A 72,089-nucleotide genomic window follows, 5' to 3' on the forward strand; every position below is an offset into this window, starting at 1 on the left:
GCACAACGTCACAATGGGGAAATGACGGATTAAGCCTTTGAGAGTATAAAGAGGCTTTCATCTACTTCTGATTCCAACAAAGATGAGGAGATTATTTTATGACATAATTTGACAAATTGATGCAAGAATTATGCTGATAAAAGAGAATAAGAATCACAAGTTAAAAATATCAGAGGGGTAGCCGTGTTAGTCTGGATCTGTAAAAGCAGCAAAGAGCTAAAAATACATTGTTCCAAATACATTTGAGAGGGACATGTAGAACAAATGCAGCTAAAGCTAGCAAAATTAATGCATTTTTATTATAATGCTGCTTGAATTTAGTTTTTCACACCTTTGTCCTTTTATTTTAATACACAAAGAAAACATTTTGTGTCATACAACAGCCTCAAAGTTAGAAATGAAAGTAACTGATGAAGGCTAGACAATTTCAGTAAAAAATGCTTCATTGGAGAAGTTAAAATAAAAGGCACTTTGCAAAAATTATTTTGCTATTTCCCAGATCCTTTTACACATCTATCTAGTCTGAATTCTAAGGGTCATGCAGGTCCTGGCTGACAGAATATCCCCAGTAAATGACATGAAGTGTTGAATAAGATTTGCAAAGTTTACTCTTCACATTGATGTGCATTCATATTTAAATATTGCAAGAAATAAACTATTCCCAAATTATCCATATAAGACTGTAGAGCTGCATTTTTACATCAGGGTTCTAGTGACATGTTTAAACTAATATAGCCCTGCTTTTCCTGTCACAGGGAGAACAGAATTGCAAGTAGTGGGGGAGACCTAGACCAAGATATGACCTTTTCCTCTATCCTGGGTTTTGCTACACTCTAGTAAAAACACTACCTGCCTTTAAACCTATGAGGGATACTGTATCTCACACTGTTCAAAAACCCCTTCCTTCCACATGTTTATTCCTATGGCACAGCATACCCTAGGAGCTGTAGAAGAGTGAGGTAGTGTCTAGTCGATCTTGTACAATAAAATTAAATTACCAGCAAATTTGTGGTAAGGTAGAAAGCTCTCAATGTAGTTTTCAGTTCTCAAAAGGAGTTTGCAGGACCACTAGTTAGAAAACTCAGTTTATGCCTTTTAAACTGAGCAAATTTGATCTGGCAATCATAGAGGGAAACAAAATTTGGAATCCCCGTTGTGTTATTTTTATCATCACTTTACTGACTATAACTATATTTAAGATAAGAAAAACCAGTAGAACCAAAATGTCCAAAAGCGAACATGTGGGATATAAAGGTAGTGGGGTGAGTTTGTGTTACTTTTTCACAAAAACCTGAGAAAAAGAATGCTTACATTTTAGATGCAAAATGTCACCAAGCTGTAGTCCAGACAAGAAATAAACAGAATATATTTCTAAAGGGCTCCCCCTTTAACACTTTGAAGTTTTAAGTAAGTAAAATAACTCAGTTTGCCTCCAGTTCCTTTTGCTCTGATGCTAGAGTAAACAGACCGATTCAAAGGAATTTTAAAGAAAACTGACAGTGTCTGTCTGGACTGAAGAGAGATTCATGGGGCTCGCAGAGAAAGGTGTGTGTGGGGGGGGGGGGGACGGGGACGGACTCTGTGTTCTTGAATGTAATAACAAATACTGTAATTGACAAGGATACGAGTCTTATTAGCCAGCATAATACAGAGCCTTTTCCATTTAGCTCTGCTTCTGTACCTGATTCTCCAAAGAGGGAGCTGTGTTCAATTTACCCTTCCTTATTCTCAAACAACAACAAAGAACTTCTGAAGTTTCAGGCGAAAGACAGAAGGCAGGCCAGGCTGTCTAGTAGAACAGAGCTCTTTTCACTGCTAGCCAGTGTCCAACCCAGGCGTAATGAAAGGTAATTGGCCAGGCTGTTATCTATCTGCAGCCCACATCTTGCTTCCAAATGCCTCTAATTGAATTGCTGTAATTTTTGCCCTTCCTAATGCAGTGACTTGGCGAGGGGAAATGACCCGGGGATGTGGGCGGCTCTCGATTCTCCCCTGGGAGAGAGCCGTGCCTGCAAAGTTGTGCTGCAACCCATAAATAGCGGAGGGGGAGCGGTCTTGGGCTTACAGGCACTGCAGCCCCCCCACTCCATTGCATCCCCTACTCAGTGAGCGCATGCGCAACAGGGCCATGCAGTGAGGAGTCCCAGCTGTGACCATCCATTCCGCAGAGCAGCCTGCGGACAGCTCCCTGCCCCACTGCCAGCCAGGACTGAACCCGCGCAGTGAAGAACAGAGTAGCGCACCCCAACTCAAGGTACTTTCCCCTTATTTTTAGCCTCTTTGCCTTCTGGGAGGTATTTAACTTTCAGGTACATGAAATCTTAAACCCTGGACGCCTTTCCTTCTGACACCCCATATTAGTGACTGCAATGACTTGTGTGTAGAAGTGGCAAAGGGGGCAGGTATTGTAAAGACTGATCTCCTGTCTCCGTGCCCCACTGCGGTCAGGTTCTACCCCCGTCTCCGACTTTGGGGGTGTTCCTGCTTTCTTAGGATTTGACATTCTCTGCCGTTCTTTCCTGAACTTTCAGATGCACAGGACTCACCCCCGGATACACACCCTTCCTTCGCATAAGTTCCTCCTGTCTCGATGTTTCTTAAGGGTATGTCTACACTACAGGATTAATTCGAATTTATATAATTCGAATTTAGGAAACCGATTTTATAAATTCGAATGTATTCGGCCACACTAGGCACCATTAATTCGGTGGTTTGCGTCCAAGCTACCATAGTAGCATCGATTTCCAGAGCGTTGCATTGTGGGTAGCTTTTACATAGCTATCCCATAGTTCCCGCAGTCTCCACCCCCCTTGGAATTCTGGGTTGAGACCCCAGTGCATGATGGGGCAAAAAACATTGTCGCAGGTAGTTCTGGGTACAGCCTCCCCCTCCCTCCCTGAAAGCAACGGCAGACAACCATTTCGCGCCTTTTTTCCTGAGTGAACTCTGCAGACTCCATTCTGCATCAAGCATGGATCCCGTTGTGCTCCAGAACGCAGTCTCGAACATTATAAACACCTCGCGCTTTCTCGTGGAGTTTATGCTTACACAGGACCAGAAAAAAGAGGCGAGGAGGAGGAGGAGGCGGCGATTGCAGCGCAGCGACCAGCGTGATGAGGACATGGACACGGACACAGAATTCTCTGAGACCGCGGGCCCCGGTGCTTTGGAGATTATGATGTTAATGGGCCAGGTTATAGGCTTTGAACGCCGATTCTGGGCCCGGGAAACAAGCACAGACTGGTGGGACCGCATAGTGTTGCAGGTGTGGGACGATTCCCAGTGGCTGAGAAACTTTCGCATGCGTAAGGGCACTTTCATGGAACTTTGTGACTTGCTTTCCCCTGCCCTGAAGCGCCAGAATACCAAGATGAGAGCAGCCCTCACAGTTGAGAAGCGAGTGGCGATAGCCCTGTGGAAGCTTGCAACGCCAGACAGCTACCGGTCAGTCGGGAATCAATTTGGAGTGGGCAAATCTACTGTGGGGGCTGCTGTGATGCAAGTAGCCAAAGCAATCACGGAGGTGCTGCTACGAAAGGTAGTGACTCTGGGAAATGTGCAGGTCATAGTGGATGGCTTTGCTGCAATGGGATTCCCTAACTGTGGTGGGGCAATAGATGGAACCCATATTCCTATCTTGGCACCGGAGCACCAGGGTACCCAGTACATAAACCGCAAGGGGTACTTCTCAATGGTGCTGCAAGCACTTGTGGATCACAAGGGACGTTTCACCAACATCCATGTGGGCTGGCCGGGAAGGGTTCATGACGCTCGCGTCTTCAGGAACACCAATCTGTTTAAACGGCTGCAGCAAGGGACTTACTTTCCGGACCAGAAAATAACCGTGGGGGATGTTGAAATGCCAATTGTTATTCTTGGGGACCCAGCCTACCCCTTAATGCCATGGCTCATGAAGCCATACACAGGCAGCCTGGACAGGAGTCAGGAGTTGTTCAACTACAGGCTGAGCAAGTGCAGAATGGTGGTAGAATGTGCATTTGGCCGTTTAAAAGGTCGCTGGCGATCCTTACTGACTCGCTCAGACCTCAGCCAAACCAATATCCCCATTGTTATTACTGCTTGCTGTGTGCTTCACAATCTCTGTGAGAGCAAGGGGGAGACCTTTATGGCAGGGTGGGAGGCTGAGGCAAATCGCCTGGCTGCTGATTACTCGCAGCCAGACACCAGGGCGATTAGAAGAGCACACGATGAAGCGCTGCGCATTAGGGAAGCTTTGAAAACCAGTTTCATGACTGGCCAGGCTACAGTGTGAAATTTATGTTTGTTTATCCTTCCTGAAAACCCGCTCCCTTTATTGACTCATTCTCTGTAAGGAACCCACCCTCCCCCTTCCCCCAGCTTGCTTTCAAAGGAAATAAAGTCACCATTGTTTAAAAATCATTTATTCTTTATTAATTGATTATAAAAAGAGGGAGAGAACCTGAGTGGGGTTTGGGAGGAGGATCAGCGGGAAGGAAAAGCCCAGTAAAAAAAGGTTAAGAAAATGGCAGCCTTTTGCTTGGGCTGTCCACTGGGGTGGAATGGGAGGGTGTACGGAGCCTTCCCCCCCGTGTTCTTACACGTCTGGGTGTGGAGGCTATGGAACATGGTGAGGAGGTAGGGGGGTTATACAGGGGCTGTAGCGGCACAGAACCTGAGTGGGGTTTGGGAGGAGGATCTGCGGGAAGGAAAAGCCCAGTAAAAAAAGGTTAAAAAAATGGCAGCCTTTTGCTTGGGCTGTCCACTGGGGTGGAATGGGAGGGTGTACGGAGCCTTCCCCCCCGTGTTCTTACACGTCTGGGTGTGGAGGCTATGGAACATGGTGAGGAGGTAGGGGGGTTATACAGGGGCTGTAGCGGCACTCGGTTCTCAAGCAGCCGTTCCTGAAGCTCCACCAGACGCCGGAGCATGTCTGTTTGCTCACGCAGCAGCCCCAGCGTTGCTTCCCGACTCCTCTGATCTTCCTGCCGCCACCTCTCATCTCGAGCGTCTCTCCTCTCCTCACGTTGGTCCCTCATGTCCTCACGTTGGTCCCTCATGTCCTCACGTTGGTCCCTCATGTCCTCACGTTGGTCCCTCCTGTCCTCACGGTCACTGGCTTCTTTCCTATACTTGCAAACCGTCTCCTTCCACTCATTCAGATGAGCTCTTTCATTCCTGGTGGATTGCATGATTTCGGAAAACATCTCTTCTCTCGTCTTTTTTTTACGACGCCTTATCTGGGATAGCCTTCGGGAAGGAGGAGGGAGGCTTGAAACATTTGCACCTGCTGGAGGGAGTGAAAAAAGGAGAGAATTTTTTTAAAAGATACATTTTTCAGAACAATGCTTATACTCTTTCACGGTGTATACTATTCACATTACATAGCACATGTGATTTCTGTGCAAGGTCGCATTTTGCCTCTTAATATTGAGTGCCTGTGGCTTTGCTGCTAGAGATCACAGACGCAGGTCGGGGCAACAGAATTCACCTTGCATGCTGCCATGGTAAGCCACTGTCTTTAGGCTTCTGCGCCCTGCTTTCCCACATACCAAGCAAAGCCCGTTGTGCTGCAGTTTTCCTGTTAGCTTGTTTTCTGCTGCTGAAGGTTAACACCCCCCCCCCCATCCAATTCTCTGGGATGATTGCTTTCTCCCTCCCCCCACCGCGTGGCTGGTATCAGGGAAGATCCCTGCAGGAACCAAACTAACACCCCCCCACACACACCCGCCATGAATTCTCTGGGATGATTGCTTTCTCCCTCCCCCCACCGCGTGGCTGCTATCAGGGAAGATCCCTGCAGGAACCAAACTAACACCACCCCCCCCCCCACCCGCCATGAATTCTCTGGGATGATTGCTTTCTCCCTCCCCCCACCGCGTGGCTGGTATCAGGGAAGATCCCTTTAGGAACCAAACTAACACCCCCCCACCCCCACCCGCCATGAATTCTCTGGGATGATTGCTTTCTCCCTCCCCCCACCGCGTGGCTGGTATCAGGGAAGATCCCTGCTAGCAAAACGCGAAAAGCTCTGGGCCAATCCTCCCCCCCCCCCTTGCACTTGGCTAAATGCAGGGAAGGATTTCTTTTCAGCCACAGGCAAACAGCCCAGTAGGAACGGCCACCTCAGTCCCCTTAATTAAATTCCCTTATTTCAACCAGGTTACCCTAAGCGATATCACTCTCCTGAGGATTACACAGCAAGATAAAGAACGGATGTTGCTTGAATGCCAGCAAACACCGGGACCATACGCTGCCAGGCTGTGTCAGGCAATGATACCAGATTACTTGCTACTAGCATGGCGTGGTCAAGTGTCCTACCATGGAGGACGGAATAAGGCTGCACTGCCCAGAAACCTTGTGGCAAGGCTTTTGGAGTACCTCCAGGAGAGCTTCATGGAGATGTCCCTGGAGGATTTCCGCTCCATCTCCAGACATGTTAACAGACTTTTCCAGTAGCTGTACTGGCTGCGAATGCATCCCAAGTGCTCAGGGCAAATTAATCATTAAAAATGCTTGCTTTTAAACCATGTTTTCTATTTTAAAAGGTAAACTCACCTGAGGTCCCTTCCATGGGGTCATGGTCTTGGGTGCTGGCTTGGGAGGCTTGGGAGGGTACTTCAGTCAGGGTGAGAAACAGTTCCTGGCTGTTGGGGAGAACGGAGAGCTGGGTGCTCTCTGCCAGCTCGTCCTCCTCCTCCTCCTCCTCTTCCCCTTCCACGGAATCATCAGGTGTACCTGATGAGATTATCCCCAGCTCGGAATCCACAGTCAGAGGTGGGGTAGTGGTGGCGGCCCCCCCTAGAAATGCATTTAGCTCAGCGTAGAAGCGGCATGTCCGCGGCTCTGACCCGGAGCGACCGTTTGCCTCCTTTGCTTTTTGATAGGCTTGTCTGAGCTCCTTGACTTTCACGTGGCACTGATCTGTGTCCCTATTGTGGCCTCTCTCCATCATGCCCTTGGAAATTTTTTCATAAGTTTTGGCATTTCGTCTTTTCGAACGCAGTTCAGCTAGCACTGAATCCTCTCCCCATATAGAGATCAAATCCAGTACCTCCTGTACGGTCCATGCTGGTGCTCTTTTTCGATTATCAGCCTGCATGGTTACCTGTGCTGATGAGCTCTCTGTGGTCACCTGTGCTCTCCACGCTGTGCAAACAGGAAATGAAATTCAAATGTTCCCGGGTCTTTTCCTGTCCACCTGGCCAGTGCATGCGAGTTCAGATTGCTGGCCAGAGCGGTCACAATGGTGCACTGTGGGATAGCTCCTGGAGGCCAATAACATCGAATTGCGGCCACACTAACGCTAATTCGAATTGACAAATTCGATTTTGGCGCTACTCCGCTCGTCGGGGTGGAGTACAGAAATCGAATTAAAGGGCTCTTTAATTCGAATTAAATGGCTTCGTTGTGTGGACGGGTCAAGCGTTAATTCGAATTAAGGCAGCTAAATCCGAATTAAAGTCGTAGTGTAGACCAGGCCTCTGGCATCAGGTTCCTGCGGGAACCTAAGTCGATTTAAACCCCCATACCTGGGATCCCAAACAGGAAGGCAAAGCAACTAACACCGAGCGTTTGTGGTGTCCTTTCAGATGCAGAGGTGGACTAGTCTCCTGTTTCTATCTTTGATCTTTTGCGCCACGCTCTCAGAGACATTTGGACTCGTTTTATCAGTAAGTATAAATTTCATTTACAGGGGCTCTATCCATTAGACATGCTCAGTGTCTCAGCTGACAAGTACCAGTAAACTGACAGGCACTTGGTTAGATATAGCGCTGAGCAAAACAAAGCAAGTGCCCGAGAATATTTTGGATGCTGGATGAACAATTGGGAATATTGGACATTTTAATACTCATCTATTTATGACAAATGTGCTACAAAGCAGTTTATAAAACTAATAACCCTTGTTTTGTTTTAGTAAAGTTCAATGAATGGCCATCTTACTTAGGAAAAAAAACAAGGAATTCTCTTGTTTTACATGAAGCTTACAAAATATAAACAGCTGAGACATGACAAATTGTGTAAATCCAAACCAGTATCTAGAGGGAAATATATATACTCAGAGGCGTAGCGAACGCCCTCCGTACCCTCCGACCGGAGGGGGCCCCGCAAGGAAGGGGGCCCCTAAAAGTGACAAAATAAATACCGCATTCCAGTTTCTGCATTGTAAGGGGACCCACCCGGACATATGTTCGGAGGGGGCCACCATTCCCCTGGCTGGGGAAGTCGCTGCACGCAGCAAGAAGCGTCGGATTTCCCCACGGCACTTGCAGCTGGCCATTCACAGCGACTCAGAGCTCAAGAAACTGCTGGGAGGTGTCACCATCTCTCAGGGCGGAGTCCTGCACTTAAATCAGCCTGTGGTTTTACCTTCCAAGAAGAGGAATGGCAGGAGAGCCATCAAGAGAAGGATTGCCCCTGCTCCTGTCCCTCTTAAGTGAGAGCAGAGCAAAGGGGAGACTGCCACCCCAGATTTGGGAGAAAAGACATTAACTTGATTGCAAGGCTCTTTTCAAATGCATCAGTATGGTCTAATAAAAGCAGTTAAAATGCCTGGTCTTCTTTTGTGAATTAATTTCCTCTTTTACTATCCTACAATTTTAAGGGATCATTCAGTTGGTCAGGTAGCTGCATTGATAATATGGTATAAAAGCCTAGAAAGATAGAACTCAATCATTTCATTCAGAAATTTACATCAGAAATTGTCTAAATGGTGTCAAGTATCAGAGGGGTAGCCGTGTTAGTCTGGATCTGTAAAAAGCGACAAAGAGTCCTGTGGCACCTTATAGACCAACAGACGTATTGGAGCATAAATGTCTAAATCGTGTAGATTCTGGGAGGTGATTTCTGTGTTTTTTTCAGGCATTTCCCCAATAGATTGAAGATTAGGAACATTTTTCCCATAGTGAAGTTGATGTGTATTGCATGTTTTGTGAAAACAGAAAAAAGAACAAACTCATGACAGAAAAATTTAATCCATTACACATGAAGGATAAAGCCTATGGGCCTGGTTTTTCTTTTTGTTTTGTTTTGTTATTTTTTAGTTACCCCATTATAAAACCATTGACTCGTTTAGAGTAATATCAGATTTATACAGTATAAGTGATACTAGAATCAGGCTTTCTGAAATGATTACATACCTGGAGGGGTTCACATAAACTTTGATCACCTTTTTCAAGGGAAAACATTACCCACTTGCCAGCACACAGGTATACAGGGAGACTTACAAGTAAAAGAGAGCCATCCGCAGACGATTGTCCTGGTTAATGGGAGTCATCAAGATTCCAAACCACCATTAATGGCCCACACTTTGCATAATTACAATAGGCCCTCAGAGTTATATTTCATATTTCTAGTTTCAGATACATGAGTGGTACATTTATACAACTAGGATGACCACACTCAGTAGATTATAAGCTTTGTAATGATACCTTACAAGAGACCTTTTGCATGAAGCATATTCCAGTTATGCTAATGAGTTAAATATAATGTATTTTCATAAAATCATATAGAGTGCAACATCACACAATGGATTTGGCCTGATGTGAGGGGTTCTCTCTAGATGCTGTTTTTAAACCGGTCTCAGAAAATAGCTCACGAACAAGAGAAGCGGCTAATCAAACCTGAGAATGACAAATGGTGAACACTTGGGTTTCTGGAATGGCAAAGAACCCTTACCATGGGCTTGGGTGCCATGAGGGTTCTCTAAGAGACGGGAAGCATCTCCAAGTTAAGGGCTCCAGAGAAACTGGCCAATATTTTCAAACTTTAGGATGCCTGAATTTCAGCCCCTAAACCCACTTTTAAGCAACTAACTAAAAGTGACCTGATTTCCATAGGTGCTGAGCACTCAAAACCCCTAGTGAAATCAACAGGAGCTGTGGGTGCTCAGCTCCTCTTCAAATCAGGCCACTTATAAGTTATTTAGGTGCCTAATTTAAGGCATCTAATTTTCAAAATGTAACCAAAGCCTATTTCATGCCGTTACAGGATGAGTTTTGCTAATAGCAGATATCACTGACTAAAAAGCCAACACAAACGGTGAATCAATGGGAATGATGTCATAAAAGGATGACATATCCCCTCTGGCTTGGGTAACAAATGAAGTAGCTGCCCATTGGTTCTCAGACAACCAATCAGAAAGTATGTTTTCTCTGTCTGCACTGAGGTTATAAAAGGCTGCAGGCTCAGACAGGGTCAGCATACTACTGTGGTGATTTCAAGAGGTGGCTTTGCCAAGCCACACTTTGTCAGGCCAGTCATAATCAGGCCAGACCAGGAAGAAATCAAAGAAGGCAAACTATGAGAGAGAAAACCAAGTGAACAGAGCCAGGAACAGAAGGAAAGAGAGTCAGGCAAGCCAAGCAAAGAAAGACACAGGCAAGTGGAGCCAAGCAAGGAAACATCCACTGAAGCCAAGCAAGTCAAGAAAAAAGCTAGGCAGGCCAATTCCTGAGTAAAGACTCAGGTAAACCAAGCAGAGAAAACAAAAGAAAGCCAAGAAAGTCAAGCCAAGTGTTGCTGGAACACTAGAAGTCTGCAACATGTCCGAGACTGAGTCTGAGTCTGAGCACTCTGGTGAGACCTCAACCGCAAAAGACCCTAAGGCCAAAATCACCCGTTCTTCCCGGGCTGGGCTGCAGTTCTCTGTCAGTCGCATAGACAGATTGCTCCGCAAAGGACAATTTGCAGACCGTATTGGAGCTGGAGCCCCAGTATATATGGCCGCGGTGCTTCAATAAGTGACTCATGAGATTGTGGATATTGCTGGGGAAGTCGCTGCACGCAGCAAGAAGCGTCGGATTTCCCCACGGCACTTGCAGCTGGCCATTCACAGCGACTCAGAGCTCAAGAAACTGCTGGGAGGTGTCACCATCTCTCAGGGCGGAGTCCTGCACTTAAATCAGCCTGTGGTTTTACCTTCCAAGAAGAGGAATGGCAGGAGAGCCATCAAGAGAAGGATTGCCCCTGCTCCTGTCCCTCTTAAGTGAGAGCAGAGCAAAGGGGAGACTGCCACCCCAGATTTGGGAGAAAAGACATTAACTTGATTGCAAGGCTCTTTTCAAATGCATCAGTATGGTCTAATAAAAGCAGTTAAAATGCCTGGTCTTCTTTTGTGAATTAATTTCCTCTTTTACTATCCTACAATTTTAAGGGATCATTCAGTTGGTCAGGTAGCTGCATTGATAATATGGTATAAAAGCCTAGAAAGATAGAACTCAATCATTTCATTCAGAAATTTACATCAGAAATTGTCTAAATGGTGTCAAGTATCAGAGGGGTAGCCGTGTTAGTCTGGATCTGTAAAAAGCGACAAAGAGTCCTGTGGCACCTTATAGACCAACAGACGTATTGGAGCATAAATGTCTAAATCGTGTAGATTCTGGGAGGTGATTTCTGTGTTTTTTTCAGGCATTTCCCCAATAGATTGAAGATTAGGAACATTTTTCCCATAGTGAAGTTGATGTGTATTGCATGTTTTGTGAAAACAGAAAAAAGAACAAACTCATGACAGAAAAATTTAATCCATTACACATGAAGGATAAAGCCTATGGGCCTGGTTTTTCTTTTTGTTTTGTTTTGTTATTTTTTAGTTACCCCATTATAAAACCATTGACTCGTTTAGAGTAATATCAGATTTATACAGTATAAGTGATACTAGAATCAGGCTTTCTGAAATGATTACATACCTGGAGGGGTTCACATAAACTTTGATCACCTTTTTCAAGGGAAAACATTACCCACTTGCCAGCACACAGGTATACAGGGAGACTTACAAGTAAAAGAGAGCCATCCGCAGACGATTGTCCTGGTTAATGGGAGTCATCAAGATTCCAAACCACCATTAATGGCCCACACTTTGCATAATTACAATAGGCCCTCAGAGTTATATTTCATATTTCTAGTTTCAGATACATGAGTGGTACATTTATACAACTAGGATGACCACACTCAGTAGATTATAAGCTTTGTAATGATACCTTACAAGAGACCTTTTGCATGAAGCATATTCCAGTTATGCTAATGAGTTAAATATAATGTATTTTCATAAAATCATATAGAGTGCAACATCACACAATGGATTTGGCCTGATGTGAGGGGTTCTCTCTAGATGCTGTTTTTAAACCGGTCTCAGAAAATAGCTCACGAACAAGAGAAGCGGCTAATCAAACCTGAGAATGACAAATGGTGAACACTTGGGTTTCTGGAATGGCAAAGAACCCTTACCATGGGCTTGGGTGCCATGAGGGTTCTCTAAGAGACGGGAAGCATCTCCAAGTTAAGGGCTCCAGAGAAACTGGCCAATATTTTCAAACTTTAGGATGCCTGAATTTCAGCCCCTAAACCCACTTTTAAGCAACTAACTAAAAGTGACCTGATTTCCATAGGTGCTGAGCACTCAAAACCCCTAGTGAAATCAACAGGAGCTGTGGGTGCTCAGCTCCTCTTCAAATCAGGCCACTTATAAGTTATTTAGGTGCCTAATTTAAGGCATCTAATTTTCAAAATGTAACCAAAGCCTATTTCATGCCGTTACAGGATGAGTTTTGCTAATAGCAGATATCACTGACTAAAAAGCCAACACAAACGGTGAATCAATGGGAATGATGTCATAAAAGGATGACATATCCCCTCTGGCTTGGGTAACAAATGAAGTAGCTGCCCATTGGTTCTCAGACAACCAATCAGAAAGTATGTTTTCTCTGTCTGCACTGAGGTTATAAAAGGCTGCAGGCTCAGACAGGGTCAGCATACTACTGTGGTGATTTCAAGAGGTGGCTTTGCCAAGCCACACTTTGTCAGGCCAGTCATAATCAGGCCAGACCAGGAAGAAATCAAAGAAGGCAAACTATGAGAGAGAAAACCAAGTGAACAGAGCCAGGAACAGAAGGAAAGAGAGTCAGGCAAGCCAAGCAAAGAAAGACACAGGCAAGTGGAGCCAAGCAAGGAAACATCCACTGAAGCCAAGCAAGTCAAGAAAAAAGCTAGGCAGGCCAATTCCTGAGTAAAGACTCAGGTAAACCAAGCAGAGAAAACAAAAGAAAGCCAAGAAAGTCAAGCCAAGTGTTGCTGGAACACTAGAAGTCTGCAACATGTCCGAGACTGAGTCTGAGTCTGAGCACTCTGGTGAGACCTCAACCGCAAAAGACCCTAAGGCCAAAATCACCCGTTCTTCCCGGGCTGGGCTGCAGTTCTCTGTCAGTCGCATAGACAGATTGCTCCGCAAAGGACAATTTGCAGACCGTATTGGAGCTGGAGCCCCAGTATATATGGCCGCGGTGCTTCAATAAGTGACTCATGAGATTGTGGATATTGCTGGGGAAGTCGCTGCACGCAGCAAGAAGCGTCGGATTTCCCCACGGCACTTGCAGCTGGCCATTCACAGCGACTCAGAGCTCAAGAAACTGCTGGGAGGTGTCACCATCTCTCAGGGCGGAGTCCTGCACTTAAATCAGCCTGTGGTTTTACCTTCCAAGAAGAGGAATGGCAGGAGAGCCATCAAGAGAAGGATTGCCCCTGCTCCTGTCCCTCTTAAGTGAGAGCAGAGCAAAGGGGAGACTGCCACCCCAGATTTGGGAGAAAAGACATTAACTTGATTGCAAGGCTCTTTTCAAATGCATCAGTATGGTCTAATAAAAGCAGTTAAAATGCCTGGTCTTCTTTTGTGAATTAATTTCCTCTTTTACTATCCTACAATTTTAAGGGATCATTCAGTTGGTCAGGTAGCTGCATTGATAATATGGTATAAAAGCCTAGAAAGATAGAACTCAATCATTTCATTCAGAAATTTACATCAGAAATTGTCTAAATGGTGTCAAGTATCAGAGGGGTAGCCGTGTTAGTCTGGATCTGTAAAAAGCGACAAAGAGTCCTGTGGCACCTTATAGACCAACAGACGTATTGGAGCATAAATGTCTAAATCGTGTAGATTCTGGGAGGTGATTTCTGTGTTTTTTTCAGGCATTTCCCCAATAGATTGAAGATTAGGAACATTTTTCCCATAGTGAAGTTGATGTGTATTGCATGTTTTGTGAAAACAGAAAAAAGAACAAACTCATGACAGAAAAATTTAATCCATTACACATGAAGGATAAAGCCTATGGGCCTGGTTTTTCTTTTTGTTTTGTTTTGTTATTTTTTAGTTACCCCATTATAAAACCATTGACTCGTTTAGAGTAATATCAGATTTATACAGTATAAGTGATACTAGAATCAGGCTTTCTGAAATGATTACATACCTGGAGGGGTTCACATAAACTTTGATCACCTTTTTCAAGGGAAAACATTACCCACTTGCCAGCACACAGGTATACAGGGAGACTTACAAGTAAAAGAGAGCCATCCGCAGACGATTGTCCTGGTTAATGGGAGTCATCAAGATTCCAAACCACCATTAATGGCCCACACTTTGCATAATTACAATAGGCCCTCAGAGTTATATTTCATATTTCTAGTTTCAGATACATGAGTGGTACATTTATACAACTAGGATGACCACACTCAGTAGATTATAAGCTTTGTAATGATACCTTACAAGAGACCTTTTGCATGAAGCATATTCCAGTTATGCTAATGAGTTAAATATAATGTATTTTCATAAAATCATATAGAGTGCAACATCACACAATGGATTTGGCCTGATGTGAGGGGTTCTCTCTAGATGCTGTTTTTAAACCGGTCTCAGAAAATAGCTCACGAACAAGAGAAGCGGCTAATCAAACCTGAGAATGACAAATGGTGAACACTTGGGTTTCTGGAATGGCAAAGAACCCTTACCATGGGCTTGGGTGCCATGAGGGTTCTCTAAGAGACGGGAAGCATCTCCAAGTTAAGGGCTCCAGAGAAACTGGCCAATATTTTCAAACTTTAGGATGCCTGAATTTCAGCCCCTAAACCCACTTTTAAGCAACTAACTAAAAGTGACCTGATTTCCATAGGTGCTGAGCACTCAAAACCCCTAGTGAAATCAACAGGAGCTGTGGGTGCTCAGCTCCTCTTCAAATCAGGCCACTTATAAGTTATTTAGGTGCCTAATTTAAGGCATCTAATTTTCAAAATGTAACCAAAGCCTATTTCATGCCGTTACAGGATGAGTTTTGCTAATAGCAGATATCACTGACTAAAAAGCCAACACAAACGGTGAATCAATGGGAATGATGTCATAAAAGGATGACATATCCCCTCTGGCTTGGGTAACAAATGAAGTAGCTGCCCATTGGTTCTCAGACAACCAATCAGAAAGTATGTTTTCTCTGTCTGCACTGAGGTTATAAAAGGCTGCAGGCTCAGACAGGGTCAGCATACTACTGTGGTGATTTCAAGAGGTGGCTTTGCCAAGCCACACTTTGTCAGGCCAGTCATAATCAGGCCAGACCAGGAAGAAATCAAAGAAGGCAAACTATGAGAGAGAAAACCAAGTGAACAGAGCCAGGAACAGAAGGAAAGAGAGTCAGGCAAGCCAAGCAAAGAAAGACACAGGCAAGTGGAGCCAAGCAAGGAAACATCCACTGAAGCCAAGCAAGTCAAGAAAAAAGCTAGGCAGGCCAATTCCTGAGTAAAGACTCAGGTAAACCAAGCAGAGAAAACAAAAGAAAGCCAAGAAAGTCAAGCCAAGTGTTGCTGGAACACTAGAAGTCTGCAACATGTCCGAGACTGAGTCTGAGTCTGAGCACTCTGGTGAGACCTCAACCGCAAAAGACCCTAAGGCCAAAATCACCCGTTCTTCCCGGGCTGGGCTGCAGTTCTCTGTCAGTCGCATAGACAGATTGCTCCGCAAAGGACAATTTGCAGACCGTATTGGAGCTGGAGCCCCAGTATATATGGCCGCGGTGCTTCAATAAGTGACTCATGAGATTGTGGATATTGCTGGGGAAGTCGCTGCACGCAGCAAGAAGCGTCGGATTTCCCCACGGCACTTGCAGCTGGCCATTCACAGCGACTCAGAGCTCAAGAAACTGCTGGGAGGTGTCACCATCTCTCAGGGCGGAGTCCTGCACTTAAATCAGCCTGTGGTTTTACCTTCCAAGAAGAGGAATGGCAGGAGAGCCATCAAGAGAAGGATTGCCCCTGCTCCTGTCCCTCTTAAGTGAGAGCAGAGCAAAGGGGAGACTGCCACCCCAGATTTGGGAGAAAAGACATTAACTTGATTGCAAGGCTCTTTTCAAATGCATCAGTATGGTCTAATAAAAGCAGTTAAAATGCCTGGTCTTCTTTTGTGAATTAATTTCCTCTTTTACTATCCTACAATTTTAAGGGATCATTCAGTTGGTCAGGTAGCTGCATTGATAATATGGTATAAAAGCCTAGAAAGATAGAACTCAATCATTTCATTCAGAAATTTACATCAGAAATTGTCTAAATGGTGTCAAGTATCAGAGGGGTAGCCGTGTTAGTCTGGATCTGTAAAAAGCGACAAAGAGTCCTGTGGCACCTTATAGACCAACAGACGTATTGGAGCATAAATGTCTAAATCGTGTAGATTCTGGGAGGTGATTTCTGTGTTTTTTTCAGGCATTTCCCCAATAGATTGAAGATTAGGAACATTTTTCCCATAGTGAAGTTGATGTGTATTGCATGTTTTGTGAAAACAGAAAAAAGAACAAACTCATGACAGAAAAATTTAATCCATTACACATGAAGGATAAAGCCTATGGGCCTGGTTTTTCTTTTTGTTTTGTTTTGTTATTTTTTAGTTACCCCATTATAAAACCATTGACTCGTTTAGAGTAATATCAGATTTATACAGTATAAGTGATACTAGAATCAGGCTTTCTGAAATGATTACATACCTGGAGGGGTTCACATAAACTTTGATCACCTTTTTCAAGGGAAAACATTACCCACTTGCCAGCACACAGGTATACAGGGAGACTTACAAGTAAAAGAGAGCCATCCGCAGACGATTGTCCTGGTTAATGGGAGTCATCAAGATTCCAAACCACCATTAATGGCCCACACTTTGCATAATTACAATAGGCCCTCAGAGTTATATTTCATATTTCTAGTTTCAGATACATGAGTGGTACATTTATACAACTAGGATGACCACACTCAGTAGATTATAAGCTTTGTAATGATACCTTACAAGAGACCTTTTGCATGAAGCATATTCCAGTTATGCTAATGAGTTAAATATAATGTATTTTCATAAAATCATATAGAGTGCAACATCACACAATGGATTTGGCCTGATGTGAGGGGTTCTCTCTAGATGCTGTTTTTAAACCGGTCTCAGAAAATAGCTCACGAACAAGAGAAGCGGCTAATCAAACCTGAGAATGACAAATGGTGAACACTTGGGTTTCTGGAATGGCAAAGAACCCTTACCATGGGCTTGGGTGCCATGAGGGTTCTCTAAGAGACGGGAAGCATCTCCAAGTTAAGGGCTCCAGAGAAACTGGCCAATATTTTCAAACTTTAGGATGCCTGAATTTCAGCCCCTAAACCCACTTTTAAGCAACTAACTAAAAGTGACCTGATTTCCATAGGTGCTGAGCACTCAAAACCCCTAGTGAAATCAACAGGAGCTGTGGGTGCTCAGCTCCTCTTCAAATCAGGCCACTTATAAGTTATTTAGGTGCCTAATTTAAGGCATCTAATTTTCAAAATGTAACCAAAGCCTATTTCATGCCGTTACAGGATGAGTTTTGCTAATAGCAGATATCACTGACTAAAAAGCCAACACAAACGGTGAATCAATGGGAATGATGTCATAAAAGGATGACATATCCCCTCTGGCTTGGGTAACAAATGAAGTAGCTGCCCATTGGTTCTCAGACAACCAATCAGAAAGTATGTTTTCTCTGTCTGCACTGAGGTTATAAAAGGCTGCAGGCTCAGACAGGGTCAGCATACTACTGTGGTGATTTCAAGAGGTGGCTTTGCCAAGCCACACTTTGTCAGGCCAGTCATAATCAGGCCAGACCAGGAAGAAATCAAAGAAGGCAAACTATGAGAGAGAAAACCAAGTGAACAGAGCCAGGAACAGAAGGAAAGAGAGTCAGGCAAGCCAAGCAAAGAAAGACACAGGCAAGTGGAGCCAAGCAAGGAAACATCCACTGAAGCCAAGCAAGTCAAGAAAAAAGCTAGGCAGGCCAATTCCTGAGTAAAGACTCAGGTAAACCAAGCAGAGAAAACAAAAGAAAGCCAAGAAAGTCAAGCCAAGTGTTGCTGGAACACTAGAAGTCTGCAACATGTCCGAGACTGAGTCTGAGTCTGAGCACTCTGGTGAGACCTCAACCGCAAAAGACCCTAAGGCCAAAATCACCCGTTCTTCCCGGGCTGGGCTGCAGTTCTCTGTCAGTCGCATAGACAGATTGCTCCGCAAAGGACAATTTGCAGACCGTATTGGAGCTGGAGCCCCAGTATATATGGCCGCGGTGCTTCAATAAGTGACTCATGAGATTGTGGATATTGCTGGGGAAGTCGCTGCACGCAGCAAGAAGCGTCGGATTTCCCCACGGCACTTGCAGCTGGCCATTCACAGCGACTCAGAGCTCAAGAAACTGCTGGGAGGTGTCACCATCTCTCAGGGCGGAGTCCTGCACTTAAATCAGCCTGTGGTTTTACCTTCCAAGAAGAGGAATGGCAGGAGAGCCATCAAGAGAAGGATTGCCCCTGCTCCTGTCCCTCTTAAGTGAGAGCAGAGCAAAGGGGAGACTGCCACCCCAGATTTGGGAGAAAAGACATTAACTTGATTGCAAGGCTCTTTTCAAATGCATCAGTATGGTCTAATAAAAGCAGTTAAAATGCCTGGTCTTCTTTTGTGAATTAATTTCCTCTTTTACTATCCTACAATTTTAAGGGATCATTCAGTTGGTCAGGTAGCTGCATTGATAATATGGTATAAAAGCCTAGAAAGATAGAACTCAATCATTTCATTCAGAAATTTACATCAGAAATTGTCTAAATGGTGTCAAGTATCAGAGGGGTAGCCGTGTTAGTCTGGATCTGTAAAAAGCGACAAAGAGTCCTGTGGCACCTTATAGACCAACAGACGTATTGGAGCATAAATGTCTAAATCGTGTAGATTCTGGGAGGTGATTTCTGTGTTTTTTTCAGGCATTTCCCCAATAGATTGAAGATTAGGAACATTTTTCCCATAGTGAAGTTGATGTGTATTGCATGTTTTGTGAAAACAGAAAAAAGAACAAACTCATGACAGAAAAATTTAATCCATTACACATGAAGGATAAAGCCTATGGGCCTGGTTTTTCTTTTTGTTTTGTTTTGTTATTTTTTAGTTACCCCATTATAAAACCATTGACTCGTTTAGAGTAATATCAGATTTATACAGTATAAGTGATACTAGAATCAGGCTTTCTGAAATGATTACATACCTGGAGGGGTTCACATAAACTTTGATCACCTTTTTCAAGGGAAAACATTACCCACTTGCCAGCACACAGGTATACAGGGAGACTTACAAGTAAAAGAGAGCCATCCGCAGACGATTGTCCTGGTTAATGGGAGTCATCAAGATTCCAAACCACCATTAATGGCCCACACTTTGCATAATTACAATAGGCCCTCAGAGTTATATTTCATATTTCTAGTTTCAGATACATGAGTGGTACATTTATACAACTAGGATGACCACACTCAGTAGATTATAAGCTTTGTAATGATACCTTACAAGAGACCTTTTGCATGAAGCATATTCCAGTTATGCTAATGAGTTAAATATAATGTATTTTCATAAAATCATATAGAGTGCAACATCACACAATGGATTTGGCCTGATGTGAGGGGTTCTCTCTAGATGCTGTTTTTAAACCGGTCTCAGAAAATAGCTCACGAACAAGAGAAGCGGCTAATCAAACCTGAGAATGACAAATGGTGAACACTTGGGTTTCTGGAATGGCAAAGAACCCTTACCATGGGCTTGGGTGCCATGAGGGTTCTCTAAGAGACGGGAAGCATCTCCAAGTTAAGGGCTCCAGAGAAACTGGCCAATATTTTCAAACTTTAGGATGCCTGAATTTCAGCCCCTAAACCCACTTTTAAGCAACTAACTAAAAGTGACCTGATTTCCATAGGTGCTGAGCACTCAAAACCCCTAGTGAAATCAACAGGAGCTGTGGGTGCTCAGCTCCTCTTCAAATCAGGCCACTTATAAGTTATTTAGGTGCCTAATTTAAGGCATCTAATTTTCAAAATGTAACCAAAGCCTATTTCATGCCGTTACAGGATGAGTTTTGCTAATAGCAGATATCACTGACTAAAAAGCCAACACAAACGGTGAATCAATGGGAATGATGTCATAAAAGGATGACATATCCCCTCTGGCTTGGGTAACAAATGAAGTAGCTGCCCATTGGTTCTCAGACAACCAATCAGAAAGTATGTTTTCTCTGTCTGCACTGAGGTTATAAAAGGCTGCAGGCTCAGACAGGGTCAGCATACTACTGTGGTGATTTCAAGAGGTGGCTTTGCCAAGCCACACTTTGTCAGGCCAGTCATAATCAGGCCAGACCAGGAAGAAATCAAAGAAGGCAAACTATGAGAGAGAAAACCAAGTGAACAGAGCCAGGAACAGAAGGAAAGAGAGTCAGGCAAGCCAAGCAAAGAAAGACACAGGCAAGTGGAGCCAAGCAAGGAAACATCCACTGAAGCCAAGCAAGTCAAGAAAAAAGCTAGGCAGGCCAATTCCTGAGTAAAGACTCAGGTAAACCAAGCAGAGAAAACAAAAGAAAGCCAAGAAAGTCAAGCCAAGTGTTGCTGGAACACTAGAAGTCTGCAACATGTCCGAGACTGAGTCTGAGTCTGAGTCTGAGCACTCTGGTGAGACCTCAACCGCAAAAGACCCTAAGGCCAAAATCACCCGTTCTTCCCGGGCTGGGCTGCAGTTCTCTGTCAGTCGCATAGACAGATTGCTCCGCAAAGGACAATTTGCAGACCGTATTGGAGCTGGAGCCCCAGTATATATGGCCGCGGTGCTTCAATAAGTGACTCATGAGATTGTGGATATTGCTGGGGAAGTCGCTGCACGCAGCAAGAAGCGTCGGATTTCCCCACGGCACTTGCAGCTGGCCATTCACAGCGACTCAGAGCTCAAGAAACTGCTGGGAGGTGTCACCATCTCTCAGGGCGGAGTCCTGCACTTAAATCAGCCTGTGGTTTTACCTTCCAAGAAGAGGAATGGCAGGAGAGCCATCAAGAGAAGGATTGCCCCTGCTCCTGTCCCTCTTAAGTGAGAGCAGAGCAAAGGGGAGACTGCCACCCCAGATTTGGGAGAAAAGACATTAACTTGATTGCAAGGCTCTTTTCAAATGCATCAGTATGGTCTAATAAAAGCAGTTAAAATGCCTGGTCTTCTTTTGTGAATTAATTTCCTCTTTTACTATCCTACAATTTTAAGGGATCATTCAGTTGGTCAGGTAGCTGCATTGATAATATGGTATAAAAGCCTAGAAAGATAGAACTCAATCATTTCATTCAGAAATTTACATCAGAAATTGTCTAAATGGTGTCAAGTATCAGAGGGGTAGCCGTGTTAGTCTGGATCTGTAAAAAGCGACAAAGAGTCCTGTGGCACCTTATAGACCAACAGACGTATTGGAGCATAAATGTCTAAATCGTGTAGATTCTGGGAGGTGATTTCTGTGTTTTTTTCAGGCATTTCCCCAATAGATTGAAGATTAGGAACATTTTTCCCATAGTGAAGTTGATGTGTATTGCATGTTTTGTGAAAACAGAAAAAAGAACAAACTCATGACAGAAAAATTTAATCCATTACACATGAAGGATAAAGCCTATGGGCCTGGTTTTTCTTTTTGTTTTGTTTTGTTATTTTTTAGTTACCCCATTATAAAACCATTGACTCGTTTAGAGTAATATCAGATTTATACAGTATAAGTGATACTAGAATCAGGCTTTCTGAAATGATTACATACCTGGAGGGGTTCACATAAACTTTGATCACCTTTTTCAAGGGAAAACATTACCCACTTGCCAGCACACAGGTATACAGGGAGACTTACAAGTAAAAGAGAGCCATCCGCAGACGATTGTCCTGGTTAATGGGAGTCATCAAGATTCCAAACCACCATTAATGGCCCACACTTTGCATAATTACAATAGGCCCTCAGAGTTATATTTCATATTTCTAGTTTCAGATACATGAGTGGTACATTTATACAACTAGGATGACCACACTCAGTAGATTATAAGCTTTGTAATGATACCTTACAAGAGACCTTTTGCATGAAGCATATTCCAGTTATGCTAATGAGTTAAATATAATGTATTTTCATAAAATCATATAGAGTGCAACATCACACAATGGATTTGGCCTGATGTGAGGGGTTCTCTCTAGATGCTGTTTTTAAACCGGTCTCAGAAAATAGCTCACGAACAAGAGAAGCGGCTAATCAAACCTGAGAATGACAAATGGTGAACACTTGGGTTTCTGGAATGGCAAAGAACCCTTACCATGGGCTTGGGTGCCATGAGGGTTCTCTAAGAGACGGGAAGCATCTCCAAGTTAAGGGCTCCAGAGAAACTGGCCAATATTTTCAAACTTTAGGATGCCTGAATTTCAGCCCCTAAACCCACTTTTAAGCAACTAACTAAAAGTGACCTGATTTCCATAGGTGCTGAGCACTCAAAACCCCTAGTGAAATCAACAGGAGCTGTGGGTGCTCAGCTCCTCTTCAAATCAGGCCACTTATAAGTTATTTAGGTGCCTAATTTAAGGCATCTAATTTTCAAAATGTAACCAAAGCCTATTTCATGCCGTTACAGGATGAGTTTTGCTAATAGCAGATATCACTGACTAAAAAGCCAACACAAACGGTGAATCAATGGGAATGATGTCATAAAAGGATGACATATCCCCTCTGGCTTGGGTAACAAATGAAGTAGCTGCCCATTGGTTCTCAGACAACCAATCAGAAAGTATGTTTTCTCTGTCTGCACTGAGGTTATAAAAGGCTGCAGGCTCAGACAGGGTCAGCATACTACTGTGGTGATTTCAAGAGGTGGCTTTGCCAAGCCACACTTTGTCAGGCCAGTCATAATCAGGCCAGACCAGGAAGAAATCAAAGAAGGCAAACTATGAGAGAGAAAACCAAGTGAACAGAGCCAGGAACAGAAGGAAAGAGAGTCAGGCAAGCCAAGCAAAGAAAGACACAGGCAAGTGGAGCCAAGCAAGGAAACATCCACTGAAGCCAAGCAAGTCAAGAAAAAAGCTAGGCAGGCCAATTCCTGAGTAAAGACTCAGGTAAACCAAGCAGAGAAAACAAAAGAAAGCCAAGAAAGTCAAGCCAAGTGTTGCTGGAACACTAGAAGTCTGCAACATGTCCGAGACTGAGTCTGAGTCTGAGTCTGAGCACTCTGGTGAGACCTCAACCGCAAAAGACCCTAAGGCCAAAATCACCCGTTCTTCCCGGGCTGGGCTGCAGTTCTCTGTCAGTCGCATAGACAGATTGCTCCGCAAAGGACAATTTGCAGACCGTATTGGAGCTGGAGCCCCAGTATATATGGCCGCGGTGCTTCAATAAGTGACTCATGAGATTGTGGATATTGCTGGGGAAGTCGCTGCACGCAGCAAGAAGCGTCGGATTTCCCCACGGCACTTGCAGCTGGCCATTCACAGCGACTCAGAGCTCAAGAAACTGCTGGGAGGTGTCACCATCTCTCAGGGCGGAGTCCTGCACTTAAATCAGCCTGTGGTTTTACCTTCCAAGAAGAGGAATGGCAGGAGAGCCATCAAGAGAAGGATTGCCCCTGCTCCTGTCCCTCTTAAGTGAGAGCAGAGCAAAGGGGAGACTGCCACCCCAGATTTGGGAGAAAAGACATTAACTTGATTGCAAGGCTCTTTTCAAATGCATCAGTATGGTCTAATAAAAGCAGTTAAAATGCCTGGTCTTCTTTTGTGAATTAATTTCCTCTTTTACTATCCTACAATTTTAAGGGATCATTCAGTTGGTCAGGTAGCTGCATTGATAATATGGTATAAAAGCCTAGAAAGATAGAACTCAATCATTTCATTCAGAAATTTACATCAGAAATTGTCTAAATGGTGTCAAGTATCAGAGGGGTAGCCGTGTTAGTCTGGATCTGTAAAAAGCGACAAAGAGTCCTGTGGCACCTTATAGACCAACAGACGTATTGGAGCATAAATGTCTAAATCGTGTAGATTCTGGGAGGTGATTTCTGTGTTTTTTTCAGGCATTTCCCCAATAGATTGAAGATTAGGAACATTTTTCCCATAGTGAAGTTGATGTGTATTGCATGTTTTGTGAAAACAGAAAAAAGAACAAACTCATGACAGAAAAATTTAATCCATTACACATGAAGGATAAAGCCTATGGGCCTGGTTTTTCTTTTTGTTTTGTTTTGTTATTTTTTAGTTACCCCATTATAAAACCATTGACTCGTTTAGAGTAATATCAGATTTATACAGTATAAGTGATACTAGAATCAGGCTTTCTGAAATGATTACATACCTGGAGGGGTTCACATAAACTTTGATCACCTTTTTCAAGGGAAAACATTACCCACTTGCCAGCACACAGGTATACAGGGAGACTTACAAGTAAAAGAGAGCCATCCGCAGACGATTGTCCTGGTTAATGGGAGTCATCAAGATTCCAAACCACCATTAATGGCCCACACTTTGCATAATTACAATAGGCCCTCAGAGTTATATTTCATATTTCTAGTTTCAGATACATGAGTGGTACATTTATACAACTAGGATGACCACACTCAGTAGATTATAAGCTTTGTAATGATACCTTACAAGAGACCTTTTGCATGAAGCATATTCCAGTTATGCTAATGAGTTAAATATAATGTATTTTCATAAAATCATATAGAGTGCAACATCACACAATGGATTTGGCCTGATGTGAGGGGTTCTCTCTAGATGCTGTTTTTAAACCGGTCTCAGAAAATAGCTCACGAACAAGAGAAGCGGCTAATCAAACCTGAGAATGACAAATGGTGAACACTTGGGTTTCTGGAATGGCAAAGAACCCTTACCATGGGCTTGGGTGCCATGAGGGTTCTCTAAGAGACGGGAAGCATCTCCAAGTTAAGGGCTCCAGAGAAACTGGCCAATATTTTCAAACTTTAGGATGCCTGAATTTCAGCCCCTAAACCCACTTTTAAGCAACTAACTAAAAGTGACCTGATTTCCATAGGTGCTGAGCACTCAAAACCCCTAGTGAAATCAACAGGAGCTGTGGGTGCTCAGCTCCTCTTCAAATCAGGCCACTTATAAGTTATTTAGGTGCCTAATTTAAGGCATCTAATTTTCAAAATGTAACCAAAGCCTATTTCATGCCGTTACAGGATGAGTTTTGCTAATAGCAGATATCACTGACTAAAAAGCCAACACAAACGGTGAATCAATGGGAATGATGTCATAAAAGGATGACATATCCCCTCTGGCTTGGGTAACAAATGAAGTAGCTGCCCATTGGTTCTCAGACAACCAATCAGAAAGTATGTTTTCTCTGTCTGCACTGAGGTTATAAAAGGCTGCAGGCTCAGACAGGGTCAGCATACTACTGTGGTGATTTCAAGAGGTGGCTTTGCCAAGCCACACTTTGTCAGGCCAGTCATAATCAGGCCAGACCAGGAAGAAATCAAAGAAGGCAAACTATGAGAGAGAAAACCAAGTGAACAGAGCCAGGAACAGAAGGAAAGAGAGTCAGGCAAGCCAAGCAAAGAAAGACACAGGCAAGTGGAGCCAAGCAAGGAAACATCCACTGAAGCCAAGCAAGTCAAGAAAAAAGCTAGGCAGGCCAATTCCTGAGTAAAGACTCAGGTAAACCAAGCAGAGAAAACAAAAGAAAGCCAAGAAAGTCAAGCCAAGTGTTGCTGGAACACTAGAAGTCTGCAACATGTCCGAGACTGAGTCTGAGTCTGAGTCTGAGCACTCTGGTGAGACCTCAACCGCAAAAGACCCTAAGGCCAAAATCACCCGTTCTTCCCGGGCTGGGCTGCAGTTCTCTGTCAGTCGCATAGACAGATTGCTCCGCAAAGGACAATTTGCAGACCGTATTGGAGCTGGAGCCCCAGTATATATGGCCGCGGTGCTTCAATAAGTGACTCATGAGATTGTGGATATTGCTGGGGAAGTCGCTGCACGCAGCAAGAAGCGTCGGATTTCCCCACGGCACTTGCAGCTGGCCATTCACAGCGACTCAGAGCTCAAGAAACTGCTGGGAGGTGTCACCATCTCTCAGGGCGGAGTCCTGCACTTAAATCAGCCTGTGGTTTTACCTTCCAAGAAGAGGAATGGCAGGAGAGCCATCAAGAGAAGGATTGCCCCTGCTCCTGTCCCTCTTAAGTGAGAGCAGAGCAAAGGGGAGACTGCCACCCCAGATTTGGGAGAAAAGACATTAACTTGATTGCAAGGCTCTTTTCAAATGCATCAGTATGGTCTAATAAAAGCAGTTAAAATGCCTGGTCTTCTTTTGTGAATTAATTTCCTCTTTTACTATCCTACAATTTTAAGGGATCATTCAGTTGGTCAGGTAGCTGCATTGATAATATGGTATAAAAGCCTAGAAAGATAGAACTCAATCATTTCATTCAGAAATTTACATCAGAAATTGTCTAAATGGTGTCAAGTATCGGAGGGGTAGCCGTGTTAGTCTGGATCTGTAAAAAGCGACAAAGAGTCCTGTGGCACCTTATAGACCAACAGACGTATTGGAGCATAAATGTCTAAATCGTGTAGATTCTGGGAGGTGATTTCTGTGTTTTTTTCAGGCATTTCCCCAATAGATTGAAGATTAGGAACATTTTTCCCATAGTGAAGTTGATGTGTATTGCATGTTTTGTGAAAACAGAAAAAAGAACAAACTCATGACAGAAAAATTTAATCCATTACACATGAAGGATAAAGCCTATGGGCCTGGTTTTTCTTTTTGTTTTGTTTTGTTTTGTTATTTTTTAGTTACCCCATTATAAAACCATTGACTCGTTTAGAGTAATATCAGATTTATACAGTATAAGTGATACTAGAATCAGGCTTTCTGAAATGATTACATACCTGGAGGGGTTCACATAAACTTTGATCACCTTTTTCAAGGGAAAACATTACCCACTTGCCAGCACACAGGTATACAGGGAGACTTACAAGTAAAAGAGAGCCATCCGCAGACGATTGTCCTGGTTAATGGGAGTCATCAAGATTCCAAACCACCATTAATGGCCCACACTTTGCATAATTACAATAGGCCCTCAGAGTTATATTTCATATTTCTAGTTTCAGATACATGAGTGGTACATTTATACAACTAGGATGACCACACTCAGTAGATTATAAGCTTTGTAATGATACCTTACAGGAGACCTTTTGCATGAAGCATATTCCAGTTATGCTAATGAGTTAAATATAATGTATTTTCATAAAATCATATAGAGTGCAACATCACACAATGGATTTGGCCTGATGTGAGGGGTTCTCTCTAGATGCTGTTTTTAAACCGGTCTCAGAAAATAGCTCACGAACAAGAGAAGCGGCTAATCAAACCTGAGAATGACAAATGGTGAACACTTGGGTTTCTGGAATGGCAAAGAACCCTTACCATGGGCTTGGGTGCCATGAGGGTTCTCTAAGAGACGGGAAGCATCTCCAAGTTAAGGGCTCCAGAGAAACTGGCCAATATTTTCAAACTTTAGGATGCCTGAATTTCAGCCCCTAAACCCACTTTTAAGCAACTAACTAAAAGTGACCTGATTTCCATAGGTGCTGAGCACTCAAAACCCCTAGTGAAATCAACAGGAGCTGTGGGTGCTCAGCTCCTCTTCAAATCAGGCCACTTATAAGTTATTTAGGTGCCTAATTTAAGGCATCTAATTTTCAAAATGTAACCAAAGCCTATTTCATGCCGTTACAGGATGAGTTTTGCTAATAGCAGATATCACTGACTAAAAAGCCAACACAAACGGTGAATCAATGGGAATGATGTCATAAAAGGATGACATATCCCCTCTGGCTTGGGTAACAAATGAAGTAGCTGCCCATTGGTTCTCAGACAACCAATCAGAAAGTATGTTTTCTCTGTCTGCACTGAGGTTATAAAAGGCTGCAGGCTCAGACAGGGTCAGCATACTACTGTGGTGATTTCAAGAGGTGGCTTTGCCAAGCCACACTTTGTCAGGCCAGTCATAATCAGGCCAGACCAGGAAGAAATCAAAGAAGGCAAACTATGAGAGAGAAAACCAAGTGAACAGAGCCAGGAACAGAAGGAAAGAGAGTCAGGCAAGCCAAGCAAAGAAAGACACAGGCAAGTGGAGCCAAGCAAGGAAACATCCACTGAAGCCAAGCAAGTCAAGAAAAAAGCTAGGCAGGCCAATTCCTGAGTAAAGACTCAGGTAAACCAAGCAGAGAAAACAAAAGAAAGCCAAGAAAGTCAAGCCAAGTGTTGCTGGAGCACTAGAAGTCTGCAACATGTCCGAGACAGAGTCTGAGTCTGAGTCTGAGCACTCTGGTGAGACCTCAACCGCAAAAGACCCTAAGGCCAAAATCACCCGTTCTTCCCGGGCTGGGCTGCAGTTCTCTGTCAGTCGCATAGACAGATTGCTCCACAAAGGACAATTTGCAGACCGTATTGGAGCTGGAGCCCCAGTATATATGGCCGCGGTGCTTCAATAAGTGACTCATGAGATTGTGGATATTGCTGGGGAAGTCGCTGCACGCAGCAAGAAGCGTCGGATTTCCCCACGGCACTTGCAGCTGGCCATTCACAGCGACTCAGAGCTCAAGAAACTGCTGGGAGGTGTCACCATCTCTCAGGGCGGAGTCCTGCACTTAAATCAGCCTGTGGTTTTACCTTCCAAGAAGAGGAATGGCAGGAGAGCCATCAAGAGAAGGATTGCCCCTGCTCCTGTCCCTCTTAAGTGAGAGCAGAGCAAAGGGGAGACTGCCACCCCAGATTTGGGAGAAAAGACATTAACTTGATTGCAAGGCTCTTTTCAAATGCATCAGTATGGTCTAATAAAAGCAGTTAAAATGCCTGGTCTTCTTTTGTGAATTAATTTCCTCTTTTACTATCCTACAATTTTAAGGGATCATTCAGTTGGTCAGGTAGCTGCATTGATAATATGGTATAAAAGCCTAGAAAGATAGAACTCAATCATTTCATTCAGAAATTTACATCAGAAATTGTCTAAATGGTGTCAAGTATCGGAGGGGTAGCCGTGTTAGTCTGGATCTGTAAAAAGCGACAAAGAGTCCTGTGGCACCTTATAGACCAACAGACGTATTGGAGCATAAATGTCTAAATCGTGTAGATTCTGGGAGGTGATTTCTGTGTTTTTTTCAGGCATTTCCCCAATAGATTGAAGATTAGGAACATTTTTCCCATAGTGAAGTTGATGTGTATTGCATGTTTTGTGAAAACAGAAAAAAGAACAAACTCATGACAGAAAAATTTAATCCATTACACATGAAGGATAAAGCCTATGGGCCTGGTTTTTCTTTTTGTTTTGTTTTGTTTTGTTATTTTTTAGTTACCCCATTATAAAACCATTGACTCGTTTAGAGTAATATCAGATTTATACAGTATAAGTGATACTAGAATCAGGCTTTCTGAAATGATTACATACCTGGAGGGGTTCACATAAACTTTGATCACCTTTTTCAAGGGAAAACATTACCCACTTGCCAGCACACAGGTATACAGGGAGACTTACAAGTAAAAGAGAGCCATCCGCAGACGATTGTCCTGGTTAATGGGAGTCATCAAGATTCCAAACCACCATTAATGGCCCACACTTTGCATAATTACAATAGGCCCTCAGAGTTATATTTCATATTTCTAGTTTCAGATACATGAGTGGTACATTTATACAACTAGGATGACCACACTCAGTAGATTATAAGCTTTGTAATGATACCTTACAAGAGACCTTTTGCATGAAGCATATTCCAGTTATGCTAATGAGTTAAATATAATGTATTTTCATAAAATCATATAGAGTGCAACATCACACAATGGATTTGGCCTGATGTGAGGGGTTCTCTCTAGATGCTGTTTTTAAACCGGTCTCAGAAAATAGCTCACGAACAAGAGAAGCGGCTAATCAAACCTGAGAATGACAAATGGTGAACACTTGGGTTTCTGGAATGGCAAAGAACCCTTACCATGGGCTTGGGTGCCATGAGGGTTCTCTAAGAGACGGGAAGCATCTCCAAGTTAAGGGCTCCAGAGAAACTGGCCAATATTTTCAAACTTTAGGATGCCTGAATTTCAGCCCCTAAACCCACTTTTAAGCAACTAACTAAAAGTGACCTGATTTCCATAGGTGCTGAGCACTCAAAACCCCTAGTGAAATCAACAGGAGCTGTGGGTGCTCAGCTCCTCTTCAAATCAGGCCACTTATAAGTTATTTAGGTGCCTAATTTAAGGCATCTAATTTTCAAAATGTAACCAAAGCCTATTTCATGCCGTTACAGGATGAGTTTTGCTAATAGCAGATATCACTGACTAAAAAGCCAACACAAACGGTGAATCAATGGGAATGATGTCATAAAAGGATGACATATCCCCTCTGGCTTGGGTAACAAATGAAGTAGCTGCCCATTGGTTCTCAGACAACCAATCAGAAAGTATGTTTTCTCTGTCTGCACTGAGGTTATAAAAGGCTGCAGGCTCAGACAGGGTCAGCATACTACTGTGGTGATTTCAAGAGGTGGCTTTGCCAAGCCACACTTTGTCAGGCCAGTCATAATCAGGCCAGACCAGGAAGAAATCAAAGAAGGCAAACTATGAGAGAGAAAACCAAGTGAACAGAGCCAGGAACAGAAGGAAAGAGAGTCAGGCAAGCCAAGCAAAGAAAGACACAGGCAAGTGGAGCCAAGCAAGGAAACATCCACTGAAGCCAAGCAAGTCAAGAAAAAAGCTAGGCAGGCCAATTCCTGAGTAAAGACTCAGGTAAACCAAGCAGAGAAAACAAAAGAAAGCCAAGAAAGTCAAGCCAAGTGTTGCTGGAACACTAGAAGTCTGCAACATGTCCGAGACTGAGTCTGAGTCTGAGCACTCTGGTGAGACCTCAACCGCAAAAGACCCTAAGGCCAAAATCACCCGTTCTTCCCGGGCTGGGCTGCAGTTCTCTGTCAGTCGCATAGACAGATTGCTCCGCAAAGGACAATTTGCAGACCGTATTGGAGCTGGAGCCCCAGTATATATGGCCGCGGTGCTTCAATAAGTGACTCATGAGATTGTGGATATTGCTGGGGAAGTCGCTGCACGCAGCAAGAAGCGTCGGATTTCCCCACGGCACTTGCAGCTGGCCATTCACAGCGACTCAGAGCTCAAGAAACTGCTGGGAGGTGTCACCATCTCTCAGGGCGGAGTCCTGCACTTAAATCAGCCTGTGGTTTTACCTTCCAAGAAGAGGAATGGCAGGAGAGCCATCAAGAGAAGGATTGCCCCTGCTCCTGTCCCTCTTAAGTGAGAGCAGAGCAAAGGGGAGACTGCCACCCCAGATTTGGGAGAAAAGACATTAACTTGATTGCAAGGCTCTTTTCAAATGCATCAGTATGGTCTAATAAAAGCAGTTAAAATGCCTGGTCTTCTTTTGTGAATTAATTTCCTCTTTTACTATCCTACAATTTTAAGGGATCATTCAGTTGGTCAGGTAGCTGCATTGATAATATGGTATAAAAGCCTAGAAAGATAGAACTCAATCATTTCATTCAGAAATTTACATCAGAAATTGTCTAAATGGTGTCAAGTATCAGAGGGGTAGCCGTGTTAGTCTGGATCTGTAAAAAGCGACAAAGAGTCCTGTGGCACCTTATAGACCAACAGACGTATTGGAGCATAAATGTCTAAATCGTGTAGATTCTGGGAGGTGATTTCTGTGTTTTTTTCAGGCATTTCCCCAATAGATTGAAGATTAGGAACATTTTTCCCATAGTGAAGTTGATGTGTATTGCATGTTTTGTGAAAACAGAAAAAAGAACAAACTCATGACAGAAAAATTTAATCCATTACACATGAAGGATAAAGCCTATGGGCCTGGTTTTTCTTTTTGTTTTGTTTTGTTATTTTTTAGTTACCCCATTATAAAACCATTGACTCGTTTAGAGTAATATCAGATTTATACAGTATAAGTGATACTAGAATCAGGCTTTCTGAAATGATTACATACCTGGAGGGGTTCACATAAACTTTGATCACCTTTTTCAAGGGAAAACATTACCCACTTGCCAGCACACAGGTATACAGGGAGACTTACAAGTAAAAGAGAGCCATCCGCAGACGATTGTCCTGGTTAATGGGAGTCATCAAGATTCCAAACCACCATTAATGGCCCACACTTTGCATAATTACAATAGGCCCTCAGAGTTATATTTCATATTTCTAGTTTCAGATACATGAGTGGTACATTTATACAACTAGGATGACCCCACACAGTAGATTATAAGCTTTGTAATGATACCTTACAAGAGACCTTTTGCATGAAGCATATTCCAGTTATGCTAATGAGTTAAATATAATGTATTTTCATAAAATCATATAGAGTGCAACATCACACAATGGATTTGGCCTGATGTGAGGGGTTCTCTCTAGATGCTGTTTTTAAACCGGTCTCAGAAAATAGCTCACGAACAAGAGAAGCGGCTAATCAAACCTGAGAATGACAAATGGTGAACACTTGGGTTTCTGGAATGGCAAAGAACCCTTACCATGGGCTTGGGTGCCATGAGGGTTCTCTAAGAGACGGGAAGCATCTCCAAGTTAAGGGCTCCAGAGAAACTGGCCAATATTTTCAAACTTTAGGATGCCTGAATTTCAGCCCCTAAACCCACTTTTAAGCAACTAACTAAAAGTGACCTGATTTCCATAGGTGCTGAGCACTCAAAACCCCTAGTGAAATCAACAGGAGCTGTGGGTGCTCAGCTCCTCTTCAAATCAGGCCACTTATAAGTTATTTAGGTGCCTAATTTAAGGCATCTAATTTTCAAAATGTAACCAAAGCCTATTTCATGCCGTTACAGGATGAGTTTTGCTAATAGCAGATATCACTGACTAAAAAGCCAACACAAACGGTGAATCAATGGGAATGATGTCATAAAAGGATGACATATCCCCTCTGGCTTGGGTAACAAATGAAGTAGCTGCCCATTGGTTCTCAGACAACCAATCAGAAAGTATGTTTTCTCTGTCTGCACTGAGGTTATAAAAGGCTGCAGGCTCAGACAGGGTCAGCATACTACTGTGGTGATTTCAAGAGGTGGCTTTGCCAAGCCACACTTTGTCAGGCCAGTCATAATCAGGCCAGACCAGGAAGAAATCAAAGAAGGCAAACTATGAGAGAGAAAACCAAGTGAACAGAGCCAGGAACAGAAGGAAAGAGAGTCAGGCAAGCCAAGCAAAGAAAGACACAGGCAAGTGGAGCCAAGCAAGGAAACATCCACTGAAGCCAAGCAAGTCAAGAAAAAAGCTAGGCAGGCCAATTCCTGAGTAAAGACTCAGGTAAACCAAGCAGAGAAAACAAAAGAAAGCCAAGAAAGTCAAGCCAAGTGTTGCTGGAACACTAGAAGTCTGCAACATGTCCGAGACTGAGTCTGAGTCTGAGTCTGAGCACTCTGGTGAGACCTCAACCGCAAAAGACCCTAAGGCCAAAATCACCCGTTCTTCCCGGGCTGGGCTGCAGTTCTCTGTCAGTCGCATAGACAGATTGCTCCGCAAAGGACAATTTGCAGACCGTATTGGAGCTGGAGCCCCAGTATATATGGCCGCGGTGCTTCAATAAGTGACTCATGAGATTGTGGATATTGCTGGGGAAGTCGCTGCACGCAGCAAGAAGCGTCGGATTTCCCCACGGCACTTGCAGCTGGCCATTCACAGCGACTCAGAGCTCAAGAAACTGCTGGGAGGTGTCACCATCTCTCAGGGCGGAGTCCTGCACTTAAATCAGCCTGTGGTTTTACCTTCCAAGAAGAGGAATGGCAGGAGAGCCATCAAGAGAAGGATTGCCCCTGCTCCTGTCCCTCTTAAGTGAGAGCAGAGCAAAGGGGAGACTGCCACCCCAGATTTGGGAGAAAAGACATTAACTTGATTGCAAGGCTCTTTTCAAATGCATCAGTATGGTCTAATAAAAGCAGTTAAAATGCCTGGTCTTCTTTTGTGAATTAATTTCCTCTTTTACTATCCTACAATTTTAAGGGATCATTCAGTTGGTCAGGTAGCTGCATTGATAATATGGTATAAAAGCCTAGAAAGATAGAACTCAATCATTTCATTCAGAAATTTACATCAGAAATTGTCTAAATGGTGTCAAGTATCAGAGGGGTAGCCGTGTTAGTCTGGATCTGTAAAAAGCGACAAAGAGTCCTGTGGCACCTTATAGACCAACAGACGTATTGGAGCATAAATGTCTAAATCGTGTAGATTCTGGGAGGTGATTTCTGTGTTTTTTTTAGGCATTTCCCCAAAAGATTGAAGATTAGGAACATTTTTCCCATAGTGAAGTTGATGTTTATTGCATGTTTTGTGAAAACAGAAAAAAGAACAAACTCATGACAGAAAAATTTAATCCATTACACATGAAGGATAAAGCCTATGGGCCTGGTTTTTCTTTTTGTTTTGTTTTGTTTTGTTATTTTTTAGTTACCCCATTATAAAACCATTGACTCGTTTAGAGTAATATCAGATTTATACAGTATAAGTGATACTAGAATCAGGCTTTCTGAAATGATTACATACCTGGAGGGGTTCACATAAACTTTGATCACCTTTTTCAAGGGAAAACATTACCCACTTGCCAGCACACAGGTATACAGGGAGACTTACAAGTAAAAGAGAGCCATCCGCAGACGATTGTCCTGGTTAATGGGAGTCATCAAGATTCCAAACCACCATTAATGGCCCACACTTTGCATAATTACAATAGGCCCTCAGAGTTATATTTCATATTTCTAGTTTCAGATACATGAGTGGTACATTTATACAACTAGGATGACCACACTCAGTAGATTATAAGCTTTGTAATGATACCTTACAGGAGACCTTTTGCATGAAGCATATTCCAGTTATGCTAATGAGTTAAATATAATGTATTTTCATAAAATCATATAGAGTGCAACATCACACAATGGATTTGGCCTGATGTGAGGGGTTCTCTCTAGATGCTGTTTTTAAACCGGTCTCAGAAAATAGCTCACGAACAAGAGAAGCGGCTAATCAAACCTGAGAATGACAAATGGTGAACACTTGGGTTTCTGGAATGGCAAAGAACCCTTACCATGGGCTTGGGTGCCATGAGGGTTCTCTAAGAGACGGGAAGCATCTCCAAGTTAAGGGCTCCAGAGAAACTGGCCAATATTTTCAAACTTTAGGATGCCTGAATTTCAGCCCCTAAACCCACTTTTAAGCAACTAACTAAAAGTGACCTGATTTCCATAGGTGCTGAGCACTCAAAACCCCTAGTGAAATCAACAGGAGCTGTGGGTGCTCAGCTCCTCTTCAAATCAGGCCACTTATAAGTTATTTAGGTGCCTAATTTAAGGCATCTAATTTTCAAAATGTAACCAAAGCCTATTTCATGCCGTTACAGGATGAGTTTTGCTAATAGCAGATATCACTGACTAAAAAGCCAACACAAACGGTGAATCAATGGGAATGATGTCATAAAAGGATGACATATCCCCTCTGGCTTGGGTAACAAATGAAGTAGCTGCCCATTGGTTCTCAGACAACCAATCAGAAAGTATGTTTTCTCTGTCTGCACTGAGGTTATAAAAGGCTGCAGGCTCAGACAGGGTCAGCATACTACTGTGGTGATTTCAAGAGGTGGCTTTGCCAAGCCACACTTTGTCAGGCCAGTCATAATCAGGCCAGACCAGGAAGAAATCAAAGAAGGCAAACTATGAGAGAGAAAACCAAGTGAACAGAGCCAGGAACAGAAGGAAAGAGAGTCAGGCAAGCCAAGCAAAGAAAGACACAGGCAAGTGGAGCCAAGCAAGGAAACATCCACTGAAGCCAAGCAAGTCAAGAAAAAAGCTAGGCAGGCCAATTCCTGAGTAAAGACTCAGGTAAACCAAGCAGAGAAAACAAAAGAAAGCCAAGAAAGTCAAGCCAAGTGTTGCTGGAACACTAGAAGTCTGCAACATGTCTGAGACTGAGTCTGAGTCTGAGCACTCTGGTGAGACCTCAACCGCAAAAGACCCTAAGGCCAAAATCACCCGTTCTTGCCGGGCTGGGCTGCAGTTCTCTGTCAGTCGCATAGACAGATTGCTCCGCAAAGGACAATTTGCAGACCGTATTGGAGCTGGAGCCCCAGTATATATGGCCGCGGTGCTTCAATAAGTGACTCATGAGATTGTGGATATTGCTGGGGAAGTCGCTGCACGCAGCAAGAAGCGTCGGATTTCCCCACGGCACTTGCAGCTGGCCATTCACAGCGACTCAGAGCTCAAGAAACTGCTGGGAGGTGTCACCATCTCTCCGAGCGGAGTCCTGCACTTAAATCAGCCTGTGGTTTTACCTTCCAAGAAGAGGAATGGCAGGAGAGCCATCAAGAGAAGGATTGCCCCTGCTCCTGTCCCTCTTAAGTGAGAGCAGAGCAAAGGGGAGACTGCCACCCCAGATTTGGGAGAAAAGACATTAACTTGATTGAAAGCTCTTTTCAAATGCATCAGTATGGTCTAATAAAAGCAGTTAAAATGCCTGGTCTTCTTTTGTGAATTAATTTCCTCTTTTACTATCCTACAATTTTAAGGGATCATTCAGTTGGTCAGGTAGCTGCATTGATAATATGGTATAAAAGCCTAGAAAGATAGAACTCAATCATTTCATTCAGAAATTTACATCAGAAATTGTCTAAATGGTGTCAAGTATCGGAGGGGTAGCCGTGTTAGTCTGGATCTGTAAAAAGCGACAAAGAGTCCTGTGGCACCTTATAGACCAACAGACGTATTGGAGCATAAATGTCTAAATCGTGTAGATTCTGGGAGGTGATTTCTGTGTTTTTTTCAGGCATTTCCCCAATAGATTGAAGATTAGGAACATTTTTTCCCATAGTGAAGTTGATGTGTATTGCATGTTTTGTGAAAACAGAAAAAAGAACAAACTCATGACAGAAAAATTTAATCCATTACACATGAAGGATAAAGCCTATGGGCCTGGTTTTTCTTTTTGTTTTGTTTTGTTTTGTTATTTTTTAGTTACCCCATTATAAAACCATTGACTCGTTTAGAGTAATATCAGATTTATACAGTATAAGTGATACTAGAATCAGGCTTTCTGAAATGATTACATACCTGGAGGGGTTCACATAAACTTTGATCACCTTTTTCAAGGGAAAACATTACCCACTTGCCAGCACACAGGTATACAGGGAGACTTACAAGTAAAAGAGAGCCATCCGCAGACGATTGTCCTGGTTAATGGGAGTCATCAAGATTCCAAACCACCATTAATGGCCCACACTTTGCATAATTACAATAGGCCCTCAGAGTTATATTTCATATTTCTAGTTTCAGATACATGAGTGGTACATTTATACAACTAGGATGACCACACTCAGTAGATTATAAGCTTTGTAATGATACCTTACAAGAGACCTTTTGCATGAAGCATATTCCAGTTATGCTAATGAGTTAAATATAATGTATTTTCATAAAATCATATAGAGTGCAACATCACACAATGGATTTGGCCTGATGTGAGGGGTTCTCTCTAGATGCTGTTTTTAAACCGGTCTCAGAAAATAGCTCACGAACAAGAGAAGCGGCTAATCAAACCTGAGAATGACAAATGGTGAACACTTGGGTTTCTGGAATGGCAAAGAACCCTTACCATGGGCTTGGGTGCCATGAGGGTTCTCTAAGAGACGGGAAGCATCTCCAAGTTAAGGGCTCCAGAGAAACTGGCCAATATTTTCAAACTTTAGGATGCCTGAATTTCAGCCCCTAAACCCACTTTTAAGCAACTAACTAAAAGTGACCTGATTTCCATAGGTGCTGAGCACTCAAAACCCCTAGTGAAATCAACAGGAGCTGTGGGTGCTCAGCTCCTCTTCAAATCAGGCCACTTATAAGTTATTTAGGTGCCTAATTTAAGGCATCTAATTTTCAAAATGTAACCAAAGCCTATTTCATGCCGTTACAGGATGAGTTTTGCTAATAGCAGATATCACTGACTAAAAAGCCAACACAAACGGTGAATCAATGGGAATGATGTCATAAAAGGATGACATATCCCCTCTGGCTTGGGTAACAAATGAAGTAGCTGCCCATTGGTTCTCAGACAACCAATCAGAAAGTATGTTTTCTCTGTCTGCACTGAGGTTATAAAAGGCTGCAGGCTCAGACAGGGTCAGCATACTACTGTGGTGATTTCAAGAGGTGGCTTTGCCAAGCCACACTTTGTCAGGCCAGTCATAATCAGGCCAGACCAGGAAGAAATCAAAGAAGGCAAACTATGAGAGAGAAAACCAAGTGAACAGAGCCAGGAACAGAAGGAAAGAGAGTCAGGCAAGCCAAGCAAAGAAAGACACAGGCAAGTGGAGCCAAGCAAGGAAACATCCACTGAAGCCAAGCAAGTCAAGAAAAAAGCTAGGCAGGCCAATTCCTGAGTAAAGACTCAGGTAAACCAAGCAGAGAAAACAAAAGAAAGCCAAGAAAGTCAAGCCAAGTGTTGCTGGAACACTAGAAGTCTGCAACATGTCTGAGTCTGAGTCTGAGTCTGAGCACTCTGGTGAGACCTCAACCGCAAAAGACCCTAAGGCCAAAATCACCCGTTCTTCCCGGGCTGGGCTGCAGTTCTCTGTCAGTCGCATAGACAGATTGCTCCGCAAAGGACAATTTGCAGACCGTATTGGAGCTGGAGCCCCAGTATATATGGCCGCGGTGCTTCAATAAGTGACTCATGAGATTGTGGATATTGCTGGGGAAGTCGCTGCACGCAGCAAGAAGCGTCGGATTTCCCCACGGCACTTGCAGCTGGCCATTCACAGCGACTCAGAGCTCAAGAAACTGCTGGGAGGTGTCACCATCTCTCCGAGCGGAGTCCTGCACTTAAATCAGCCTGTGGTTTTACCTTCCAAGAAGAGGAATGGCAGGAGAGCCATCAAGAGAAGGATTGCCCCTGCTCCTGTCCCTCTTAAGTGAGAGCAGAGCAAAGGGGAGACTGCCACCCCAGATTTGGGAGAAAAGACATTAACTTGATTGAAAGCTCTTTTCAAATGCATCAGTATGGTCTAATAAAAGCAGTTAAAATGCCTGGTCTTCTTTTGTGAATTAATTTCCTCTTTTACTATCCTACAATTTTAAGGGATCATTCAGTTGGTCAGGTAGCTGCATTGATAATATGGTATAAAAGCCTAGAAAGATAGAACTCAATCATTTCATTCAGAAATTTACATCAGAAATTGTCTAAATGGTGTCAAGTATCGGAGGGGTAGCCGTGTTAGTCTGGATCTGTAAAAAGCGACAAAGAGTCCTGTGGCACCTTATAGACCAACAGACGTATTGGAGCATAAATGTCTAAATCGTGTAGATTCTGGGAGGTGATTTCTGTGTTTTTTTCAGGCATTTCCCCAATAGATTGAAGATTAGGAACATTTTTCCCATAGTGAAGTTGATGTGTATTGCATGTTTTGTGAAAACAGAAAAAAGAACAAACTCATGACAGAAAAATTTAATCCATTACACATGAAGGATAAAGCCTATGGGCCTGGTTTTTCTTTTTGTTTTGTTTTGTTTTGTTATTTTTTAGTTACCCCATTATAAAACCATTGACTCGTTTAGAGTAATATCAGATTTATACAGTATAAGTGATACTAGAATCAGGCTTTCTGAAATGATTACATACCTGGAGGGGTTCACATAAACTTTGATCACCTTTTTCAAGGGAAAACATTACCCACTTGCCAGCACACAGGTATACAGGGAGACTTACAAGTAAAAGAGAGCCATCCGCAGACGATTGTCCTGGTTAATGGGAGTCATCAAGATTCCAAACCACCATTAATAGCCCACACTTTGCATAATTACAATAGGCCCTCAGAGTTATATTTCATATTTCTAGTTTCAGATACATGAGTGGTACATTTATACAACTAGGATGACCACACTCAGTAGATTATAAGCTTTGTAATGATACCTTACAAGAGACCTTTTGCATGAAGCATATTCCAGTTACATTATATTTAACTCATTAGCATATTTTCATAAAATCATATAGAGTGCAACATCACACAATGGATTTGGCCTGATGTGAGGGGTTCTCTCCAGATGCTGTTTTTAAACCGGTCTCAGAAAATAGCTCACGAACAAGAGAAGCGGCTAATCAAACCTGAGAGTGACAAATGGTGAACACTTGGGTTTCTGGAATGGCAAAGAACCCCTACCATGGTCTTGGGTGCCATGAGGGTTCTCTAAGAGACGGGAAGCATCACCAAGTTAAGGGCTCCAGAGAAACTGGCCAATATTTTCAAACTTTAGGATGCCTGAATTTCAGCCCCTAAACCCACTTTTAAGCAACTAACTAAAAGTGACCTGATTTCCATAGGTGCTGAGCACTCAAAACCCCTAGTGAAATCAACAGGAGCTGTGGGTGCTCAGCTCCTCTTCAAATCAGGCCACTTATAAGTTATTTAGGTGCCTAATTTAAGGCATCTAATTTTCAAAATGTAACCAAAGCCTATTTCATGCCGTTACAGGATCCATTCCTAAAAGTCCTTACTCATGTATGTAGCCCTTATTCTCCCATATTGTCCCATTGGAGGCACGAGTGATCATTCGTTCCCTGCGTAATAACTGTAGCGTCAGGACCTCGTTCAGTACTTTCCGATTTTGTTTATGACATTCAACCATTTTGAGAAGATAAAAGCAAATTTTAATTTCACTTTTTCATGGCGTTTAAATATATCAGCTCCCCCAAAGAATGGACAAAACTTCAGTGAAGTAAGGGTCTGAGGACTTGATTCTGCCATCCTCTAACTTGAGCAGTATCTTACTACACAATTAGTTCCACTGATGGCAATGGAACTCCTTGTGCAGTAAAGGCATAACTCAGTGTGAGCAAGGGGCGCAGAACAGTGCCCATTTTGACTATGGAACTAGATACTGCTGTCACTTACAGCTTAAAATATGTTCCGGTCCATGGAGTTATTCCTAATTAGAGCTGAGTGAATAATTGAGTTTTCAATTTGTTGCCGGCCCAGATGGGCCCCGCGATGGCAAACAGGGTTCGTTGCCCGGTGTGCTTTACGCCAATAATCACACCAGGTGTGGAGAAGCAAAACCAACTTTATTCAAGAGCTCTGAATAGGCACTAGGAGACCAACACCTCTCAAATCAAGCGCAGCCCATATCAGCACATGTTCCATTTTATATTCCAAGCAGTTTCTGTGTAAGCCTTTGTCTGTTACTCCCTCTTACCCCTCCCACCCCTCCCTTCTCTAGCAGTTACAGTTAGAAAAATTCCCATTCGTCTGCTTATCTTTGACCTTGTTACTGTGAATGAAACAGCAGCTGCCAGCTAGAAAAGCTGACCCTTACATTTCTGCTTCAGCATGTAAGCAGTTAGCACAGAAGTAGGTGAAAGTTTACAAGATGGAGTCACTGTGGCTCACTTAGACCCAGAGCAAAGGAGTTTCATCGGCTCTTTTGGCCTTCCACGCCCCTGAGTTACCTGGTAGCTATGCCTAGTGACACCAACAAATTTGGTGGCCAAAGGGAAAAAATAAAAAGTAAAAAAGAAATGTTCTTTCTGGTTAAAGGAAAAGGTTTGTTCCACCCACAATTAAATATTTTGTTTCATTTTGGGGAGTTTTTTCACTTTGGGGTTGTGGGTGTTTGTTTTTTAATGGGAAATACATTTCTAAACAAAACATCATTTTGAAAAAAGTCAGAAATGACTTTTTCAGGATTTTTTTCACTCTTTTTTTTCCTGTCAAATTTTGTTCAAAAAATTTGCCCTGAATTCACAAACAGCTTTGGTTGAAAAAACTGCATTTTTTCAACAAATAAAACTATTTGCTGAAAAAAAAATGCCTAGCCTTATTGTTGATTTACACCCATGCAACAAAGAGCAGAATATGATTACATATATAAACACTACATATATTATAAGAGAGTATCTCTGCTACCACTTAACTATAAGCCAGTATCTCTGCTACCATTTATCTTCAGAAGGCATTGCTAGTAATTTCTTAGGTCTATATGATTTTGAGAGGCTTAGATATGTTTGATTTTTTTTTTAAAAGAAAGCTCCTCTTGTGGATGAGAGAGGAAACATATTATTATTTTTAGGGTAGAAGGAAGGATTTGAATTTGTGGCTGTTTGGAGGGAAGTTAATTAGACCAGACTGCTATGCTTTTGGAGTTCAAAATAAATTGGGCTGCTGCCCTTGTATTTCTACTTAGGAAAGTTCATTAATTGCTGATGGAAATGGGTAGCTTCCTCTTTGCCTAGGAACTGATTGATACTTTCAAAGATTAAACAAAAGTTAATAATAAAGGAAATTAAAACAGTTTTACACCCTGAGTTTTGCTAATAGCAGATATCACTTGTGACATTGTGCAGTCTATATGGTTTTATAAAAACTTGATAATAAGTCAATATAATGTAACTGGGATAGTTTTAGAGAAAATACGGTAATAAGTGAATGTAACGTAACTGGGATATGCTTCATGCAAAAGGTCTCTTGTAAGGTATCATTACAAAGCTTATAATCTACTGAGTATGATCATCTGATTTGTATAAATGTACCACTCTTGTATCTAAAACTAGAAATATAAAATGTAACTCTGAGGGCCTATTGTAATTATGTAAAATGTGGGCCATTAATGATGGTTTGGAATCTTGACGACTCCCATTGTCTGCAGATGGCTGTTTACCTGTGAGTCTCCCTGTATATGTGTGTGCTGGCAAGTGAGTAATGAAGTCTTGCAGTGACATGTGATCATGTCACCTGAACTGGAATCCATCTTTAACCTGGTGCTTTTCCAGTCAGGGGGGTGGAAACCCAGAGGGAAAAAGGGTTCCCGCCTTATGCAAAAGATATATAAAGAGGTGGAACAGAAGAGTGAGAGAGAGAAGCCATCATGAAGAATCCCCTAGCTACCACCTGAGCTGGAACAAGAGCTGTACCAGGGGAAAGAATTGTGCCCAGGCCTGGAAGGTGTCCAGTCTGAGAAAAACTTACTGAAGCATCTCTGAGGGTGAGATTATCTGTATTTAGTTTGATTAGACATAGATTTGCCCATTTTATTTTATTTTGCTTGGTGACTTACTTTGTTCTGTCTGTTACTACTTGGAACCACTTAAATCCTACTGTCTATATTTAATAAAATCACTTTTTATTTAGTAATTTACTCAGAGTATGTATTAATACCTGGGGGAGCAAACAACTGTGCATATCTCTCTATCAGTGTTATAGAGGGCGAACAATTTATGAGTTTGCCCTGCATAAGCTTTATGCAGGGTAAAACGGATTTATCTGGGTTTAGACCCCATTGGGAGTTGGGCATCTGAGTGCTAAAGACAAACACACTCCTGTGAGCTGTTTTTAGGTAAACTTGCAGCTTTGGGACAAGTGATTCAGACCCTGGGTCGGTGTTGGAGCCAGACGGGAGTGTCTGGTTCAGCAAGACAGGGTGCTGGAGTCCTGAGCTGGCAGGGAAAACAGAAGCAGGGGTAGTCTTTGCACATTAGGTGGCAGCTCCCAAGGGGGTTTCTGTGATCCAACCCGTCACATCACTGACTAAAAATCCAACACAAATGGTGAATCAATGGGAATGATGTCATAAAAGGATGACATATCCCCTCTGGCTTGGGTAACAAATGAAGTAGCTGCCCATTGGTTCTCAGACAACCAATCAGAAAGTATGTTTTCTCTGTCTGCACTGAGGTTATAAAAGGCTGCAGGCTCAGACAGGGTCAGCATACTACTGTGGTGATTTCAAGAGGTGGCTTTGCCAAGCCACACTTTGTCAGGCCAGTCATAATCAGGCCAGACCAGGAAGAAGTCAAAGAAGGCAAAATAAGAGAGAGAAAACCAAGTGAACAGAGCCAGGAACAGAAGGAAAGAGAGTCAGGCAAGCCAAGCAAAGAAAGACACAGGCAAGTGGAGCCAAGCAAGGAAACATCCACTGAAGCCAAGCAAGTCAAGAAAAAAGCTAGGCAGGCCAATTCCTGAGTAAAGACTCAGGTAAACCAAGCAGAGAAAACAAAAGAAAGCCAAGAAAGTCAAGCCAAGTGTTGCTGGAACACTAGAAGTCTGCCACATGTCTGAGACTGAGTCTGAGTCTGAGCACTCTGGTGAGACCTCAACCGCAAAAGACCCTAAGGCCAAGATCACCCGTTCTTCCCGGGCTGGGCTGCAGTTCTCTGTCAGTCGCATAGACAGATTGCTCCACAAAGGACAATTTGCAGACCGTATTGGAGCTGGAGCCCCAGTACATATGGCAGCGGCGCTTCAATAAGTGACTCATGAGATTGTGGATATTGCTGGGGAAGTCGCTGCACGCAGCAAGAAGCGTCGGATTTCCCCACGGCACTTGCAGCTGGCCATTCACAGCGACTCAGAGCTCAAGAAACTGCTGGGAGGTGTCACCATCTCTCCGGGCGGAGTCCTGCACTTAAATCAGCCTGTGGTTTTACCTTCCAAGAAGAGGAATGGCAGGAGATCCATCAAGAGAAGGATTGCCCCTGCTCCTGTCCCTCTTAAGTGAGAACAGAGCAAAGGGGAGACTGCCACCCCAGATTTGGGAGAAATGACATTAACTTGCATCAGTATGGTCTAATAAAAGCAGTTAAAATGCCTGGTCTTCTTTTGTGAATTAATTTCCTCTTTTACTATCCTACCATTTTAAGGGATCATTCTATTGGTCAGGTAGCTGCATTGATAATATGGTATAAAAGCCTAGAAAGATTGAGTTCTATCATTTCATTCAGAAATTTACATCAGAAATTGTCTAAATGGTGTCAAGTATCAGAGGGGTAGCCGTGTTAGTCTGGATCTGTAAAAAGCGACAAAGAGTCCTGTGGCACCTTATAGACCAACAGACGTATTGGAGCATAAATGTCTAAATCGTGTAGATTCTGGGAGGTGATTTCTGTGTTTTTTCAGGCATTTCCCCAATAGATTGAAGATTAGGAACATTTTTCCCATAGTGAAGTTGATGTGTATTGCATGTTTTGTAAAAACAGAAAAAAGAACAAACTCATGACAGAAAAATTTAATCCATTACACATGAAGGATAAAGCCTATGGGCCTGGTTTTTGTTTTGTTTTGTTTTGTTATTTTTTAGTTACCCCATTATAAAACCATTGACTCGTTTAGAGTAATATCAGATTTATACAGTATAAGTGATACTAGAATCAGGCTTTCTGAAATGATTACATACCTGGAGGGGTTCACATAAACTTTGATCACCTTTTTAAAGTATATAATATACTTTTCAGTCAAGCAGATTGGGAGCAGATCACATTTATTATAACTTGTAAGGTTTAAAATTTATAATGCATTGTGTGATTTGCACTTTCGTCTATATAGGGTCAAAATCCTGGTCACGCTGAAGTCAATGGCAAAACTCCCATTGACTTCAGTGAGGCCAAGGTTTCACCCAGACTGAAATAATATTTTTTTGATGAATAAAAAATATCAGCTCATTAGAAACCCTAATGAATCTGTTTGCACAAACCAACCTCCCAGATTCATTTCTCTTTTTTTCAGAAAGTATTATGTAAATCATGCAACAAAGAAGCTACCTGCACTTTTCTCTCTGTAAGGCAAAAGAAAAGAGGGGCTGGACTTTGAATAGTGCTGGTTACCTACATGGGCCACATAAGTCAAATATTTAATTTTCTATATTTTAAAATTCTATTAAAAATGGTCACTTGATGCCTATTGTCTGCCATGAGTGTGCTACCTACTAATCTGGCTATTAAAGTAATTTTTGTTTAAACCTTCTTATGTAAAACTAAAGAGTGTTATTTCAGAGAACCTTCAGTTAGTTACACATCTGAAGCCTGGGATAGAAACAAATAGAATTTAAACTTCCTCTTCAAAAGCAATGCCATGTAAAGGCACTAAATTATATGGAATTACACATTTGGGTATTCTTAGAGTGCTAATGAGTTGTAATTCTTAGGTGGCAAACATTTTATTACTCTAAAATAGTAGCTTTACCTCTAATTATACAATAATAGTGATGATTAATTGTATAGAATCTAAGGGCATTTGCCTTGCAAAGTAGTTATAACATTTTATGGAATTTTGGAGGTCAATCAAGGGGGAAATACTATGGGTGAAATTGGGCCCCATTGAAATCAGTGGCAGTTTTGCCGCTGAACTCAGTGGGGCCGAGATTTCACCCTAAATCTACATAAAAATGCCCAGATGCATAGTCTTCTGATACTATTCTTGGACAAAACAAACTCTCTGAGATTGTAAATAAATATCAGTAATTTACAAGAGGAAAATACTTAATTCCATTTTGTAATTAAAAACAAACACCAGTGTCTGAGAGGCTGAAAACGTAAAGTTCAGGTTTCCAAAAAAGTATGGAGATGAAAAGTGAAGGTGTCCCAATTGGCTAAAAAGCCTTCCTTTAAAACTATTTGTAGCTGATTTAATAATTGTCATTTATTTTTACCCAAGGTTTTCACGATGCTGAGAGGCATAAAACATACAGACATCTATACCTATCCTTTACTACTTTTTATATTAAATATTACTGGGGGTTGCCTAATTTCACCCTCTATAGTATATGATAAACATTACAGATAATTAATACCGCTGTCGACATAAGGATCATAACTGTCTTTTTTTCCTTTATTATTCACTTTTTGTAACTGACCTTGGGATACAAATGTATGCACCTTTGATGTACACCTCTACCCCGATATAACGCTGTCCTTGGAAGCCAAAAAATCTTACCAAGTTATAGGTGAAACCGCGTTATATCAAACTTGCTTTGATCCGCCGGAGTGCGCAGCCCCGCCCCCCTGGAGCGCAGCTTTACCGCATTATATCCAAATTTGTGTTATATCGGGTCGCATTATATTGGGGTAGAGGTGTATTTATTGATTCTGTAAATGTTTGTAAATATATTTGCCTTAAAGCAGCAATGCCAGAATAGACTGTGTTGAAAGACAGACATGCATGCCATTCTGTAATAGGGGCATATATTTGCTGAGTACCATTTCTCTAAGACTGGATAATAGGCATCATCCTCTGTTGCAGGTCGTATTGATCAGCTTTTACTGATAAAGGAAATGCCCATTGCAAGGGGGAGAGAAGAGGCACCTGGGGAATGTAAGATAGTTTTTGGAGGTTATTCATGTAAACTAATTGCAGTTTACTTTTAAACAAATTACTTGGCAACTTTTTTTTTTTTTTTTTTTTTAAGAGGAAAGAGTAGCAAAACCACATTCCTAAATTACACATGAATGGTCCAACTCTGCATTCCCTGTACACCCAAAACTCCCACTGAATTCAGAAAGAGTTTGGGAGTGCAAGCAATATAGGAATGGGCCCTTAATGGATATAAATTAAATACACAAAATTAAAAAATGCCTTAACTCTTTAATAAGCTTATTAAAGAATGTTTCCTTTGATTCACTAATTGTACATCATTCCATCAACAATCCCATCATGTTCTCGTGCACAAATGAAAAGAAGGCTATAAAGAGAGTCACTTTTAAATCTTTTTGAGCTAGCTCAATAAAATCCATCAAAATCAACCTGGAGACTGTAAATGAAATTAACTCTTCATCTCTAATTTATTTAACAGATGCAGTAGTTAATCACAGATCTTTTATTGACAAACATGGCCTAGCTGGTAAACGTGAGATACAGCCTGAAGAGGATATAAAAATAGGTAATGAAATGATGAAAGCCAAGAGTTTATGCTTCTGTATATAGCATTTTATTTACTATGTTTGAGTTATTGTCCCCCTAAATGGAAGCTTAAGCTTGCTTGTAGGCAGGACCATGTACTTAACATACATGAGTAGTCCCATTGAAGTCAATGAGAGTATTCATATGAGAAAGGAAAGCAAAATTTGGCTCACAGATACCAGAGTTTGGAGATCATGACCTGAATTATGTGTATTCTGCCTTGTAATAGTTTAAAATGCAGAGTCATACATTCACTGGCAGGACAAAAGCTTTTGAGTTTCCTTCATTTTATCCAAATTAACATATTTGACTACAAAACCTACCTGTTCAAAACAAAGCTTTCAAGTTCTATCAGACACTTAGGAGTCCTAACTGATTAGCCCAGGAGTGTGATCAGTAAGGGACGATATTAGGGAGATCATACATTAGGGAAAGTTATAGAAACAAGAGATACCTTTTATCATATCAACATAGAACTGAAAGCTGTTGTTAATGCTGTATGGAGCTGTTTTTTGATAAATGGATTTCTCATAATAACCCCATCTCAAGTATAATTGTATAATTTTTCCATAATTAAACAAGATAAATTGTTTCAATTAGAAGACTTAGGGCCTGATCCAAAGCTTAATGAAGTCAGTAGGAGTCTTTCCATGTAATGCAATGGGTTTTAGAACAGTCCCTTAATCCTGAGAGGTGCTGAGCATTCACAACTCTGAGCTCAATGGGAGTTGTGAGTGCTCTCTACTTCTCAGGATCAGAACCTTACAGTATATCGTCCCTGTTTTTATAACCCTTGTTTGTATTGTAAAATTTCTACTCTATGCTGATGGTAATGGTTCAAAATTCAAAAAGGGTTGCTGTGTATATTCTTGCCTAAATGTACACCCTAAAGCATTTAATGTTATGGTTAATCTAATTCCTACGTATTGGTATGCAAAAATGTTACTTTGTTCAAAATACCTTATTTTCTCTAAGCAAATATTTAGACCAATACAAAAGCCATTTCCTTTTCTTGGTATATCTGCAACTTATTTGTTGAACTAAAAAAATACTCCGATTGCATTCCTAGACAAAGGGTGAAGGAATCTAGAGGCAGCTGGGGAGCGTCTACAGAGGCAAACTTTTTTTGTTTTTTAGTTGCCATTTATTGGGGTGTTTAAAATGAAACACTTTGTATAGAATGTCCAATATCAATTTGTAATAGTAAAAAATATATAAAAAGTGATGTGATGGAGTCAATGAGTTAAAGCAGGTACTCAGCTGGAGGCTATTAACAGGAACACACCATTTCTAAACATTGATACAACAACCAACTCTCGCTTGATCGTTCATAATTAAACAGAACACAGCTTAGCAGCAGGAAGCTTTTGCTTTATAGAATTGCAGTTTCATATCTAGATCACACCTCCATGGCAACACCACGTTAAGGCAGCAAATGCTGTGAAATTCCCATCAGCATTTCCTCTGACGTCTTCCATTGGGAGAGCAGGATACACCACCCTCTCCTTTCTGGCCATACATATGGAGGCTCTGTGCTGCTACAGAATCTCTAGCCCTGCTACTTGGTAGCACAGCTGAGGCCTCCCTTAAAGGAGGGGATTCCCCATGACAGAGTCAGGTGCGTGAGTGAATTTTTAAGTATAACCTATAGGTCCCCTCCTCAGGACCTTCTCTTGACCTACCCATTCTTTGCCTGTTCAACCCACAGCTTGATTCCTTCTAATCTGCACAGATCTCCAGACACACAGATAGCTCTTTTTGGGGTCCAGAAGACGCCTTGGGAGCTCTTTTCTGTATAGTGAGGGAGTGATCCATACATGGCAAGAACCCTATGTATGGATCAAAAGACATGAGCTAGTCCTCTGTTAGGGAATCTCAAATGAGATCCATTTCTCACTCCAATCCCTAGAAGGCTGATAGTACAATGCTGAGCACAGGAACAACTAACAGGGGAAGATAGAGTCCTGCTCCAAGGACCTTACTATCTAACTCAAACCCTGACAGTACAATAGAGACACATCTGATAGTCAACAAAGGTCCAAAATTCAGGTAAGGTTCTTTGCTTATTACTTATTAGTAGGAGAACATTGAATCATCTCCCATAAGTTGTACAATTCTGTTGAAGACAATTAGTTCGTTTCTGGTTATGGTTGTACGGGGTGGGGGGGAATTAGAAATGTAATATATTTTGCTACTCTGAAATATTGATGAAAGGGACAGTTAGTGCACTCTAATCTAGTAATACTTCTCACTGACTCACTGTATTTTCCAGCTGTGGACGTGTAGACAGTTCCTTTGTAAAATACGTGATCTGGAAACTATACATTGTGGAACTGCAGATGTGGCTTCCCAATGAAGTCACCCCAAGTTGATAGTGCTCAGCACTTTTCAGGATGGGACCTAAAGATTGTAACCTAGTTTCTTATAAACTTCATTTAAGCACACTCCTTCCATCAACTCTGAAAATCTCCTTTGCACCTGAAATTTGCATGCAGACCCTATTCAATGGAGACATTTTTTTTAAGTTGCACTGGAATTGAATTAGGTATTTTGAAAAACATATTTTTCACTTGCGGAATGTAGTGGCTTCTTATAAAGTTGTCTTAAAATGGTAATTGTTTACATGTTCAAGGGGAACTAATGCAGTGGACTATTTTCAATAAAATTGGGTGAATACATTTGGACCTATTTTCTCCAGAAATCTGAGTCTCTGAGATCTCTTCAGATATAAACTCATTGACTGGTGTTGCAGAATTTACAAGCTCCACAGACAGCCCTGGAGGACCTTACAAGCACTGTAAACCAAATAACCTGAAGGCTGCTTTAACTTACATTAGTACAGAAGCTCCAGAATCAGGGACCTGTAACAAGCTCCCTGATGTCACCCCATTCTTGCACCAAATGTATTTCAGTGCAGGAGAGAATCTGGCTCTCAGTTTTTCCACTGAACTTTTAAAATGAAGTGTAGTTTCAGGGATTTTTCTGAACTCTTACATTCACTATTGTGACTAAAGATGTATCAGCAAATATTCATACTATCTATACATTAAATATCTAATAAATGTTTTCTAGGTAATCTTGGAAGACCAGTGGTTGACGACAACGTTGTACACACAGTAATTGAATTTTTGACTTACTTGCATCTTAAAGGTTAGTAAAGCTCTCAATCATTTAAAAGTACAGTTTTATTTCAGTCACTGAGGATCTGATTCTGTAATCCTTACTTGGACAAAACTCTTGAATAAGAGCTGCAGGACTGGGATTGAATATATAATTGTAGATTCATATTTAAATTGTGCGACTTTGTTGAGCATCACTGGAGAATGGGCTTGATTATGTTTGACATAACTCCTAGAACAAAATGTGCTGAAACAATATCACTGAATATCCATATTAACAAATAATGGATTGAAATCTGGAAGCAACTACTAAGAGCCTGCTCCCACAAAACACTTATGGAGATGCTTAAAGTTCAACATACAAGTAGTGTCACAGAAATGCATGACATTAAGTATATGACTAAGTGGTTGCAGGATTGAGATGTTGACTGTAAGCTCCTTGGTGCAGGAACCATCTTTTCATTATACATGTGTACAGTGCCTAACACAGAGGGGTCCCGATCCTGCTTGGAGCCTGTAGGTACTACCAAAATGACAACTGCCAAAACTGTTTGAACTATCTTTAATAGGGTCCAATATTTGTACTCTTACTTAAAAGACTGAATAAAAGGAGATGTTTCAAAGTTTATCATGATCAAGTTTTACATTTATGTAAGACAGTGACAAAGGAAATAAATTTTCCCTCCATTTGGACACTGTGGTGAAGTCATATCCCTGAAATTGTGACATCACTCACCTGTGTGGCAACAGAGTTTAAACAGAGGCAAAACTCCCTGTGAAATACTGGAGAACTGTCTATATAGGACCTGTAGGACTGAGATCTCTAAGGATGCCTAATTAAGGATTATGACTTTATTATAGCATCAAGCAAACAGAAAACCTGAGTGGTTACTAGACCTCTATTATAATTTTGAAGGTCTTCATGTGTTTTTCAGAAAATTTCAGGCAAAGTAAATTAATTTATTTAAATATACCTTTTTCAAATTTTCAGCCAATATAGAATTGTTCCTTTCAACTCTGCTACATTCAAAATATTTAGAAAGTGATTTGCATTAGGAGGGAAAAAAATAACACAATACATGCCTTTAATCTTCCTAATTGCAAGCATTCTGAATCTTTCATTCAAAAGTCACCAATTCTGTCACATGCCTTCTCTATAAATCCCTACCTTTGAATATAATGAATTCTAGATGCTTTCATAGCAATGAATTTATTGTTAGATAAAATTACAGGTGCTGTGTTTTTATTTTAATTAATGCACTGGAATGAGACATTTGTGTTTTATTAATTTCACTTTACTGTGAATATCTTTTCAAGTTTGTTAACTTCAAGATTATATGAATTTTATAAATTAATCTCTGGACAGTTTTGGCATCATTTTCTAAAATGATCGGTCTTGGTTCAGAAAAATCCTCTGCTAAGACTACTGTAAATACTAAAATACAACCAGTGTTAACTAAACTACATTGCATAGTCTATAGAGACTGTATTTGTTTGAATGGTATAGTTAAGGAACTTTGAGCAATACTGTCATTTCCAGGGATTGAGAATACTTCAACTGTCCAGCCTCAGTCCAAAAGCAAACCTAAGATTTTGTGCCATTCTCAAGCATTTTTCAAACACAGCACATCCTGGCTGACCTGAATCTCATGGAGCATGTTGAATAAGTTAATACAATCAAAGCTTGAAAATACCTTCAGTTTTCCCAAAATCTCTAAGACGTCGCGGTAGGACATGACCATGTTTGGGATAACAGAGTTTTCCCGATAACCCTGGTTTTGCTGTATAATAAAAACATTAATGTGGATTAACTGCACAAAAAACCTCCTTTTTGAAAAACAATTGACATTTTTACAGAAATGTCTAATATGCAAAACTGGGGCCCAAATCTGCTATCCTCATTTTGAGAAGTAGCTTTCAGAGGGTAGCCCATTAAAATCAATGGATCTGTTTGGAAGGTGAGTCTCTGGTCTCTGGAGGCTTAGTAGTAATTATGCAGCTGTTCCGTGCTCTGGGCTGGGAGAGGGTGGTTCCATTTCTCTTCCAAATTCCTGCAGAGCATGTTTACTTGTACTCCCCACAGAGACTGAGTATTTTTCCATTCAACATTTTTACTCATCTGATAGATTACATGGATCTAAAATAACATTTTCAAACATTCATACAATGCTCTACAAATCTTTATTCTCCCAATCTTTCCGTGCTGTTTCTCCCTGTTAACTGAACAATGAGCATCTGTCCAAATTCATATTTACAGAGTAGCCACTTGAAATAACTATTGTTTGAGGACCCTACTTACCCATACATGGGCTATTCCCAAGTGAGGGAGTGGAAAGTCAGTATTGGTGAATCCACCCACAAGTTGGGAACAGCAGTCACCGCATGAACAGCTTGAAAGCATAAATGGCTCAGGAAGGGGGTCTCTTGGGACATCCATGATCAGGGGTATTGATCCTGATCTGGTCACCCTACATAGGGTAGACATGACCCCAGTGTTGTCAATAAGACTACTCATATGCTTACTGCAGATGAGTTAGAGTTCCCATTCAGAGGAGGATTATTTGGGCCTCAGTCTCTAAGTGCTAAATGAAAGCCCAAGGAGATCCTGATTTAATATTGGTCAGCTGGTGTTTATATACCAGTGCAGTATAGACATTTCTGTACTCCCCTGTGTAAGCTACGTCCCAGTGTGGGGGTCAGAGCAGCCTCCTGAGCAGGAATGACTGGGCAGGGCTGGGGAATAGGCTGAGCGCTGACCTCCGCAAACTGAGCCAGCATGGAGGGATAAGTAATGTGCACCTAGTAAAGAGCTGATACCAATTACTTTCCCCATGGAGCAAGTGTCAACCAGGGGCTGAACTGTGACTTTTTGAGTAACAATTACCTGGTCTGCTCTTTGGACCACACAGTTACATGCTCCTCCTTACTGTTACCATCAACCTTGAGACTACACAAAAACCAAATCCACTGGATCATGCACAATGGCTTTTCGGTGATGCAGAACTGGTACTCCAAAGCTACAAAACACAGAATGTTAGCAAGTGATGCTACATTTTTAGTTAACAATGACTACCAGCGAGATCTTGACATGAATATGTACTCCAAATCAATATCTGATTTAAAAAAAAATTCAGTCCAACAATAATGTAATATAAATGTTTTTTACACAGCTACTCAAATGTCAGTTTATTACACTAAATATATTGATTTATGCATTTTCTTTCCCAAAATAAACCATTTTATAGAGAAATGTTTTTAACAATAATGATTATTCAGATAATTCATATACTTCCATCTTAAAGAGAAGGGGCATATTTATAACAACACCCTCACACGTGATTTCTTGGAGGTCACTATCACAGTTGGCCTTTTAGGCCCCACTGCTGAAACTGGCTCGGTGCAGGGGTCTGCCCAGCCTGAGCCAGTTGCAGGATCAAACTTAATCAAACAATATTAAATCTTATGATACTGATATTCAGTGATATGAATCAAAACATCAAGGTCGATGTAGAAGGTTTTTTAAAATACTGTAAATTATAACAGGAAGTTATGACTTATTAATATTCAGAAGAAACATTAAATAGCCTAGAAATGAGCCATGAAAAGTATGAGCCTATTGCCTCATCTATGGTCAAAGGGAAGCAAAGTAAGAAAGTTTAGCGCTCATAAGATTGATTTTTAGGAATTAATTGTTAATACTAAACTTTGCACTTAACTATTTGTTGCTAAAAATCATGACTGTGTTTTTCTTTTTCCCCTTTGCAGAGGCTGGGGCACTAGATAATTTACTTTCATCAGAAGAAACAAATCAGTCCTGAAAAATAATGTATTTATACTTTGTTGTATTGTAAATGAAGACTAAACTCTAAACAGAGCTTTAAATGAACAGAAGATGGTGATTATTGTTTACATTACTCTTATACAGAGTTACACATGGTAAACTACTTTCTGCCCTTTTTGTTTTGTTTTTTTCTGTGATGTTACAATGTAAGATTTTTGCCTTGATAAAAAAAATTTCTTTAAGTGGTAAAATAAAAAAAGAGCAGCTGCATTTTGTTTCATTTTCCTTACAATAGCGTGTTTTCAAATTACATATAATGCACAATATGTAGTACATTAAATGCATGTTTAACTTTAAAGTATACAAATCCTCCTAAGCCTGAGCACTGTACCTGAGCACTCAACCCCGTGTAGATGCAGCTAGATCAACGGAAGAATGTTCCGTCAGTCTAGCTACCATCGCTCGACGAGGTGGAGCTCTACAGTGATGGAAAACCCCCTTCTGTTGCTGAAGGAATCTTCTCCAGTACAGCGCTACAGGTCCATAACGATGGTGCTGTAACCGTGGCGCCCATATGGTAGACATGGCCCCAGTGTTGTCAATAAGATTACTCATATGCTTAAAGCTAAACACATGCTTAAAAAGCTTTTTTGGATCAAGGTCAGAGTGCCCAGCACTTACAGAATCAAGCCCTGCGGAAGGAACTATGGAACTAATTTAGAAAAGATGTAATCCTCCCCAAGATGGATGCAGGCTATAGGGCTGCACTACACATGTCTGGAGTGGATTTGGTTTCCTAGATCATGTGGTCTCTTCTCCAAGTGCACTGATAAGGGTCAGGGTAGAATCTCCTTCTGCATGGCCACTGCATCTACACCAACCAACCTGCTGCACATAGACACTGACTCCGTGGGTGCTCTGGGGCTGGAGCACCCACGGGGAAAAATTGGTGGGTGCTCTGCACCCACTTGCAGCCAAGCTCCCCGCCCCACCTCACCTCCACCCCTGAGCACGCCGCTTCTCCACCTACCTCCCAGTGCTTGCTGCCTCAAAACAGCTGTTTCGCGATGTAACAAGCTCCGGGAGGGAGGGGGGAGGAGCGGCAACGCGGTGCACTTAGGGGAGGAGGCAGGGAAGACGCGGGGCCAGGGCAGGGATTTGGGGAAGGGGTTGGAATGGGGGCAGGGCAGGGGTGGAGCTGGGGCGGGGCCGGGGCAGAGGGGGGTCGAGCACTCACCGGCGCCAGCAGAAGTCGGCGCCTATGCTGCTGCATAGACTCACCATGAATAGGGTGACCAGATAGCAACTGAGAAAAAATGGGGGGGAGGGGTAATAGACACCTATATAAGAAAAAGTCCCCAAAAAGGGACTGTCCCTTTAAAAATGGGACATCTGGTCACCCTAACCATGAGCCTTGGGAGTAGAGCCCTGCAGTAGGATTGGGAGCCTGTGGGTCCCACAGGACCTGCTGCCATAATAGCGGGAGCAGGATAAAAATTCAAGAAACAATGCGGGAGTGGGTGGTAGTGGGAATGGGTATTGTGGGGCAGAAGCAGGATTTAAAAAACAGTCCTCCTGTACTGCAAACAACATGAACGCCCCATTCAGCAGCCACCACTCTCCAGCCACCCAACTCTGAAGGCAGCACCGCCATCAGCAACAGTGCAGAAGTAAGGATGGGAATGGGGGATCTCCCTGCCCCTGCCCCTGCCCGTGCCTGGGGATGGCAAGGCATGGGGGCTTCCCGTTCCCTGTGCACGATGATGCAGGGTCTCTCCAGCCATTTGAATGGAGAGTTAGAAGTTTCTAATCCCTTTGCATAGGGAAGGGGAGATGCTGGGGTTGCTCATCCCCTTATAGGGGTGCATGAGGACTCGGATCCCTCTGCATGGATGAGTTGGGAGGGTCAGTGAGTTCCTATCCTATTGCAAATGGGTGCAGGGAGTGGGTGGGTGCTGGTGGGGAGACAGCTGCTGAGAGCAGCTCATCCAGCCATTACTGGGACAATTTTAGAGCCCTGCAGTGGTCCGACAGGACCAACTGCCATAACAGCAGGAATGAGATAAAAAATTCAAGAAACAATGTGGGAGCAGGTGGGAGTGGGAATTGCAGGGTGGGAGTAGAATTTAAAAAATAATTCCTTGTAAGGTTCTACTTGGGAGAGCTTTGGATGGGCCCTCCACTTAAGTGAATTTTATGCTATGTGTTTACAGTGCTATGAAGCATTGGCACTTTAAAATGCTGCTGATCAGAGCAAGCAGACTGCCAGAAATTCCAGAGGAATTACCACATAATCTGATATTCACTTTTATTATAGTTAAATCTATTCTAGTAGCTACCTCCAGTAGCCAAACCCCCGTCCTTGTGGCCACTTTAAAGTTAATCAACATATGCTGTTTCTTCGATGGTTGCTCATGGTCTGATCTACTGACCACCAAAATCAATGGAAGCTTTCCCTCAACTTCAATGGGTTTTTGATCAGGTCCACAAAGAGCAGGTGGCACTGGGATGTTTTGGGAAGTAGTGCAAAAAGTTTTCACCATCTGAGCTGCTAGAGCTTCAATATTTGAGAATGAGATTCCAAGACTAGCAAAAAGAAGAAATAACAAATTTTAACCCTTATTCAACTAATATTTTCCACACTGCCACCTAATGACCTGATCCAGAACCCATTGAAGTCAACAGAAGTCTTTCCACCTATTTCCATGGGTTTTGGATCTGGTGCATTATGAATGTTTAGGATTAATGGACCTCTCTGCGGTACTCAACCACAAGGATTCTACTCTTTCTATGGAAAAATAGTTGATTCCAATACCAATTTCAAAGAACTTTAACTCAGTATGATTTTGATTTCTGTTCAAATAGAATGAGAAATTCAGTTTAAAATAAACTGAGTTAAATTACTGTAATCAAATTAGTACTGCTGCTAAACTGATTCCAGTTAAAATGTTCCTAAGTAGTGATGGATACGTTTTATAAAGTTTTGTTGGGATGTTTGTTTGAAATTCTTTATACTGGAAGTCTCATGAGATCAAGCTTTCTTGGACGATTTCCAGTGCTGTCTGACTTTGTCTGAGCTGATAATCCCACAAGACCAGCTCTGATTATGGTATTATTCCTCAGATACTTCATTGATTCACAGATTCTAAGACCAGAAGGGATCAGTATGATCATCTAGTCTGATCTCCTGCATAACACAGGCCATATAATTTCACTCAGTAATGAGTACCATAAGAAGTCCTATCAGTAAATATTTCAGGATTTACAATTCCAAAATAAAGATACCTTGAAAATGTGCCTCTCTGTATCCCTCCCTCCCCACTAAGTGCCTCCCCAACCTTAATCTTTGCAAACCATAAAAAAAAAAAAAAATCTTGACCAAAATTTGTGTAGGTTTTTATTAGGGCTGTCAAGCGATTCAAAAAATTAATTGTGATTAAACAATAATAAAATATTATTTATATAAATATTTTTGGATGTTTTCCACATTTTCAAATATATTGATTTCAATTACAACACAGAATACAAAATGTACAGTGCTCACTTTATATTTATTTATTATAAATATTTGCACTGTAAAAATAAAAGAAATAGTATTTTTCAATTCATTAAAACAAGTACTGTAGTGCAATCTCTTTATCATGAAAGTTGAACTTACAAATGTAGAAGTATGTACAAAAAATAACTGCATTCAACAATAAAACAATGTAAAACTTTAGAGCCTACAAGTTCACTCAGTCCTACTTCTTGTTCAGCCAAACACTCAGACAAACAAGTTTGTTTACATTGGGGAGATAATGTTGCCCACTTCTTGTTTACAATGTCACCTGAAAGTGAGAACAGGTGTTTGCATGGCACTGCTTGTTGTAGCCGGCGTCACAAGATACTTATGTGCCAGATGCACCAAAGATTCATATGTCCCTTCATGCTTCAACCACCATTCCAGGGGATATGCATCCATGCTGATGATGGGTTCTGCTCGATAACAATCCAAAGCAGTGCGGACCGACACATGTTCATTTTCATTATCTGAGTCAGATGCCACCAGCAGAAGATTGATTTTCTTTTTTGGTTGTTCGAGTTCTGTAGTTTCCACATCGGAGTGTTGTTCTTTTAAGATTTCTGAAAGCATGCTCCACGCCTCTTCTCTCTCAGATTTTGGAAGGCACTTCAGATTCTTAAACCTTGGGTCGCGTGCTGTAGCTATCTTTAGAAATCGCACATTGGTACCTTCTTTGCATTTTGTCAAATCTGCAGTGAATGTGTTCTTAAAATGAACAACACGCTGGGTCATCATCCGAGACAGCTATAATATGAAATATATGGCAGAATGCAGTTAAAACACAGAGCAGGAGACATACAATTCTCCCCCAAGGAGTTCAGTCACGAATTTAATTAATGCATTATTTTTTAAATGAGCATCATCAGCATGGAAGCATGTCCTCTGGAATGGTGGCCAAAGCATGAAGGGGCATACGAATGTTCAGCAGATCTGGCATGTAAATACCTTGCAATGCCGGCTACAAAAGTGCCATGCGAACGTCTGCTCTCATTTTCAGGTGACATTGTAAATAAGAAGCAGGCAGCAGTATCTCATGCAAATGTAAACAAACTTGTTTGTCTGAGCAATTGGCAGAACAAGAAGTAGGACTGAGTAGACTTGAAGGCTCTAAAGTTTTAAATGTTTTGTTTTTGAGTGCAGCTACATAATAAAAAAAAATCTACATTTGAAAGTTGCGCTTTCAAGATAAAGAGATTGCACTATGGTACTTCTATGAGGTGAACTGAAAAATACTATTTATTTTGTTTATCGTTTTTACAGTGCAAATATTTGTAATAAAAATAATATAAAGTGAGTACTGTACACTTTGTATTCTGTGTTTTAATTGAAATCAATATATTTGAAAATGTAGGAAAAACCTTCAAAATATTTAATAAATTTCAATTGGTATTCTATTGTTTAACAGAGCAATTAAAACTGTGATTAATGGCGATTAATTTTTTTAATCGCGATTAATTTTTTGAGTTAACTCATGCGATTAATCAACAGCCCTAGTTTTTATATTATTCAAAAATTCTTCCATCTCTACATCTTAGAAATAAATTTAGCAAAATATTATTTATGTTTTAATTTAGGGAAGGACTCATCCATCTAGCTTGTTGAACAATGTCAATATTGGAGATTTAATCCAGTTTTAAAACTATACCAACACCATAATCAACCCCACAGGCAAAAATCAGATAAACAAGATAGTCCTTATGCCATGCTCTGAGGACTAATCCTATTGATGGAACACACAGAGAGAACAGACAGACACACATCCTATGTGCTTCAACAGAGAACTAGAGAATTTCCTTCTACCCCAAGTATCAGGGGGTAGCCGTGTTAGTCTGTATCTACAAAAACAACAAGGAGTCTGGTGGCACCTTAAAGACTAACAGATTTATTTGGGCATAAGCTTTCGTGGGTAAAAACCTCACTTCTTCAGATGCATAGAGTGAAAGTTACAGATGCAGGCATTATATACTGACACATGGAGAGCAGGGAGTTACTTCGCAAGTGGAGAACCAGTGTTGACAGGGCCAATTCAATCCGGGTGGATGTAGTCCACTCCCAATAATAGATGAGGAGGTGTCAATTCCAGGAGAGGAAAAGCTGCTTCTGTAATGAGCCAGCCACTCCCAGTCCCTATTCAAACCCAGATTAATGGTGTTAAATTTGCAAATGAATGTTAGTTCTGCTGTTCTGGGTTACAGGTACTGTGCACGTAATTGGCCTCCAGGAGCTATCCCAGAATGCTCCCTTGTGACTGCTCTGGACAACACTCTCAACTCCAATGCACTAGCCAGGTAGGCAGTAAAAGCCACGGGAACTTTTGAATTTCATTTCCTGTTTGGTCACCATCAGCACAGGTGACCATCAGCACAGTCCACCATTACAGGTGACCATGCAGAGTCCACCATCACAAGAGACCACGCAGTCCCGGATTCGCAGATGAGCTCCAGCATGGTCCGAACGGGAGGTACTGGATCTCATCGCATGTTGGGGAGACTAATCTGTTATGGCAGAACTACGTTCCAAAAAAAGAAATACAAATAAGTACGCTAAAGTCTCCAGGGCCATGACGGAAAGAGGCTACTCCAAGGACACAGAGCAGTGTGGTACAAAAGTCAAGGAGCTCAGGCAAGTGTACCAAAAAGCCAGGGAGGCGATCGGGCGCTCTGGGTCACAGCCCCATACATGCTGCTTCTACTGTGAGCTGCATGCAATTATCCCAGTGGTGGGATAGTGGGTGACGCCACCACTATCCCACCACTGTCCGTGGATACCTGCAAGGGGGGAGTTGCAGGGAGCGAGGAGGATGAGTTATTGGAGGACGAAGAAGAGGAGGAGGAGGACAGTGCACAGGCAGCAAATGGGGAATCCGTTTTCCCCCCTAGCCAGGAACTATTCTTAATGCTGGAGCCAATAGCCTCCCCCCACTCCCAACGTGGGCTCCCAGACCATGACCCTGGAGAAGGCACTTCTGGTGAGTGAGAGCCTGATCGGAGCCACGCGGTGGAGGGTGGGGGGAAACCCAGCCGTGCTGGGCTGTTCGCGTTTAGTTTAAAGGGCTCATCCCTGCTCAGAGCCTCATCGGAGTCACGTGGTGGGTGCAGGGGTGTGTGTGTGTGTGTTGTGTGAAGCGATCATCCCAGAGGGCCCGCAGGTCCTCCTTTTATATGGCAAACCCACCAGGCATTGCTTGCTATGGGAAAGGGGGCCCGGCAGTTTGAAAGCATTGAAATGAATGCGGAAGAAGCAGAACCCCACATGCCCCTAGGGCTTACCATGGCTGCCTGCAAGCTGAATTCTGTTGCCCGGCTGTGTGTGATGGCTTACTCACACCAAAGTGGCAGGCACTTCAGTATAAGAGGCAAAATGCGACCTTGTACAGAAAGAACATGTGCTGTGTACTATGAATTGCCTGTTTCACTGAGAAAGAGTGTCCCCTTTGTTCTCTAAAATGTATCTTTTAAAATACTACCCTCCCTTTTTCTTCTCCTGCAGGTGCAAATATTTCAACGCGGCCCCTATCTACTCCGTCCCAGAGGCTGGTCCAGATTAGAAGACAGAAAAAACGAACTCAGGACGACATGTTCGCCGAGCTCATGCAGTCCCAGATAGGGCCCAGCTGAATGCGTGGAGGCAAACAATTGCGGAGTCCCGTAAAGCGTTAAATGAATATGAAGAGAGGAGGGATGCGCGCGATGAGAGCAGGCAGGATGCTATGGTCAAGCGCATGGGGGAGCAAACTGACATGCTCCGCTGTATGGTGGATCTAATGTGGGAAAGGCAGCAAGACCACAGACTGCCACTGCAGCCCCTGTATAACCGCCCTCCCTCTTCCCCAAGTTCTATAGCCTCCTCACCCAGACGCCCAAGAACACGGGGTGGGGGGAGGCTACGGGGACCCACACACTCAACCCCAGAGGATTGCACAAGCAGCAGAAAGATGGAATATCCAAAGTTTTGATTTGGTTTCTGGACTTGTCCTTCACTCCTCCTCCACCCCCGTAACCCAATCCCCGCCCCCCCCCCCCACCCAGTCTACCTTAAAATTTATCTCAATGTGTTGTGCAAAAAATAATAAAGAACATTTTTTAAACAATTGTGACTTTATTTCCTTTCATATATATATAGGGGGTGGATAACTTCAAGAGAAACAAACACAACTGTCACACCATACCCTGGCCAGTCATGAAACTGGCTTTCAAAGCTTCTCTGATGCGCAGCGCGCCCTGCTACACTCTTCTAATCATCCTGTTGTCTGGCTCTGTGAAATTGGCCGCCAGGCGAGTTGCCTCAACCTCCCACCCCGCCATAAACGTCTCCCCCTTATTCTCACAGATATTGTGGAGCACACAACAAGCAGCAATTACAATTGGAATATTGGTTGTGCTGAGATCTAACCGAGTCAGTAAACTGCACCAGCGCGCTTTCAAACGTCCAAAAGCACATTCTACCACCATTCTGCACTTGCTCAACCTATAGTTGAACTGCTCCTTACTACTGTCCAGGGTGCCTGTGTACGGCTTCATAAGCCATGGCATTAAGGGGTAGGCTGGGTCCCTGAGGATAACTATAGGCATTTCAACATCCCCAACAGTAATTTTCTGGTCTGGGAAGTAAGTCCCTTCCTGCAGCTGTTCAAACAGACCAGAGTTCCTGAAGATGCGAGCGTCATGCACCTTTCCCGGCCATCCAACGTTGATGTCGGTGAAACGTCCCTTGTGATCCACCAGTGCTTGCAGCACCATGGAAAAGTACCCCTTGCGGTTTACATGCTGGCCGCCCTGGTGTTCTGGGGCCAAGATACGGATATGCCTTCCGTCTATCGCCCCGCAGCAGTTAGGGAATCCCAGCGCATTAAAGCCATCCACAATTGTCTGCACATTTCCCAAAGTCACTACCCTTGATAGCAGCTGGTCAATGATTGTGTTGGCGATTTGCAGCACAGCAGCCCCCACAGTAGATTTGCCCACTCCAAACTGATTCCCGACTGACCGGTAGCTGTTGGGCGTTGCAAGCTTCCACAGGTCTATGGCCACTCGCTTCTCAACTGTGAGGACTGCTCTCATTTTGGTGTCTTTGCACTTCAGGGCAGGGCACAGCAAGTCACAGAGTTCCATGAAAGTGGCCCTACGCATATGAAAGTTTCGCGGCCACTGGAAATTATCCCAAACCTGCAACACTATGCGGTCCCACCAGTCTCTGCTTGTTTCCCGGGCACGGAATCGGTGTTCCATGGCATGAACCTGGCCCAACGCCACCATGATCTCCCAATCACCACATGCCGTGCTTCTAGGAACGTCTGTGTCCATGTCCTCATCAGTATAGTAATCGCGCTGTCGTCGCGTCCTCGCCCAGTTTTGCAGGTACTGCACATACAGCTGGATTATGCGCGAGGTATTTACAATGGTCAAAACTGCAGCGGAGATCTGAGCAGGCTCCATGCTTGCCGCGCTATGGCGCCTGCATGGGTAATCCTGGAAAAAGGGCGCGAAACGTAGGAGAGCAGAGTGGCAGCGGAAGAGGTGCTGTTCGGTTCATGATAGCCGAAAAAAGGCGGGAAATGGTTGTCTTCTGTAGCTTTCACGGAGGCGGGAGCCCAGGACAGACAACATGGAGAAGCTTGGTAGCGTGGCAAGAGTGGGAGAGCAGAGTTGGCGGTGGAAGCTGTGGTGCTCGGTTCACAATGGCCGAGCAGAATTGGCAGCGGAAGCGGTCGATGAGGAAGAGAAAGAGTAGATACTTATAGAGATTACATAGAAAGATGAGAGGAAATGCGAGGTGGATTCATAGTACCAGGAGAGAAGCAGTGCACCGTACTGCACCGTCTGCTGAAAGCAGTATGGCATCTGCACGCCAAAAAGGCGCAAAACGATTGTCTGCCGTAGCTTTCACGGAGGGAGGAGCGACTGACGACACACACCCAGAAACACCCGCGAGAATGTTTTTGCCTCATTATGCGCTGGGAGCTTAACCCAGAATTCCAATGGGCGGCGGGGACTGCGGGAACTGTGGGATAGTTACCCACAGTGCACCGCTCCAACATTCGATGCTAGCCTCGGTACTGTGGACGCACTCCGCCGAATTCACACGCTTTAGTGGGGACACACAAGATCGAATGTATAAAATCGCTTCCGAAAATTCTAATAGAATAATTTCAAAATAATTTCGTGCTGTAGACGTACCCTTAGTTACCTATTCAAATTCCAGTGTAGGGTAATTATATCCTGCCTCTCTACATTCTTTCTGTAGGTTCAATTGGATAGGATATTCCTCTCCACTATTTGTCCTGTTATGTAGTGTTTGAAGTGCAATGTAACAGCTGACATGTTTCCCCCTAGAGAGGTGATCTCATTTGGAATCACTATTATATAGTGTATTCTCCCATATCCTATTCACAGGTAAATTTTTAAACAGACTGACTGGTCTCCAAAATTGTATATGAAAAATTGTGTGTACACCCATTTATGTATGCAAACTGGTATTTGCACGCACAAATTGGGTGTCTAACAAACCAGTGGAATCAGAGAGAGAGAATATAATTGTTTATAGTTGTGTTATTTTTTATTTAATTTTCAAACAAAGCCTCAGAAATTACACACGCACATTTTGTATTGGCGCCTGCTTACACTTGTACATAGCAGTGTTTGAAAATGTAGTCCTTTACAGCTAAACGTTATGGGTCAGATCCTCAGTTGGTGTAAACTGGCATAGTTACATTGAAGTCACTGGCACTATGGATATTTACACTAGCTGAAGATCTGGCCCTATATTTTCATTTCCTCTCTTACATTTCACATCTGAGTTCCCACTCTATTTACAGCATTGCCATCACAACACTTCAGTTTTGTAATCCCAGATTTTGCATTCAATATAATTTTAGAAAAAAAAATTACAGTCACCCTCATTCCATAAATTGTTTTCCTCCTTCTCCCCTGCTGCAAAGTACATTATTCATGAACTCCCTCTGTCATTTTGTGCTTTAAGAATCCTCTTCTCTATCAAGAAGGCCATTAGAGAAATGATTCTATTTCTCTGTATTACTACACTACTTCTCCCAAATCTATGCAACCTTAATTATTGTTATGCAGTACAAACCATACACAATAAGTTATTTCGACCAAAATAATCAGATCCTCTCACTGCTTTTGTTCTATAGTCATTTGCATTTCTTTTACACCATACATTATAGACAATACTTTATCTCCCCCCACAGGCCTCAAACATCTGTCTCCAAAAGTCACGTTGACAGGACATAGCTCTTTTGCCATGGTGATCATTATTTTATTGCTATTATGTTCTGGGTCTAGCACTCTGTTAGCCTATTATATCAGTAGCTCCCAACAACTGGTACTCATGCCAGTGTTGGTAATTCAGACTTTTTAGTTGGAGGGAGCAGTGTTAAAAATATAAATACATTTCCCCTTCTCTGATCTACAATAGCTACTAGGCCTATGCTTTCCACATTTTGTCAGCCAAGCAGAAAAACAGCTTACATGTGAAAACTAGGATTGGGGGGAGGGATAGCTCAGTGGTTTGAGCATTGGCCTGCTAAACCCAGCATTGTGAGTTCAATCCTTGAGAGGGCCATTTAGGGAACCAGGGTTAAAAAAACCCAAAAAACTGGGGGGTTGTCCTGCTTTGAGCTGGGGGTTAGACTAGATGATCTCCTGAGGTCCCTTCCAACCCTGATATTCTATGATAATCTCCCTATACAATTTCACCTTGCTTGTGGAATACAGATTTAGGGTACAATTTTCAGAAGCATCAAAGTGACATAAGAGGTTTCAAAAGTAATTTAGGCCCAGATTTTCAAAGGTATTGAACTTCTATGAGAATTAGGCACCTAGTCTGCTTATGTGCTTTGTAAACCCACTAGGAACCTAACTGTTCCACAGGACATAAATAATGAAAGAGTGATTTGGAGCAGGAGGACCCAGGGTATCCCACCTGGTTGTCCTAACCACTGAGCAAAAGAGTCATCCTCACACTCTGGCCCAACAACTAAGCATTTATCCAGAATGGAATGCTAACCGTATGGTGGGGAGCCCTACCCATAGGAACCCTAACACCTTTAAGATCTGGTCCTTAGGAGTGGGATCCAGAAAAGGGAGACAGATGTTGCAATAGTGAGCATCACAGTGCCAAACTTTTAGGTATGTAGAAAATCACAGAAACAACAGTGCAATCCACAAAGCTTAGTTAGGTGTCAAGGCTCCCTACAGGATGAACGGGGAGAGACAGGTGCCTTAAAATGCGATTCACAAAGCCAGCGTGATACGCTGCCTGACTAAACAATGGGAGATATCAAACAGAGTAGTGTGTGCTGAGCCCTTTCCCTCTCTCTGAGACAGGTAAAGACCAGGCTGCACTGACGTGCCTATCTCTGCTAGTGATGCACAAATGGGAACCAGCCCCCTGCAGTCAAATGGCATAGGAGCCTAGAGGTGTTAAGTGCCTGCCTTACTCCACGTAAAACAGGCAGAGGAGGAAGTACTGGAACTTTTAGCCCCATGGTTAGATGACACACCTGGGTTGTGGGAGACCCAAGCTTCAAAAAGGACATGAACTGGGACCTCCCACCTCTTAGCAGAGTGCTCTAACCATTGATACAGGGTTTAGTCTGATGTGGGGCTGTCTCAGTTTCTCCTCTTGAAGCTGTTCCACTGTGGAAAAATAACAAAAAAGTGACTGGAACAGAGGGACTGGGGCCATGGTCTCCTACCTCCCAGATGGTGCCCTAACCACTGGGCTCCAGAGTCACTCTCTCTCTCGGGAGAGATTGAGGGAGCCATACACCAGAACATCCTGTAGCTCAGTGGTTACAGCATGCTCTTGAGACATGGGAGACACCCATTCAAATGCTTTTGCCCCCTCTCGCAGAGAAAAGGGAATTGAAGCTGGATCTCCCACATCCCAGGTGACTGCTCGAACCATTGGACTAAAAGTCATGATGTGGGTGCTGTTTTCACTTCCTTCTCTGATTAGATTTTGAATGGGACACAATCTGGTAGGCGGCCTCTGAGCACATCTACCGGATCAGACCCCAACACAACTTAGTCAGTCAAATCCTCCAGTTTGTGAATTGCTCTGGGGCTTAGGTACCCAAGTGCCTAGAGGGAGGCAGCAGTGCACATGCCCCAGGGTCTAAAACATAGCAGCCTAGGGAGCTTTTACTGTGGAAAGTTAGGCACTAAATGAGTTTAGGCGCCTACAAGGTTAGGTGGCAGCCAAGCAGGAGTTTTGCGTATCACAGGGGTGCTGGGCATAGGGACTTAGACGCCTAAGTTGCTTCGTGGATTGCACCCTAGGAGTCCAAATTTCATTGATAGTTAATGCGAATTAGGAGCCTATGTCACTTTAGAAAATGAGACTTATGCTTCCAAGTCACTTAGGTGCTTCTGAAAATTGTACGCTTTGCCAAAGTACTTTGGAAAGAAAATTTCTTTTGGGGCCTGTTTCTATTTAGACTTAAGGCAACCCCTCCCCCCCCAAAAGAAAACCAAACACGGCTGCAGTTTATAGCAATCACTTAATAATAATCTTTAGCGAAATACTTCCCTTTAAAAACAGAAATACGAAAATGCACGTTTAATTTATGTTAACACTGTGACAAAAGCCAGGCAGCTCATAGTGGATGTGGACATTCCATCCTTAACTGACAGCACTGCACGGCTTTCCTATTCACCCTAACATCTCTTCTCAAAATAGCCCCAAGTCAGGGCAGGTGTCAGCCTTCACAATGAACGTTGGACTTTTGATGTTCAGTGTCACCATGAAGGCAATATAAACATTTAGAGTCACAGGCCACACTTAATTCATTTGCCTAATCTGCACTGATAGTAGTAGTGTATTGAGATTTAAGAACTCTGGCAACTGTGTGTTGTTACTGCCGCTTTAAGGACGGGAACAGTTGTGTAGCAGAGTTAAAAAGACCAGCTGGAAGTTGTTACAACTTAAAGGCCAGAGCCTTAGCGGACATAAATTGCAAAACTTAATTGACTTCAATGGAGCATTACTGATTTGCACTAGTTGAGTATCCAACCTGAAGAGTGAACATAAGAATGGAGCGGACTGAGTGTTGCTTATAAATAAGGACTCCTCACTTTGCTAACAGGATTATTCTGCTGTTACTTATTTTGTTGTTGTTTTGCTGATTCAATTAGTCACTATAATTTATATTAAAAGGCATAATAGGGTGATTGGATTTTGGAAGACATACTATCAGAAGGCTATGTAGGTATTAAAATATATGTAGGTATTAAGAGCAACCTTTAGACTAATATATATGAGCTGAGGCCCAACATACCAGACCATAATCTGCATCTTCCTGGTGGTGCTGCCCCTCCTTTATATTGCTGAGTGCTGCCAACTGCTATAGCTGCTTCCACTCTTCCTCTGTTGGGTGCTGCTGTTGCCCCCCCTCTTCTGTGTCCTCCTGCTGCTGTTCTGCACACAGTCACTGGGTGCTGCTGTGCTCCACTGATGGACTTTGGCACCGACTGCTGCTATTCTACATCGTCAGGCACCATCGCCCTCTACTGCTATGTGTCTCTGTCTCCTTGGGCACCACTGACTTGCTCCTGCTGCTGCTGCTCTGTGTCATTGAGCACTGCCTGCTGATGCTGCTTTGTGTCCTCACTGCCTATTGCTACAGTCTTCTGCTGCAGTGGTGAGCATTGCCACATGCCATTGCTGTTGCTCTGCATTTGGGGCTGCCACCACCTGCTGCTGCAGATGATGTGACTGACAGCAGCACTACAATGACTATATGTCGGATCTTCTAACTAGCAGCCTTTTCTCCTCCATTCATCCAAAGATGGTGCTGGGGAGGCCATGTACAACTAGCTCCCTAAACGACATCTCCTCTGGAATCAGAATCACAGAAAAATTCTGCTTCTGCAGGTTATGTTTATGATATGAGATAAGGGTCAATATCCAACCAGCAAGAATCCTGGGGTTCATCTTATTTATTTTTTAATTGAAAAAAAATGTACTTTTTGGCCTGAGGGCCGCATCGGGTTTCGTAAATTGTATGGAGGGCCGGTTAGGGGAGGGGTTCGTGGCCCGACCCCCACCTCCTATCTGCCGTCCCCCGGGACTCCTGCCTCATCCACACACACACCCTCTCCCTGTCCCCTGACTACCCCTGGACCCCCACCGCTCCATCCAACCCCTCCTCTCATTCCGGACGGGCTCCCCTGGGACCCCTGCCCCATCCAACCATCCCTTTTCCCTGTCCCCTGACTGCCCCGGGAACCCCTGCCCCTGACTGCCCCCTGCCACCTCCTTCCAACCCCCCCTCCTTCCTGACTGCCCCCCCGGGGCCCCTGCCCCCATTCAACCCCCCTGTTCCCCCGCCCTCTGACCGCCCCGACCCCATCCACACCCCCGCCCCCTCATCACCACCCCAAACTCCCCTGCCCTCTATCCAACCCCCCCTGTTCCATGCCCCCTTAACGCGCCACCACCGCGCAGCACAGAGACCAGGTCAGGCCAGGCTCTGCAGCTGTGCTGCCCCAGGAGCTCACAGCCCCGCTGCCCAGAGCATTGCGCCAGCGGTGGAGCAAGCGGGCAGAGGCTGCAGGGGAGGGGCAACAGCAGGGGAGGGGCAAGGGGCGAGCCCCCCGGGCCAGGAGCTCGGGGGCCGGGCAGGAGCCGGATGTGGCCCGCGGGCAGGGCCGGCTCTGGCTTTTTTGCCGCCCTAGGCAAAAAAGCCACCGGCCGCCCCCCTCCCCCCCCCCCCCCAGTCCCCCCCATTGCAGCAGGGGAGGGCACCGAGCCCGGCCACGGGCCCGCAATCACCGACCGGCCGGAGCGCTGGGGGGAGGGCGGAGAGCCCGGCCGGGGCTCTCCCCTCTCCCCGGCAGCCAGAGCGCCGGGAGCAGGGCGGCAAGCCCAGCTGGGCCCCGCTCTCCCCGACCGGCCGGAGTGCCGGGAGAGGGCGGCGAGCCCACTGCGGCTCCGCTCTCCCCGGCAGCTGGAGCGCCGCGGGGAGGGCGGCGAGCCCAGTCGTAGCCCCACTCTCGGGCCGGAGCGCCCCGCCGCGCCGCCCCCTCCAGGCGCCGCCCCAAGCACATGCTTGGTGGGCTGGTGCCTGGAGCTGGCCCTGCCCGCGGGCCGTAGTTTGCCCACCTCTGATCTAACCCCACCCTCCAATTAATTAATGAAACACCTCATTTTATCAATGGTCACATACAGCAAGCGCTCATAATAATACACAAAGGCATCCATATGATCCCACTATAGTAAAATAACTAAGGAATAATAAGCATTCCAGTAATATTATGGAGAGGCATTAGCTTCCCTGTAGTTAAGGTTACAGCCAGTTTCCTTAATTATTTGTATTACAAAGACATATATTAACCTCTGCCATCTACAGAAGGGGGAGGGATAGCTCAGTGGTTTGAGCATTGGCCTGCTAAACCCAGGGTTGTGAGTTCAATCCTTGACGGCGCTACTTAGGGATCTAGGGCAAAATCAGTACTTGGTCCTGCTAGTGAAGGCAGGGGGCTGGACAATGACCTTTCAAGGTCCCTTCCAGTTCTAGGAGATAGGATATCTCCATTAATTTAAAAAAAAAAAAAAAAAAAAAAAAAAAAAAAACTTTCATTTGGAAAACTGGTTTGGCTTGTAAGGCAAAGGAGAATGTTTCTGCAAAGTATAGAGAAAATTGGTAAAACTCTGTTTGAATTTCAAATCATTAAAAAATTAGCTGATTCGAGAATATCACTCGTCTAGTATCTCTGTGTTCTTCTAACTCAAAACAGCGTATTCCTTTGAATCTTGAAAATATATTTGCAGCGTATTTTAAAAGAAAATGAGCTGCAATTAAGCAATTAATGATTTGTTGTGGTAAAATTTTGGCCTCAATTCTGCTTTCATTGATGTCAGTTTTTTTCCCATTGATGTCAAGGGTAGCAGGTCTGGGCACTCTATCTTTTTATGTTTTTCTCTGTATACTGGTTGCAGCTTAGATAGACCAAAAGGATCCTCTATAAGCAGTAGCTAATGAAGACTGTCCGTTAGCTCAGGAAGTACAGGTGAGTGTCTCCAGCGCTGTGTGTTGCTAGGTGGCAGCAGGGAAGGGTAACTTATGAAAGTTTTTCAACTAAAATATTTTCCTGATGAAAAATGGAGTTTAGTTAAAAAAAAAAAGAGAGGTAGCCTATGTTCACTTGAGTATCCTTAGTCTTCCAGTGCCTTTCCATATTTCCCCCCGTGTGTTCAGAAAGGAAAGATAACTTCTCCCACAATTCATTGGGAAAAAAATCATAGAGCAGCTCATCTTACTGCTGTGCTGAGATCCAGGGGCTGAGCCCCCACAGGTCTTAGTGCCTCACACGAATAAATGCAGTGGGAGTGTGGACACAGCAGCTCATGTTATTTTGCAGTGTAGCCAGTCTCACTTGAGCTATGCTAACTTGAAAATAGTAACTCATATTAATTATAGTGAAGACATATTCTTAGACAAGCAGCCTGTCATAACTATAAAGGGAAGGGTAACAGCTCTCCTGTGTACTGTACTATAAAATCCCTCCTGGCCAGAGACTCCAAAATCCTTTTACCTGTAAAGGGTTAAGAAGCTCGGGTAACCTGGCTGACACCTGACCCAAAGGACCAATAAGGGGACAAGATACTTTCAAATCTTGGGGGGGGGAAAGGCTTTTGTTTGTGCTCTTTGTTTAGGGGGTTGTTCACTCTTGGGACTGAGAGGGACCAGACATCAATCCAGGTTCTCCACATCTTTCTAAAGAAGTCTCTCCTATTTCAAACTTGTAAGTAAATAGCCAGGCAAGGCGGGTTAGTTTTACTTTGTTTT

General features: G+C 43.0%; 1 protein-coding gene across 1 annotated transcript; it reads left to right on the forward strand.

Annotated features, from left to right (window-relative positions):
* The first annotated feature begins 7,571 nt into the window (after positions 1-7,571).
* On the forward strand, positions 7,572-54,751 carry GAL (galanin and GMAP prepropeptide). Its single transcript, XM_065404364.1, has 6 exons — positions 7,572-7,652; positions 45,702-45,756; positions 47,158-47,229; positions 47,708-47,794; positions 50,887-50,964; positions 54,699-54,751. Exons 1-6 carry the CDS (start codon positions 7,572-7,574, stop codon positions 54,749-54,751), a joined length of 426 nt encoding a protein of 141 aa, XP_065260436.1.
* The last annotated feature ends 17,338 nt before the right edge of the window (positions 54,752-72,089 follow it).

This window comes from Emys orbicularis, chromosome 4, assembly GCF_028017835.1.
Source record: "Emys orbicularis isolate rEmyOrb1 chromosome 4, rEmyOrb1.hap1, whole genome shotgun sequence".
In the NCBI taxonomy this organism is placed as follows: Eukaryota; Metazoa; Chordata; order Testudines; family Emydidae; genus Emys; species Emys orbicularis.

Excerpts from the sequence above, each read along its gene's own strand:
- GAL (XM_065404364.1), top strand. The coding sequence starts at position 7,572 with ATGCAGAGGTGGACTAGTCTCCTGTTTCTATCTTTGATCTTTTGCGCC. Across the intron at positions 45,757-47,157 it reads TGGTTACCTACATGGGCCAC|GTCGTATTGATCAGCTTTTA; the intron begins ATAAGTCAAATA and ends CCTCTGTTGCAG. Across the intron at positions 47,230-47,707 it reads AGAAGAGGCACCTGGGGAAT|ATGCAGTAGTTAATCACAGA; the intron begins GTAAGATAGTTT and ends TTTATTTAACAG.